The sequence below is a fragment of the Numida meleagris genome, chromosome 1 (assembly GCF_002078875.1).
Source record: "Numida meleagris isolate 19003 breed g44 Domestic line chromosome 1, NumMel1.0, whole genome shotgun sequence".
Classification (NCBI taxonomy): Eukaryota; Metazoa; Chordata; class Aves; order Galliformes; family Numididae; genus Numida; species Numida meleagris.
The window spans coordinates 3,045,150-3,117,238 of NC_034409.1; the positions used below are offsets into that span (position 1 = coordinate 3,045,150).

General features: G+C 44.8%; 1 long non-coding RNA gene across 3 annotated transcripts; it reads right to left on the reverse strand.

Moving 5' to 3' along the window:
* LOC110392833 lies at window positions 18,127–47,304 on the reverse strand. 3 transcript variants are annotated; one of them, XR_002434641.1, is made up of 6 exons: window positions 47,252–47,295; window positions 22,143–22,226; window positions 21,388–21,543; window positions 20,450–20,557; window positions 19,017–19,117; window positions 18,127–18,244 (listed from the first exon to the last, which is right to left on the reverse strand). It is a non-coding gene; the product is annotated as an uncharacterized LOC110392833 (long non-coding RNA). The 3 variants fall into 3 exon arrangements; XR_002434640.1 differs by having other exon boundaries at window positions 19,017–19,131; XR_002434642.1 differs by lacking the exon at window positions 22,143–22,226 and having other exon boundaries at window positions 19,017–19,131; window positions 47,252–47,304.

A 72,089-nucleotide genomic window follows, 5' to 3' on the forward strand; every position in this document is an offset into this window, starting at 1 on the left:
TGGATACGAACACTCCTCACATAGAATCACAGAAGCATTATGGTTGGAAAAGACTATTAAGATCATCTAGTCCAACCATCAACCCATCTGCACCGTGCCCACTAACTCATGTCCCTCAGTGCCACATTTACCCTTTTCTTGAACACTTCCAGGGACAGTAATTCCACCACCTCCATGGTCAGCCTCTTCCAATACCTTGTTCCTCCTGAGGCACTGTGTGGCAATCATCTTCCTGAGGAGTAGAACTGGCACCTTAGAGGCTCCAGCTACCCCTGTGAAACAGGACCGGTCCATTGACCCCATTACTGGGTCTTTGTCATCACTCCATGTTGGAAGAGCAGTCCACTACTAGAAGTGATAGCTGATTACAGGAGACAGGATAAAGACAGGATCTATATTGCTGCTCTGGGAATTTCTCAAATGATTCCTCACACTCTGTGGTCCCTACTCCTTCCCACTCATGCACTATTCAAAAGATGCTTTGTTTTCCAAGAGGTACATTTTAGGACTGGCTGGTCAAGTTGAATGTGTTCCTATTCATTTGATGATAAATTTCTCCATAGGCTTTGAAAAAACCCATCTGACTCTCCTAGGACCTCCCAGTCCCTGCTGCTCATTCTGAGTTGTGGCCAAGCCAATAAGCATGACTCTGCTGGAACCATCTCTATCTCATCTGAAAACTGATCAATCTCCATGGTTTATACCAGTAAGTTCCTTGGTTAACATCATTCATCCAAGAGTTGTGCTAACATTGAGGTGCTACTTGGTGTCTTGCTCAGGATAGGATCCAGTCTGGATTCACACTCAATCTCATTCATGCTGCTGCAACTTCAATCCCACTAGAGGCAGCTACTGATTTCCCCAGCCTGACTATGGCAACAGCAGGACTCTTGTTTCGCTGCGGCATAAGCACTCCATAAAAGCACTGTTATTAACCATGTTATCCTGCTCTGTTAAGGGTCTGTATGGCTGACTGACAGTCAAAGGCTTTAACCATAAAAGATGTCAAAATGAGCTCTCAGTGAAAGTGTGTCCTACAAGTTACTGTGGCAATAATCACTTTACAGAGAAATCCAGTTATTCTCACATCACAATCTGCCTTCATAATCCATTTAATGCTCAGAGGTTTGGGTTTTTCTCAGTGCTATGGTTCCTCCCTCACAGTGAGACATTAAGCCTACAGATCTACGCCAATCCCTCTGCAGTCTCGTGTTGTCTCACATCTACTCCATGCTGGAGCCAGTCATATTACCCCATTGCGTACACATCACAGAGGAGCTGCAAAATAGAGCAGTGGGGAAAATCTTAAGTCCAACCCTAAGAGAGTCTGCACACAGGGGGAAGTAGTGAAGGAGCTTTTGGGGGTAAAAGTCTAACTAGATTAGAGAAAGTGAGACCACTGTAGAGAACGTTGTTACTCCCAGAGAAGTAAGCACATCAGCAATGAAAGAATTTTCTCTATGGAACCGTATCTTCACTCCAAACCTCCAAGATAAAGGAAAACTTTACATCATCTGTAGCAAGGCAAATTATGTCATCACAGCTGTTCTGGCTTTAAGCTTAGTTTGTTTTATCGGAGTAAGGCATCTTCCTAAACCACCAGTTTGAGCTCACTGTAGTGGTGAATGTGGCTTCTCCATGACATGGCTTTAACCACTACCAGGAGCATAGTTCTTCAGGGGCTGCAGTGACCCTGTTTTACTTCTCACTGCCACAAACTGAGGCCAACATCATAGCTTCACTTTGTCTGAGAGGCATCTGCTTCCAACAGCAGGTACTACTACTTAAATCACTCTAGCTTCTCCATCTGTGGGCAGTTCCCTCCCACCTCTGCCCAAGATTCATTAAAGTCAGTAGGATTGTCTGGCCTTTTGCTGAAGATTCTGCATGAACCATTGCACAGGCAGAAGGGGCAGTGATACAGAAATTACGGAAAGAATCACAGAATCATTAAGGTTGGAAAAGACCACTAAGACCATCCGGTCCAACCAGTCTGGAATCTGGGATCTGGAATCTTCCCTGTCCCAGGGAATATAGCCACCAAGCACCACCCTCAGGCCATAATTCACAGGACCTCATCTCTGGACTATACAACCCAACAGATATTTACCTGCACCAAGACTTTTCCCCAGGAGTTCTCCATTCCTAACCCCAAATCACTTTTGCAGAGAGGTGAACAGCCAGGGCCCATGTGTCCTCAAGAAGCCAGAAGGTTTTTATTTAATTTTAGACCTGCAGAAACAGTCACAGGAAGCGAAATTGGAAACAGCAGATTTTTCCCAGCTGAGGTTTGATTTGAGACTTAAACAGCTGTGCTAGTGGAAGGTCTCCATTATATAGGGGGATGGCTCTGTGTCCAGATGAGAGAAAAACTCATGCTACAGTTTATGTTTACCCCTGCCACCCTGCAGATGGATGATTCTGGGGTTAAAGCCTGAGCGTTGTGCTATTCCTATCTCTGCTATCAACGCAGACAAATCCTTTATGGCTTTTCCCACCTGCCAGCAACATCAGCACTGAGATTTGCAGGGATTTTGAGGGATGTCAAAAACACTGCTAAGCCTCCTTGGGATTTCACTTCCTTGTCGGTACAGCTTGCCTCACAGAGGAGCTACATTCATTATTCTTGGCAAGAAATACTGTAGCAAAGAGACAACATGAGCAAAGACGAAAGTCACCATGTTCATACAGGTGGCGTTAAGAAGCACAGGCACAAAGACATTTCGAGCCTTTAAGCATCAGGTCCATACTGACCCCTGATATCTGACACACCTTTTACAACTTACTCTGATTCCTGAAAACAGAAGCAGAAATCTCCCAGAAAACTGGGTACTCTTTCCTGTAGCTCTACTCCCTTGAAATACATGATTCTAGAAGGAAATAATGCAGGCTTGAAAATAGCAGTGTCTGTAAAATCAGAAAGAAAGAGACAGAGGCTAATTTAAAATTAATGTCAGCCTCAAGGCATGCTTCTTCTGTGTCTGCAGTTCATAATTATCATGGCGATGCTATGGTTTCCATTGCCTCTTGAGTCAAAGGGGACACAACTACTGGTAGGAACTCATTGTCTTCCCATAGCTAAACAGAGGTACTGTAATTCGAGAAGCTGCTGTTGTTAATCTGTCTGGAAAGGGCATCAAAACTTCTAGCTGTCTCCACCCCAAGGGCTGCTATAGCACAGTACGTGAGATTTGCAGCCAAGTTGAATGGTGGAGAATATGTAAGACACAGATGATTATATGATTTCAGTATTTCCTTTGCTTTCTTTGCAGATGGACAGGTTTTTCTTTTTTGTGACAGTTTAGTTCTAGTCACCTGAGTACTGCTAGTCCTCTGAGTAATCTCTGGGGTACAGGAACTGGATTAATTCCAGGATAAGTACTATGGAAACTGACAGGTGCAGAAAGAAATAATCCTACTAGCACCAGCAGCTGAGACAGCCCATTGCCCATAAAGAAGTGCAAGCTGAAGTGGTGTGGAGATGGTCGTCAATCATACTTCTGTGCACATATGCATCTTTCTTAGACACTGCCTGTTTTTGTACTACTACTTGTGCAAAAGTAGGATGGATTGCATTGACTCTAGAACCATCTAAATGTGAATCACATCACTGACTTTTCCCCATCTTCCTTTTCTTCTTTGTCCCTTCTCATGGCAGGAAAAAGAGGTAACCCCTCGTTTTTCACTCTGAGTTTTCACTTTCACACAGAGCAAAGAGCTCTTTGGATTTCTGTCATTGTTTTGTAGTTAGCCTCTTCTGATCGAAGTAATATCCATTACAAATATCATGTGCTTCACAACTAGAAAGCAGAAGCAATCAAGCTATCTCCTGACTGCTTTCCATTTTCTGCTGGCATCCCTGATTTGCAGGCGAAGTTCTGCTTAAAATGTCTCCCTCTTCTACATTTTTCAGATGTCTTGAGTCTGGTAGGTCTCTCAAATGTTCCACTCTTCATCTGCAGGGTGTTTATTTCTTTTGCTTTGCTCCAAGTATCATGGACAGCTTGGAAGTCTCTCAGACGTGACAGAAAGTATAGCAGAGCTTTGACTTTTGCCCCAGTGTCAAAACTTTCAGTGCTGAAAAGCAAAGGGGACAACGTGATTTGACAAACCCTTTCCAGATCTGTGTGAAGGTACAGATCTGTGGGCTCCTCCTTGCTCAGCCAGACTTAAGTTAAATTATTCCATACATCAGGAGTGTGGTCTATGGTAAGACACTGAGCACGGTCCCATGAAACTCCCTTTGGGGTTTGTGTGACTCAGCCTGTGTGTCTTGAGATGTAATTTATACAAGAGTTCATCCGCAGGTGTGTATGTGGATGAAGTGATGTAGCTGATGTCTTCAGAGCACCACTACACCTTCCAAGAACTGCTGTTCCAATTAAACCTCCATGCACCACATTCATGCTGAATGTGGGCATAGTATCTATGGAATGTGGCCTGGTATCCTTCTCTGAAGACAGGACTGAACTACCCTGTGTCCCAGGCTGGAGAAGAACTTATTTGGTTTCCTCCATAACATGTCATCACATCAATGTCATAGCAGTATAGAGAGGCCTCTAAGACCCTCAGAGGAGGTGGTGGCATGGTGATAGGACAGAGCATGAGGTATCAAATGACAGCTTGAGTCAACACACAGAGATCAGGATTACCCTTAGGGCCCTGACAACAAGGAAGGCCACTAGCAAAAAGTGGTTGCTACTCTCACATGCAGGTAAACGTCCCTCGATGCTCAGGTTCAAACCATGAGCAGTGCATCATGCTGGGTGCATAGACCAGCTTCACCCTTAGAAACTTCCTAGGAGAAACTAAGTCAAATGACAGCTCTACCCAGAGAAGAGAAAGCCAAAATTCCCTCCTATCCTCACCTCATACTGATGGTGGGATTAAGCATATGATGGTTAGCAGGATAGGAGTACAGGAGACTGACTCATGGGACATCTCTGTGATTCCCTACACAGGGTCCCCAGCCCATCCCCTGCTGCCTCTGTGTCTGTTTCCGAAACCCATCTTCTGTAATGCTAAATAATAACATGCCTTGTTTCCCACCTTGCCTGCTTTTCATCTAAATTAAAACTCAGCTAATCTCATTAAGGAGCTCACCCTGGTGCCACCGTGTTCTTCGGATGCCCCCTAACATCATTAGGAACTTATCCTGGGAAACAAAAGGGCATTACTCCCTGGAGGGAATGAGGAATTAGCGCAGGGTAGGATGTGTTTCACAACTGTGTTAATAACCACTTGGTTGTGTGCAGTTAATGACTTTAATCTCCAGCTCGTTGTCACTGCTGTGGTGTGCAAATATGTGGGTGTCTGCGCAGATACAGAGATGTGCAGGAAAATGTAGTATAAAGGTCTTAGCCAAAGGAGGTGAAGTGTATTCATATGGTGGGAGGATGGAGCCCTCAGAGATAATACAAAACAGGAGATTTAAGTCTGTCATCAGTTGGAATGTCAGTCAGTGACAGAGCATTGATGGCAAGAAGGTTACTGATGTGGAAATAGACCAAACATGCTCCTTAGAAGGGACAGTAATGTTTCAATCTGTCCTCCAAGGAGACACACCTAGGTAGAGGTGTGCAGGGCCATAAAGAATGGAAAGATGAGCAATGAGATTTATCAGTGCTCCTGACTTCTTAACACAAAAGCAAGAGGATATTGAATGCCAAGAAAAAGGGGTGGGAGGGAAGAGCCAAAGAAATAAATTTGCAAACATACCTGGAAAAATCATTACCTGACATATCACTGAGTTTCTAGTTTTAATATTTCAATTTGGGGTAGGCAAGTTAAAGTAGCACACATGTATATTCAAACATGTGCACACGTTTGCACAGCAAAGGCAGAACCACCTCCTAAAACCTGTTGAAATGGGATTAGGGTTTAAAAATATTATAAAAATAGGAGTATAAGACCTCATACCTGAGGAAACCTCTAAGAATCAGGGAACAGTAGGAAAAATCACACACTGCAGTGTCCAGCACCTTCAGGATTGTCATTATACACAGGATGGGGGCTTGCTTACAGATTATGGAGGTATCCTACAAGAATGGGAGGATGCTGGAATGTGAGTGAGTCAGAGGACGCCTCCGAATTTGATAATGGGATATTGATGGTTAGAGCCATTAGTGTGGTGCCCAGAATACCTAACAAGGAGGGAGGCAACACAGTTTGATCCCTCTGATGGCCAGAAAAGAATCACAGAATCATAGTATCATAGAATGGTTTGGGTTGGAAGGGACCTTTCAGATCATATAGTTCCAACCCCCCTGCTATAGGCAGGAACATTTCCCACTAGACCAAGTTGCTCACAGCACCATCCAGCCTGGCCTTGAATCCTTCCAGGGAGGGGGCATCCACAGTCTCTCTGGGCAACCTGTTCCAGTGTCTCACCACCCTCACAGTAAAGAATTTCTTCATAATATCTCGTCTAAATCTACCCTCTTCTAGTTTAAAACCATTTCACCTCATTCTGTTGCTACATGCCCTTCTAAAAAGTCCCTTTCCTGTAGGTCCCCTTTGAGTACTGGCAGGCTGCTAAAATGTCCCCCTGGAGCCTTCTCCAGGCTGAAGAGCCCCTGCTCTCTCAGCCTGTCCTCGTAGAGGAGGTGCTCCAGCCCTCTCATCATCTTTGTTGCCCTCCTCTGGACCTGCTCCAGCAGCTCAGTGTCCTTCTTATGTTGAGGTCCCCAGAACTGGACGCAGTACTCCAGGTGGAGTCTTACGAGAGCAGAGGGGCAGAATCACCTCCCTCAACCTGTTGGTCACGCTTCTCTTGATGCAACCCAGGATACGGTTGGCCTTCTGGGCTGCTCAAGAAAACTTGCTCAAAATCATATAATCAAAGAGTGAACCTAAGTGCCCACCCAATCCTATTATTCCCACCCATTCACTGATGGAACTTCCAGTCTTGAATTCAGCAGTTTCTACCACAAATGCCTCTGCAATAGATGCTCTTTTCCTCCTTCTCTCTTTTATCTGGAGATCTTTTGTTCCCTCTTATTCTTTCAGATAATTTGTGAGCAGAGCTTTCTTCATACCTAATCAGATTTGGAACAACTCAGAGGAAAATATTTTTCAAGCTCTCCTCCTGAGAGATGGGTCATTAGAGTAATTTGTCTCAGAGATTTTAGTCTTAGTTCAGGCCTGCAATCACGGCTGCTGTGTCTTTTGTGTCCTTGGGCAAAGAGAACAGAATAGGTCATGTTTTTCGCTGCTGAGAAAAAGCCCACTCAAGTGAGGGATCTGAGCACTCATCCATTACAACCTAACTCCTTCTTTTCTATCTGTTTTTACCAGTACCCCTCATATTGGATTTTTATTACTATTATTATTTAGGGTCTGCTCCCAGGATGCAAGCACATTTGTTGCTCAGTGGGACCGCCAGCATCAAGCACTTCAATGTTGCTTTGTTTTGGAAGTGCAGCTACACAGGAGTGGAGTGTGTGTTTTTATTGAATTTCTGGTTTTGATCTCACAAGCCTTTGTGATGAGGAGAGTGTGTGTTCTTTGAGATCAGAACCACAGCAGCATTTTGTATATTGATTAGTTGAGGGAATTGCTCTGGCTTGGCTTTGTAGCCCATTGTGGAAGACCTTCTAGAGAGAATCTGCATGCAGGTTTACAGTTTTGGAGGAATAGATATAGAGGTAAGCTCAGTTTAATCAGATTTTTAAATTGGCCTTTCTAAAAACTCCCCTCCTTAAAATAAAATGCATGGTATCCCCACAAACATTTGGGGATGTTTTACCTCTGGGACTAATTTCTCCAGGATTCTCTTCTTTACAGCATAAGAAACCCTCAGGGTTTTCAAGTTCAGTCATTTGTGTATGTGCTTCGTGCAATAGTTCATTAGTCAATATTCAGCTCTTCAGGTGGCTTCATTTCTTCTTCTAAATCAATATGAAGACAAAAACTTGGTATGATATTTTTTCTCAGAGTTCATGGTTTGATATCTTCCAAACCAGCCAGTTGGGCTACTCTGACATAGTACAAGTTTTCCTTGAAGACTGGTGTTCTGTGACTGTGATGTTTGAGGAACAGTGGGGATGTTATAGGGTCAAGGAGTAACCAAACTCATCACTGAACTGCCACCAACGTAGTCAAGTCACATGTGGCAAGAACTGGGAGAAGGAATATCTATTTCTGTACTGTGTAAGTGCTCAATGAAAGAGAAGGGGGCATTAAATCATCTAGGTTATACCTGAGACAAAAGTAAGTAGCATGGCTGAGCCCAACCAGGGAGCAATCCCAGTTCCTGTTGTGTCTTTACACGGCCTCAGATCCATTGAAATTCTCCTCCCTGGATCTGTAATGGAAACAGTATTTCCCTGTTTCACATTTCACTTCATTTTACCCTTCTTCCCAAGTTGTGGTCCTCCCTTTCACTGACTGAGGTTTCGAGATTGTGTGAGTGAGGCTATGTAAGGAGATGCCAGCTCAGACACTGTGTGTACATGGACATACAAGCAAATCAAAGAATATGTTTTTTTTTTAATGCAAGCTATGATGACGCTGCCCTTTTCCAAATCCTCTACAAGCACCCCCCTGCTCTGAGACAATGCATTAAAGCATGGGAAAAGTGATACTTAACATTGAAATTCATCATTAATTCCTCCGTGTTATATTGTCGTAACATTACCCATAATGAACTCTTCTTGCATTGATGTCAATTTGGTGTGTCACTTTCTCTAGAAGCGCTTCATAACTTAGCATTAATTAATGATGACTTATTGTAAATTGTATTACAGAGCTTATAGCTTTTCTGGGTAACTAGGTGTCACCAACTGCAGCCATCAAACTTGCTGCAGTAGCCAGGATTAATTGCTGTATCACGCAATGCATCACCTTTGGATCTGCACAGAAGAGGAGGGAAGGTCCATGGCTTGAGATTTAACTTGGTTCTATTCTCAGCTCTGCAATCAACCCCCAGCAGAGCCTTGGACAGATCAATTAAGACATTTGAACCTTTCCAGGCTGCCAGAACTTCAGCTGCATGAATGCCAGGGCAGACTGAAACTCCCAAGTGTTACATGATTTGGCCTCATTCAAAGGCTACAAGAGCTTGATTCATTTCAGTGGTGTCTGCAAGGTTTCTCTCGGGTTGAAAGGCACTGTAGACATGAATGTGTTTCCTCTTCATTGAGCTTTGGCTTCCAAAGGATCCACCTATCTTTACTCTCCCAGAATTTGTTATATCATTGCCTGTGCCCAAATCCAGCTGGGTGCAAACCCTCCGCTAGTGACTATGTTCACACTGCCACTCTTCTAGCTTCCAAAACAGGGTGTCCTCATCCTAACCTGCTGTCACAAATGGTGTTTGGCCCATGCCAACATTTTAAATTTCCTAGTACTGAGACCCATGTCTCAGAACTGTTCGGTTTACTAGAATAGAGGTACTGTGTCACAGCTATCCATCCTGGACATGCAATCAGTAACTTTTACTTACTGGAAAGATCAACTAAAATGTTAAACTCTTGGAGAGACGTCCCAATTTAGCAGAAACAGCAGTACTAAAACAGCTAGGAAAAGGCAGATGAAAAGACAGTGAAATAACAAAAAAAGGAAAAAAATATTAGGTACAGTCTTGCAAATCCTTCTCAGGAACTAAAAGCAAGAAGAAAAGCACATGCACCAGTGTAAGCAATCCGGATGACCAAATACAGCATCAAAACTTTACCCAAACTGGGTCTTAATGCTTTTCTGAGCTGCCTGCATCACTGGAGAAGGAGACACAAGAAATTAGGTTCACGGATCTCTTTCCTTCAGACCTCTTAAGAACCAACAGAGTGTAAATCATCCTAAAATGAATTTTCTAAAGAGGGAGAAAAGTCAGATCTGGACTGGTTTTTGAAGGAGCCTGAGGAGAAAAGTTCAAACATAGGTGTTTTATGGTTTCAGTATCTAGGGGTAAGACTTGGCTCCCAGGTGAAGAAGAGGAGGAGGCTCCTGGAGAAGGGGAGGCTCAGGGGAGATCTTATCTTTCTCTACAACTGCCTGAAAGGACGTTGTGGTGAGGTGGGGGTCGGTCTCTTCCCCTGAGTAACAGCGATAAGACGAGAGGGAATGGTCTTAAGTTGCACCAGGGGAGATTCCAATTGGATATTATAAAAAAATTGTTCTCAGAAAGAGTGGTAATGCATTGGAACAGGCTGCCCAGAGAGGTGGTGGAGTCACCAACCCCAGAAGTGTTGAAGAAAAGGGAAGATGTGGCACTGAGGGACATGGTTAGCGGGCATGGTGGGGATGGGCTGACGGTTGGACTGGATGATCTTAGTTGTTTTTTCCAACCTTTATGATTCTATGAAGACACACTTAGGTGTCTCTGTGTAGGTGTCTCCTTGTGAGCTGCCTATCTGAGTTCTTGCACTATTCACTGGAGATCTGGTTGATGCCTACAGTGAAGTCTAACTGCAATGCCTTTAGTTGTAGTAGTAACACCAACACCAGCTCTCAAGAAAAGATCCCTCTATCACTGAATCACTGGCCCACGATTGTTCAGGTAACTTATCCTCCACTGTGAATTCAGCAATTTTCAAAGATAACCTGAGATTCAATAACTCCTTACATACAATAATTTGCCTGGGGCTAAAAGACAAAATAAGAAACACCAACTTCCACTAGCAAAAGGAAAGATCCTAAGACAAAAGACTGTACTTGGTCATAACAGGCTGCATACTTTAGCAGACCAAACTTTGCCTTTCGGCTTAACAGGAGTGGATTGCAGTCTCAATTTAAGCATCACTGTATGTTTTAAACATAACGCAGAGCAGGTCAGTTTTCCCTGGAGAAAAAACTCAACCACTCTCTTTGCAAATATTACAAATGCAAGCAATGGCTGGTGTTTAATGAGTTGACTTACAAGGTACTAAAGCTGGCTACCACCTGCCAGTTCCTTCAGATGTGCTCCTGGACCTTAATTAATTGCTGCCCTTTGTCTCATTACTTTCCTCACCCTCCAGCCCCACCCATCTCCTTCCTCTCCTTTCAGTTTGGGTTGTTTCAGGCGGCAGAGAATGTCCCCTGGGAGATGGTTTCTGAAGTCAATCAAAAATTCATTTCAGGATGAAGCCCAGTCAGAACTTCTCATTTATTCGTCACCGGCTAGTGACTTCTAAACTAATCGGCAGGACAAAAGCAGCCAGCCAGGCATGCAAATCAGATTAACAATTTTACCTTTGTGAAAGGGATTAGCTGCTCTGTCTGGTGTGGATCTCTAAGAAATCAATCTGCATCTGTCAAAAATTGTAACCTTACTTGTGTCCCTGGCTCCATACTTGGGTTGGTTAAGATAATAATAATTAATTAACAGTCTGCTTTAGATTGCATCTTCTCCCATATGGGATTAATCTTGTATTTCCTTAGGGAGTTGATTTTCCAGGCTGGCTGTGAATTTATTTTCCGCTGCTGTAATACATGATGGTGTTTGCACGCTTGCAGGGTCACAGCTACAGAAGGGAAAGCATAGTGGTTAAAGAAGTGGAGCCGGTTTAGGATTGTGTCCAAATCCCATAAATGCCACATGTGACTTCAGATAAGTCACTTAATCACCCTTTCTCCCACCCTATATTTACCAGATCAGTCAAGGCAAGAGGATTTACAAGGATGATTCATCCCCAAAAGGGCCAAGGGACACTGCTTCTATTCCTGACTCCACTCCGAAACTTAGGTAAAGTCACTTAACTTGTATGTCTCCACTTCCCAGCTGCAGAGGGAGGGCAGCATCTGCTCCTCACTGAAAACTCAATGGCAGTCTTAAACTGAGGCACTCACTTGAGCTTCCCCAGCCTTCAGCAACCCTTGGAAGGGAGGTGAGCTCATAGAATCATGATATTGTTGGAGTTGGAAGGGACCTCTGAAGGCCATCTAGTCCAACTCCCCTGCAATGAACAGGGACACGACAGCTAGACCAGGTTGCCCAGGGCTTTATTCAGCCTCACCTTGAAAGTCTCCAGGGATGGAGCATCAACCACATCACTGGGCAACCTGTTCCAGTGCCTCACCACCCTCACTGTAAAATCTTTTTTCCATATATCTAACTTAAATCTAACCTCTTTGAGCTTGAAACCATTTCTCCTTGTTCTATCACCACAGACCTTGCTAAAGAGTCTGTCCCCATCTCTCCTGCAGCTCCCCTTTAGGAGGGTGCACTTGACCCCACCATCAATGTCACTGATGAAGATATTAAAGACTATCAGCCCCACACCGACCCCTGTGGGACACCACTCGTCACCGATCTCCATCCAGACACTGAGCCATTGACCACCACTCTCTGGACCCGATCCTGAAGCGAGTTCTTCACCCACCAAACAGTCCACCCATCAAATCCGTATCTTTCCAATTTGGAGAGAAGGATGTTGTGGGGTACCATGTCAAAGGCCTTACTGAAGTCCAGATAGATGACATCGGTGGCTCTTCCCTTGTCCATTGATGCAGTGACACCACCATAGAAGGCCACTAGTTTGGTTAAGCGGGATTTGCCCTTGGTGAAGCCATGCTGGTTCTCCCGTATCTCCTCCCTGCCTTCCATGTGCCTTAGCATCTCTTCCAGGAGGATCTGTTCCATGATCTTCCCTGGCACAAGGGTGAGACTGACAGGTCAGTAGTTCCCAGGCTCATCTTTTCTACCCTTTTTAAAAATGGGTATGATGTTTCCTTTTTTCCAGTCAGTAGGGACTTCACCTGGTTGCCACAACTTTTCAAATATCATAGAGAGTGGGTTGGCAACCACATCAGCCAATTCCCTTAGGATTCTAGCATGCAGCTCATGGGGACCCATGGACTTGTGGGTGTTCATAGGAGCACCTGAAATGCACTGACTGGTGATGCTGCAGAAGATACCTCCCCGGGGCCAATTTTCAAACAAAACAACAACATATCTATTCATTAGCTGAAGTATTTGAGGAAAGCAACCACTGCATGTCTTGCAGTTCCAACAAGCGCTTTCATTTTCTGTTTCCCTGTTGACCTTTGCAGCCCTGCTTTGAAGGTGCAGGCTCCTTTCTTCCATGCCCTGATGACATGATAACCAGTTTAAGGTCAGCAAATGTCATTTTCCACAGCATGCCATACTTTGCAAAATTTTTCCCCATGAAAAGGAGGAAAGAAGGGAGGCAGGAGAGCAGCTGTCAGAACAAGCGTGCAGTGCCCAGCATGTCCCTTCAGGTGTGACAGGGAACATCTCTCCTCCTCCAGCCACCTCCATTGTGCAGCCAGGCAGAACCAGGCAGCTGCTGTGTGTTCCCTGCATGAAGACCTGTCAAAGACACTGAAGCCCTAGGACCACATCTTAATAATGGAATTGCAACTCTGCTTGCACAGGTCCATGGCTGCAATAGCTAAGGCTGTGGAGGGACAGCAGCATTCAGATGGCTTGTTTGATGGAGACATGAGAAGTGGAGACATACATCTCAGACCTTGTAGAAAGGCATAAAATATTCCTTTTCCTCCCATTTCCTGCTTTTTTCCCCTAACTCGCCTAACTTGATCCAATTCTTTTCCCAGTGCAGCCAATCCCAGTAACGCATGGGATATGGGATGTGTCTTTTTTTTCCATAGCCAACAGACATCACAAAGAACTTTGGCCCTTGTCCTTGGTTCTGCTAAAGGATCTCAGACATGCTCAGAATTCCCTCCCTTACAAAAGGATTAGATAAGAAGCCAGACAGTGTGTGTACAGGATATGTACGGTACTCCTAGCCAGGGTGCTCACAAGATCTGGAGGGAGCAGTACCTTGGGTCCTGTCTGCATGTTGCTGTATAGATCTGGTGCTGCTGATGTCATGATTGGGTAGATCCCTCTCATCCTGCCACAAACCTGTCATCTCAACCTCACATGTCTACTGAGCGCTCTCTGATTCTCATCATGTCATGTAAAACCTCCAAGACCTTCTACACTCACCGTGATGGTCCAAATACAGTGGCACAGTGTGGTGAGCTACACCAGCCCTTGAAGTGTGTGTCCTCATATTTCTAAGTTACACACCATAGGTTTCTAGTTAAGGCCTTCTGCACTGCCATTCCACATGGTGCAATGCAGGATAGCAATGAGATGCTGAGCACCCTGCTGGGAGATACTTTGGTCATTAGGATTGGTCGTGATGTTGGGGAGTGGAACTCATATCTTGAATATTAGGAAAAAATTCTGCTCTGAAAGAGTGGTGAGGTATTGGAACAGGCTGCCCAGGGAGGTGGTGGAGTAACTGTCCCTGGTGGTGTTCAAGGAATGTGTTGGTGTGGCACTGAGGGATATGGTTAGTGGGCATCGTGGGGATGAGCTGATGATTGGTCTTGATGATCCTAAAGGTCTTTCCCAACCTTAATGATTCTATGATTCCATCAAATTCACCCCACGTTTGATTCAGAGCCACTTTGGATGAGGGAACTCCACAACCCAATTCAGATCACAAAGAGTGGGCACATCCTTGGTCTCAGCAGCAAGAGTCAGTTCCAATTTTAACATTTCCACTGGCAGCTAATTTCCTGTATATTAATCCTTACAACTTCCTCAGCCAAAATCTCACCTACAGGGCTGGTTAGTCCAGGTAATTAGTTTGAATGACAACTCCAACATGACTTGAGCACTCTCTAATCTTTGATTCCTTCCTTTTTCCACAACAGCCTTTCTCAGAGGAAGAGTTGTTCCCAGCCTCCCTCAAACATGGGAGGGTAGAAAGGGAACTTTAGCTCCACAGTGCCATTTTGCCAGTGTCTAAAGGAGATACCATGAGCTGGTCACATTATCTTGGGAACAGTAAGTGTCTCCAGCTCAGCACACACACATACAATGAACTCGGATTCACCTTCGGTTGTAAGAAAATAAAAAGGAGCAACAAAACATGAGGGAGATGGAGTGGAAAGGAGAGAGAAAATAGAGAGCAGCATTTGTGAAGCATGTATTCAGCAAAGTTGTAACTTGGGTCATACGTCAGGAAGGAGTAAGGAAAGGCCCAAGGGAAGTTCTGGGCATACTTGTACATCAGGAGCAGCCAGCCCCTCTGACTGCTTAGATCTTGTCAAGCAAAGAATGACATCTCCCTTGGAGCCAAAGCCTTTGTCTCTCTGGAGCTCTGGCAACAGCCCATCAGTGTACATCTATTAAGCAGTTTGTTATTGTGACAGCTGACATGATGTCTGCTCAGTATGAATTGCAATTACTGCCCAAGTACAATGCATTTAAACATTTAAAAATATAGGAAAAAAATTAAAGTTATTTGTAACTAATCAACAATTCTGCTCAAAGGGATAGGCTTCCTCCTGGGAGAAGGAGGCACCTGGGAAGCAAATAGCATTTCTTCCAAAAGGGACGTGTGCCCAGACAACAGCAGGGCTGGGCTTCTGTGGGGAAGGATGCTCAGGTGTTGAAAGGAGAGGATATTCTTACATGTTCCTCTGCCAAGCACTAAGAGAAATAGGAGTATTTTTGGAGCAAAGCCATCCCACTCAATAACCCCACATGCTAACAGGAAAGATCTCCCCCATATCTTTACCCCACACTGAGAGAATCAGATTCTAAAATCTAATTTGAGCTAGAAGGAATTTAGACTAAAAAATGTATCTATTAAAATGCTACAGGAAACCCCTGATTCTGGTGGTTCACACTGAGTTCTCTAGCCCCAAATATGCACGGGGGTCCAGCCCCCAGCCTCCTTCCTATGAATTCTCAGTGAAGTCCAGAGGATGGAAGGAATTGTAATCCTCTGAAGCTAAAAGTCCAAGGATATCCCTTAGAGATACCCCAGAAGGCTCCCATATGGTCCAGTAAGCTGCTAGAGCTGATTTCCTGGCAGCAGCCATGGTTCACTGTTGGAACAAACCTGGCCCAAAAACATCTCACTGCACTCCCGCATGCTGAGCACAGCTGAGCTGAGATCCTGTCCAGCAGTAGTGGCTGCATGCTTCTGTGCTGGGGACCATGGAAAAGCCCCAGAGTTGAACCACAAACTGGTTTGTCTGCAAACAGGTCAGTTCCCAACAGACAGAAAAGCTCCTTACATGGAAAAGACTCTCAGACGTACAGGGAAAGTATGGACGTTTCAAGACCTTATGGTGGCCCAGCCATTCTCCAGCACAGCAATGAGAAGGAGACATGACCCAGATGCCAAGTGTACCCTGATCTGTGATTTTTCAGAGACAACCAGTGTGGTTAGCACATTTTGGTGTCCCAGACCTGAGTTTGTGTCCCCAGAAAGAGTGGTCCAGTTGTTAAACAGGACCACGCTGGAAGGTCATTATCCCTCCTTTCTGGCATCCTGGTATAGCTCTTTATTACGTCACATGGACTGGTATTGAAGGACAGCAGAAGCACTGAACATGGAGAAAAAAGCTGGATTTGCAACCTCTGAATATTTCCATCCTGCTCACTATAATACTGCAGTTCTGTCCCTCCCCTTGCTCATCTTTGACAGTCATGGTGGAGATGGAAAATGCCTGACCTTTTTAGAGCCCTATGCAGCCTCCATCGTGGTCTACTCTGCTTCACCCTCTTCCTCAGTTTTCCTTCCTTCTGTACTGAAACTACAGCTCCTGGTACTATAATGACCTGCCAATACGTACATTAAAAAAATGTTGTTCTTTGGCCTGATACACCTCCCTCCACAGCCCTTTTGAGTAGCTTTGACTGTCCAGACAATTTTAGTCCCCTTCTTGTAGAGTGCAAAGTCCAGTACTTTGATATGCCTCATGGGAAGGGATTCATCTTTCCTAATGTTAGATGTCGACCACATTGACCGTCTGCTGCTAAGCTAGTCACCTTCGCCTCCCTTTATAGTCTGCAGAGAGAAATAAGCCCTGCCAGGGCATGAGTCATCTGACCTATTTGAGATGTCTACTTCAGAACGAGATTAATCGTGCTCTGAAAGCACCTGTTTTTCTCTGACTAAAGCAGGAGTCTAGACAACCATCTCAGATGAATTCAGCTTCTGTGTCTTTTTAGGAGCTCATCTCCCCAGGATCATGGGCTGTAATGAATCCTCCAGGCCTGTGTTAGCTGATCTGTAGACGGCACGGGTTGATCTACTCTGTGCTGTGATTCAGACAGCTAATGAAGGTAACTACAACCTAATGAGAGCAAGGACTGCTGTTGTTTCTGTGAGAGTTCTTACTTCTATCCTTGAAAGTAGCTGTGATAAAGACTGTAATGGTGTCCAGTTAGGAAGCTATGCTTGGGCACTGGACAAGGGTACCTTGGGTATCAAGGGTATTTAGTATGAGAGGGAATGGCCTTAAGTTGTGCCAGTTGATGGTTGGACTAGACGATCTTAGTGGTCTTTACAGCCTTAATGATTCTATCATGCTATGCTCTTTGGGGATACTTTTGTACTGCTCAAATGATGCATATCTTATTCTGACGGTACAGAAGAGAAGTCAGAAAGGATGAGTAACTTAAGAATATGTTTGAAGTGCAAAATGATGAGGAGTCTGCTGATGACCTGTCTGATTTTCCTGACACTGCTGGCTGTCAGATGTTGCAAAGTCAGGGCTCAAGTTGGGAATAGGGGGGAAATCCACCATCTCAGGCCTGAGTGTATGCCTGGAGACATCTACTTAGCACATGCAGTGGCCATATGAGGTTATGCTGACATAAATACATGAACAAACATCTTTCAGGAGTTCCAGGTGTACAAGGGGACTCAAAGGTTGGAAAGAAACTGCCATGAACAGTGGAGAGAAAAGGACACCACAGCATGCGTCTATGGGGCTTATTAGACATGTAGCTGAAGAGCCACAGTCAGCATTTGTGCTGATTTCTGAACTGATATCTGCCCACCTTTCCCACCTTTTATATAGCCAAGACGCAAGAAGAGCTTGGATCCATACAAATGCTTGCACATTTGTATGTACACTCACCAATTTATTTGTTTCATGAGCTCAAGCTGTATCCATCCCTAAGTGTATGGCAGTCCATAGCACTACTGAGCCTGAACTTGCAAAAAAATCTCTCTTCTCAACTGATAGAGAGGACTTGTTCTTATCCTCAGTGGAGGACACATTGACAAATTCTGGTGTGCAAAGTCTATCTTTTCCCCATCTCCCAAAGAAATGTGGAGGAAAAGCTCTACTCAGTGGTACTCAACCCTTTCCTCCCATGACTCAGAGATGCCCTTGTCAGAATATGCTTTATGCTAAATATACACTGTTTATTGCAGCCAGCCATGAATAAGGCAATGCAGAACACGCAGTTGAAATGCATGCACACAGGCACAGAGGAATGCCCTGCTTCTCTCCTGGCACAGACAACCATTGCTTCCTGGAGAGGAAAAGAATTTCCCTGAAGTGCCTCACAGAGGCTTGTTCTCCACTTGCGAAAGCAAAGCAGCGTTTAACATCAGATGAAATCAGAGAATAGGATCTCAGAAGTGGAACCAAGGGTGAGACGATGTTCTGTGATACGGTTAAGGTGTTCAGTAATTGTGGTGTTTTGGGAACAGGTACCATGAGGAATGTTTCACATGTACCCATATTTTAAGTATTGATGGGCAGGACGGTGTGGGATAAAGGGAAGGATATTTCTTTTCTCTGTTGCAAGAACACAAGCCAGGATAGCCTATCAATGTTTTGGGGAGACTTTCCCTTTTTCTTCTGACCCTTCTGGGCCCTCAGTATATCCACTCTGTGCTGTTTTTCCCACTTTCATCAGACAAAATTTTATCCTCGCTGTTTTTCAGTCTTTTATCCAAAGAAAGGTCTCCAAAGACTGTAGCAGAGCAGAGATATAGAGCTAAAGAGTCATCTGAGGCTATTTTTCCACTGGAAATAATGTTTAAAGTTAAAAACATGCACTGGCATATGCAGCACTTCATCCCCTTTGGGACTCCTTCATCCTCACCTATGTTTGCACCTGCAGGTGCAAATTCCCTCTGTTCATGCTGACACAGATGATGCCATCTGGCACGAGCTTGTGCAGTTTGCTGCCCTCAGAGCCAACTGAACTGACTGCTCTGAACCCTTGTGAAATTGGGCAGTGAGACATTGCCCTCTGTCAGCCTCCCTTGGATCTATCCTTACATTTCTGTACTTACCGTGCTAACTGATGAGTTGTTCCTGTGCCAGACACTTCTGAGACATTTCTTTGACCTCCCCCCAGGGTAGGTTACAGATGCAGTTCACCATCTCTGAGTTTCTGTAGGACAAAAGCTGTGAAGCAATGGCTGTGGCCAGGTGCATGAAATTATGCCTTCCAGCACCAGCCTCCTCCTCAACAACCACTCCTGGTAATAACTTTAACTGCATTAATTAGTCACTGTTTACTCTCTTCAGGTCTGGCATTATCACTGGAATATGTCTCATCTAAATCTGGTGGCCAAACAAATTAAAACTAATGAGGCCATTAGGGTCATATTAACATACAAGGAAAATGGGAGAGCTTCCGGAGGAAGCTTTATTGCCAGACTGGGCATGTGCCTTGCTGAGGGCTGCCAGCAAAGCCTGATTCCCAAAAGACATTAGAGAGAAAAGAAACAGACGAAATAGCACCAAATATAGGATGTGGCAGGACAAGGCTTCCTGCTGTCTCCTGGAGTGTTTCATAATGGTAAATATGGTGAGAGCAGCAGGCCTGGATGAAGAACCAGTGGCAGAGATTTGAGCCATGAGACTGAGATTTGACGGTCAGGACTTGGCATGCAATACTATGGGAGGATTCATGTCCCAGCTCCCTACACAAGTCACTTGACCTCCACTAGCAAACAGATCTGGAGCTTCAACAGAGGCTTCAGACAGCTGGTCAGATGACTAATTTCTGTGCAGCTGGTTGCCTAGTCACCAAGGCAAGAAAGCAGAGGGAATGAGATGCAATGCCAGCCATATCTCTCTCTTATATGCCTTTGGCTGTAGCATTTCTTCTAGCCCAGGAGTCCATCTAAATGGAAGAGAGACTTTGAACACAAAGAAGGAATATGTCCTGAGTTTCACAAGTTCTCCCAGATGCTAGGAAATCTGGGAGGGCAAAATGCAATAGGAAGATAAGCAGTTCTAGGAAAAAAAAAAAAAAAGCAAATGGTACATAAATTAGGATGGCTTCTATAGGGGAAAAATAAGCCAGTGCAAGAAGTTCGTCTGTGCTGAGATCAATCCTGTTCTGAAAGCATCCAAATTCTGAGGGTGCCAGTACTCACCTCTGCTTGAAAATGGAGGAGAAAACCCCATACTTGATCTCAGAGGCAAGGACAAGAGCCTTCCTGCTCTTCCCCTGCCTTTGAAGCTCAGATGATTGATCCATAACAGCCCTTCCTCCTCACCCACATGTCTGGTCTACCAGGACATGTGTTGTGCACAATGCCAGTATCATGCAGGGAAAGGCTTAAGAAACCAGTAGCTGAAGAGTCCCTGTTCATCCCTTTTTCTGCAGGGTCAGCCTCTCAATGAACAGGGCATCTTCTCATGCAGAAGCTTGAGGAATTTCCACACTTTGCTCAAACCATCCCAAAGTTGCATGCTGGCTTCTTCCCCTTACCTTGTAGTGAGTGATGCCTGCTAATTCAGTTCATGGAGGTGAGGTGGGCTGGGTAAATGGACAAAGTAGTCAGCTTTCTTCCCAATTCTTTCTTAGCTTTGGGACTTCCTACAAATATTTAAAATATCTATTATATGTATATATGTATTTTTACATTGTTTTGGCAGAAATTATTTTATTCTAGCTTGCTGTCAACTAGACCTAAATGCCCGCAAGCTCATTAAGAGCACAACCCTGGATAAACAGGCAAAGATAGTTGACTCAGTGACTGACACAGCAAAATGGAAGACTCACTAAAAATAAGGTCTGCATGTGTCTTAGGAGCATGTATGACTGTCAGCTCACAATGCCCCCACTCCTTCCTGCTCAGCCCTCATCTCTTTTTCTGCCTGCTTCCAATCATCCCTTAGCCCCAGCCATGGCAGCAGCAGAAGGACATGGGACGTGGGGTGTAGCTGAGAGAAACCAAGGTCACCTGTCTTCTCCTGCCACTATCCCTCACAGCCTCCTCTAGTTGCCATTGGTCCTTGGGATGATGGCTGAAATCATGGAGTCATAAAATCTTTTGAGTTGGAAGAGACCCTCAAAGGCCATCTAGCCTAACTTCTCTGCAGTGAACAGGGGTATCTACAGCTAGATCAGGTTGCTCAGAAGCTCAGGAAGAGCAGAGGAAAGATGAGTCGTTAGGACCTTAAATACAGCCCTTCCACCTTGGACAGGGGACATGATGCCTGCAGTTGGCAGACATATAAAATAAGTTTTGTTAATGGCTTGTCACACTCTTTCCAGTGGATGGAGCAAGGGCAGCTGTCTCCTGAGGTTCTGTAGGCACCAGTCACCAGCATGAACCCATCTCCAGATAAGATATATGAAGGCTGGTGGCAGCACCTGTAATATAAAGCGAAGGTGATTAACAGGACAGAATATAGCGCACCAACCTGCAGAGTATTGCAGACAGCATCTCTGGCCTTTGGGTAAGTGCTAAGGAAATGGGTTGCTCAAGTGTTTCATTCTTGATAAGGACTTCCAGATGTCTCATCACGTAGGCACTCTCACCATCTCTGTTCCTCCTTCTTCAGGTGGCAAAAGAGCAACTGCATGAGAGAGGCAGGAGAAAGGCTTTTAGAAGTGACTCTCTTTATCTAGGCTCAGAGGACAAGAGAAATGTCTGGGTTAGCACAGGTTAATTTTGTACCCATGGCAGACCTGCCTATCCCTGAAGGCCACATGTCTGGGGCTGGGATCTGGGTGCTCAGTCCAGTAATTCTTGTCTTGTTTACCAGCATCATTTGGAGCTGGATGGATTGTTCACCCCACAACAGCTTATTTATTGGATGGTACCATGTTTCCATCTTGTGGAATACCAAGCAAGAGACCGTTGTTTTCTGAGATTTATCTATATTATCATTTTGTTTTGCAAAGAATTTCTTTCCCATTGCAGAGGTAGTGCAAAGAAGTGATTATTTGCAGTTCAAGCCGGTGATATACTAAACACATAACTTCCATGGTGTCATTTCTGTTTTCTTAGATAGATGAGGATCACTTTTAGGACCTCTTTCTTCAAGAACGGGCTTTTAAATAAGAAGTTTTAAAATGTATTTTCCACAAGTGTTTATTCTAAAGAAGACAGAGCTTTTACAGAAATCTCTTGCTCTATTTTCTAGAGTTCTTCCAATATTGAGCTAATGCTTACATTTCTTTGCTGTGTTAGGAGTCCTTAGAAGAATCTTCAGAGGTTTTTCTGCTTTCACAAATGCACTTGGAATCTGTGTATTAGCTAATAAACATTAGTGACATTTTTAGTGATAAAATCACACAAAACTTAGGTGCCTAGGTAGCTTAGGTGATGCTGTCTAGGTTACTAAGCTTTTCACCTATACGCTACCAGCCCCAACTTGGCTTAGAGGGCATCAGAAAGAATCAATTGCCATCTCATGGTCTAAGAGTGACAATTTATGGGACACTAACCAGTCCTTCGGATTCTCAGTGAAGAAGCCAGTGATAAAATAGGCAGCTGGGACTGAAAACTAATCTCACTGCCAGAGGTAGTTTGTGGCTCTAAGTCAACATCAAGGCTTGAAGGTGATCCAATATTAAGGGAATTTTTTTCAGTGGTGGTGTTCTTTCCAGAGATACATCAGGGAATTAATCCTATACATAAAGAATATGGGTCCTTGAGAGAAGCCAAGCAAGCTTTCCTCCACCATCAGCATAAGGTTTTCTAAGATCTTAATTGGTAGAAAAGCAGCACGGAGTATTGAGAATCTATGAAATTATTCAAACCCTCCATGAACTCATCCAATGTACAGCTGTGGAACAATCTTCTGATGCCCTCAGTATGAAGAATGATAGAGCTGTGAGGAGAGCTTCGAATCATAGAATCATTAAGGTTGGTAAAGACCACTAAGATCATCCAGTCCAACCATCAACCCATCCCCACCATGCCCACTAACCATGTCCCTTGGTGCCACATCTCCACATTTCTTGAACACCTCCAGGGATGGTGACTCCACCACCACCCTGGGCAGCCTGTGCCAGTGCATCACTGCTCTTTCAGAGAAGAAATTTTTCCTAATATTCAACCTGAACCTCCCCTGGTGCAACTTAAGGCCATCACCTCTCATCCTACTGCTGTTACACAGGAGAGGAGGCTGACCTCCACCTCACCACAACCTCCTTTCAGGGAGTTGTAGAGAGCAATAAGGTCTCTCCGGAGCCTCCTCTTCACCAGACTGAATCATCCCAGCTCCCTCATCAGCTCCCATAAGTCTTGTTCTCCAGACCCTTCACAGCTTCATTGCCCTTCTCTGGACACGCTCCAGGGCCTCAGTGTCTTTCTTGTAGGGAGGAACCAGCCTGACCATCCTGCCTTGATTCCCAGCAACTTTAAACAAAAAGGAGGAAGAGAAAATAAATGCTGTGACAGAAGAGAGAGTTAACTTCTAGGGCTGTGTAAGGAATAACCGTTCTGGATGTCATTGTGCTGCAGAAGTGACCTACTTTAGCTTTATCTGGCTTATCTCTGTTTGCATTGGTTTATTGATAGCAGGAGATACTGCTAAGTGAGTGGTGCTTCTGGAATTTAAATTAAGGTCAAATGCAGCCCTCCTGCCTGGTCATAGCCTAACAGAGACCAGGAGCAGCACCTACACTTGGCTCCTCTCAATTAGTGGGTAGAATTAAAGCAAGAAGGTGACAGGAACTGAGGCAATGGCCACAGTAATATTACTGCCATACTTTTTAATAAACAAGAAGAAATGATCCCTGCAAGCAGATTCTGAGAGGGTGAAACACTAGGTTAGTCCCAGAGAATACCTGGTCCAGATGCAGAGGAGTTTGCCTCCATCATTCCTTGAATTTCATTAGTCAGGGAGAGCAGGGGGAAGAAAAGCAACCAATGGAAAACAGCAGTTCCAAGTGAAATGCTGTATTCTCCTCTCTGTCTTTAAGACAGACTGTTAGTGGGAGACCACATGCCTGCTTCTGTCTCCCAGTGTCTGGCCACATGCATGTGTTAACCCACTGCTGACAAGGTTCTCCATGTAATCTGGAGGTTCTGCTTCTTGTGAGCTCCTCATCCCCTTACAGAAGTATCCACTGCTGAGGTTAAGCATGTAAAAGCACATGAACCAGGGCCAAGAACACTCTGCTAGCAAAGTCCCTGTAGAGCTTTGACCAGTGCCACCAGCACCTTCATAGGCAATGCTGAAGGTCTAGTCGTACAGTACAAGGCCAAAGGCCATTGGTGTGATGGGCAGGAGGACAGGGACATGTATGGACACACAAGAACAACTCCTGTGCTGACACTCAGCCTTTCACACAGGTTGAACCCCTGCTCCAAACCAACGCACTGCCTGAAATCACTGGGATCAGGTATGCAGCCCTGAAAGAAAGGAGATCCTCTCCTTTCTGCAGCCTTCCCTCACCCCTATCAAGCACCAAAGAAGGTTCAGGCTGGCCCCACTCTTGTCCGCAGGTTCCTGCTTTCCTCTTGCACAGAGCTGGTTCCACCCTTGGCAATAAGCTCCTCAGACCCTCTTCTCCTCCTCCTTTTTCCTTTGCAGGAGACAGTGTCTGTCACACCTGTATTTGCTAATCAGCTCACAGCATGCTCAGTAATTGCCCACAAGAAAACATGGGTGCAGATGTGGCTGGAAGCAGGGCCACGCACACAAAATGAGATTCTTGTTTTCCAAACAGAAACCAAGATTTAATTACAGCCTCAATTAACGGTTATTAAAACCCTCTTTGCCTTGTTGTTTTTCTTTCCCCATTGTCTCCCAGCCCTGCACATTATTGAATCATCAGCTCCTGTTGTCTTGTTTGGACGCATTCATAAAAAGAGACAATGCAGAAAGCTGCAAACACAGCTTGGACCCAAACAATGTTTTCCCCCCTTTCTCCTCATTTTCTTTCACCAGTTGCCAATCCACTGCAAAGGAAACAGAGACAAGAAGGGGAAAGGGAAATTTTCTGCTGTCTGCAGGATGAAGTGGACCAAAAGTAATGATGCCTCCTATTTATTTCTGTGGAAACTACAACATACATAAAGAGCACAGTAACACTATCTGATAGAGCAAATTCTCAGCTACAGAACACTATTTTTCAACATAGACACCACCATTAGCTGTGCATTTTCACCAACGATGAACAACAGCAAGCATGCTGCTCTCATAAAAATCTGCACCAGTGGAGGTGACCCAAGGTTTCACAGCTACTCTGACAACATCATTGTTGAAATGCACCACTCACCACCTCACCGTGCTCACATCCCCTGTTTGGTCTCCATAAACATTCATCAAGTGTCAATGAATATCAGTGGATGCAATATTTTTCACATGGAGTAATTCAGTGACACACCTTTGCTTCATACACACTTCCATGTGAGACACTATTATGTCAGAGTGCCCCTCTGCTGTATCTGTCACATGGCAACAAAACATAACAGAATATTGGTGAGAAGATTCAAGCTCTACTGCTATACCACCACCATCTGCCTCTGACTTTATGGACCAACACAGTAAAACTGGAGGCACTATTTTCAGTGCAGCTCTCATATATTGGAGACCAACAAGGGGCATTATTTCTGTAGTTCTCCATGATAGCCTCACATCTCAATTGCACTGAGACATGAGAGCATCCTCTGCTCTGTGTTTGTTTGGTACCTGATCCACATGGTCCTTTTCTTTCAGGTGACCATAAAAACCTCAGCAACCATAGCAGACAGGTTGTGGAAAGCTTTGGATGTCCCTTTTCCTGCCAGTCCTGTTAACTTCAGTTGTTCAAAGACTCCTGAATATTTGCAGGATCAGCTTACATAAAACCATAGAATCATAGAATCATTAATGTTAAAAAAGACCACTAAGATCATCTAGTCCAACCATCAGCCCATCCATACCGTGCTCACTAAATCATGTTCCTCAGTGCCACATCTACCCTCTTCTTGAACACCTCCAGGGATGGTGATTTCATCACCTCCCTGGGCAGCCTGTTCCAATACCGCTACACTAGGGATTTGGCCTTGCTTTATTTGCAGGGTGTGAGAAAGGGCAGACACCTCCTTATGCTCCTCAAGGGGATGAGGGAAATACTGCTTGTCACAAAGGAAGAATCTGGTGGCTGGCAGAGCTACTGGCACCACGCATCCAACTCAGGCTGCTACATGATCTCTTTAACTTATCACCACAGTGTGTGGGGAAAAAAAGATCCCCAAATGGAAGTTTTCCCTCCCCCTATCTTCCTGCAAAATCCCTGCCCTCTAAAGGCTCTATTCTAGCTGTACTTAAGAGTTAAATCTTGCCTTACTATAAGGCTGTCCAGGGCAGAGGGCATTGAGAAAGACTGTCTGCTACACCAGTATTCATTAGCACTCCGTGTTAGCCCTGGGCATGCATCAGAAATGTTAATCATATGTTTCTCCCCTTTTCCTTCTTTTCAATTTTAATACCACTATCAGGATTCCCGTAGGTTTGACATATGCACTTCAGGCCTGATCACATATCTTGGTGTTATCTCTGCCTCCAGCGGTGAAGAACTAGCCAGTGCCTAAGCTCTCCTGCTATCTGCTGGGTGTTCATAGCTGATTCCATCTACTTGCTGCATAATCTCTGCTTGTAATTACAAATATCAGGCATGGGGGGCCATCTGTGGCCAAGCTGCACTGTTTGCTGACCAGAACAAGCAGAGATAGCTCCAGCTGTTTGCCAGCTCCATTTCATAAATCCAGGGGGCCCAAAATTGCATATTTATATGGCATCTTAATTCCCTTCTTGTCGAAGGCAAACTCACAGGGGGATTTCTTTGCGCCAGCCCTAAAGTCTGGTTTGATAGTACTGTAAGTGGAAGATTTGTCTACAGCCTGTGCAGCCCATGGTGTTAGTCAATTAAAAATCACATGCATTGATAGGGAGCTGAGACGAATCCTCGGGATGGGCAAGGACACCTGAATTTGGGTACAACCATCCTCCAGGGAGCATTTTTGAATATAGAATCACGGAATCATTAAGGTTGTAAAAGACCACTGACATATAGTCCAACCGCCAACCCTCACAGTCATGTTCACTGAACTATGTCCCTAACAGAAATAGATACAGGCAGTGTTGAATGTGATTCTGTCTGGTGGGAAAAACCAACTGAGAAAATCTGTTTCCAGGTTAGAAGGAAAGGACTTAGTATGGTAAGGGTCTGGACCCCGAAAGCATAGATGTGAAGTGCAATAGGAGCACCATAATGGAATCCTCCATCCTTCTGAATCTTTGGATTGAATTCACTCTCCAGAGCAGGCGTCTGCTCTCCTCATTAGTATTTTAAACCTTAGTGTTTAACCAAGGGGTCTGCCAGTTACAAAACTATCAGTTGGATGTTTCCATGTCTCAGCCAACCCATGGACCATGATGGTCCAATTCTGTACTAGGCTGCATGCAAATAGACCAAAACTCATTCCTCCATCACTCAGCTCCCATCCTTCCACTACACACTTCCATACATTTCCCAGTGTTCCCTATTCCATGATCCTGGTCCAGGCTCTGAGCAGCCTGATCTAACTGTAGGTGTCCGTGTTCATTGCAGGGGAGTTGGAGTAGATGGCCTTTAAGTGTCCCTTCCAATTCAAATGAATCTGTGATTCTATGAATTGCATGCTGGTATCTTTTTCCCTGCCTTGATACACCATCCTAAAATTATTTACCAGTGGACCACTGCATCTCACCAGCATGATTTACTCACTTATACCTTGATTTAGCTCTGTTTTGACACCCAGGTAGGTTGCACAATGCCTAGCAATGCCATGTGTTTGTTACCTGAAGAGATAGTTACCATCCATCAGCTAACTGGTAATAACCACAGGCCATCAGGAGCTGCTATGGGGACAGTGGCCATCCAAGTCATGCAGCTCTAACAGATTGGGATGTTGTTCTGCAACAGGATGGCAAAATGATCCCCTTCTGCAACAGATCGTTCTCCAAGAAAAGAAGTAAGATTCATCTGAGTGCCTTCAGTGCAGACACTGGTGTTAGGGCAGTGGTTCATCCCTCCTAGGAAATGAACTGGGACTTGATATGCTAACGAGCATGAGCCGACACTGCCCACACCGTTTAATTGTTAAGCTCCCTGACACAGAGGGATGGACTTGCTAGCACTCTAACAGAAATTATCAAGCATGAATCAGACTGGTCCATTTGTCCTTGAGGCTAAAGGGCAATCTCTGGTCTCATTTTGTTCACCAGGACAAACATAGCCTTTGATCTCCTGTGGTCCATGGAGACGTTGTCTGTGCAACATGCAGGATTTACAGTGCAAGTTGTCTCATCCCAGAACAAACACCTACACGTGGCCCAGTGACTCATACCTTAAATCCTGCTGATGATATTAATTAGACCTCTGTTGCCTACAGTGGGAACATAGACGCCAGCTCACAAGACACCCACATTGTAGGCTCTTAAAGAGATGAATTTCACCTTAACTCTCAATCCAAACTGGCAGCACAAAAGCAGTGTCTTCCTGACATGTTGCATATCACAGCTGAACCCTGTCTCTTGCCCCCAAGGGCAGAAGGAGGCATGGATGGTTACTGTAATAATCCCAACCACATCCATGACATCCATGCCAGCATTTAGGAGGCAGCAAGTAAGCTGTTCTCAACTCCTGTGCATGGCTTTCAGAAAGGAATCTACATCAGTTTCCTCTCTTTGCAAGGATCTTCCTGCTCTTCCTCATGTCCTGCCCTCCACAGCAGCCTTTCTCAAATCTTTCTCCAGCATATACTGGAGGAAAATTCCCCTTGATTTTAGACTGATCACTCTGCAAGTGACAAAGAGATGACAGCAGCATTTTGAGCAGTCACTAGAGACGTTTCCCGAGCATCCATATTCCCTTTACTCCTCCCTTGCTCCCAAAGTTCCAATCCTTTATCACAGTCATTCCCATCCAACAGTTTATTGTGCAGTAACTCACTGCCATTCCTCCTAGGGCACCTTTAAAAAAAGCCTATGCTTGCATATTAAATATTAAATGTATAAGATGTATAATCCTTCTAATTAAGTTGAATTTAATTTAGAGCTCTAAATTAGAAGGAAAGGAACAGAAAAAAAAATACAAAGGGGAAGAACAGTATTAGAAAATCCATGCATGGTGCAGCATACCTGTGTGCACCAACCACCATGCAGCTCACTGTCTGTGAGCAAACAGTGAGTGGCTCGCCACCATGGGGACGAGAGAAGGCAAGGGATCCACGGAGCCCTTTGAAGATTCGATTCATGCCACACACAGGCAGCACAGCCAGGGGTGAGATGTCCTGTGATCACAGCCCCATCCTGTGCTTTGACAGATCTGGTTTTCTTCCTGCTTTTCTACAGACTCCCTGCCGGAACCTGGGCATAGCAGCAGGGCTGAGGTGCACGAAGGGATTTGGGAACTTTCTTGTTTGAGATAGTGTAGCTGCCAACAAAGTGATTGAGAAGGCTTCTGGCTTTCGGGTGTTTCAGTCCACATGACTTTCCAGCCTTTCTTATAAAGGTTGGCTCCCTTTTAAAAATAAAAGAGAATCCAACTCCAAGGAGTTTATCACTGAATCATTAAAGTTGAGAAAGATCACTAAAATCATCCAGTTCAAACATCAGCCCATCCCCACCATGCCCACTAAACCATGTCTCTTAGTGCCACATCTGCCCTTTTCTTGAATACCTCCAGGGACGGTGACTCCACCACCTCCCTGGACAGCCTGTTCCACCACTCTTTCTGAGAATAATTTTTTCCTAATATCCAAACTGAACCTCCTCTGGCACAGCTTAAGGCCAATAGCTCTTGTCCTATGGCCAAGGACAAGAGATTGAACATAACGGACAGATTAGGCACTGCCATTGTTTTGTTGGATTGTAAATGCCCACCAGTGCATCTGGAGCAATATTATTCTATCTCCGTAATATCTGGAAGAAAAGTCCCAAGGGATGTTCCTAGCTCATCTGGAGGAGAACTCCCTTGTAGATATCTGCAGGACATTTGGAAGGCAGATTCCAAGGGATGTCCCCAGCACAACTGGAGGAGGCCATCAGAATGCTTTCAACTCATCAGAAGGAAAAGATGATCATGATACTCCCAGCATCATCTGGCAGCATACAAGGAAGATCTCACCAGGACACTGCGGCACATCTGGAGACATGTTGTACCAAGATGATCTGAGCCCCTATGGTAGCACTGGAGGAGTTAAGGAGCACAAAAACCAGAGTGCTGAGAAAGGAGGAAGTGAATTATCTCTCCCATCAGCTTTATGTTTCCTCCTCCCCACCGAGGGAACAAAATCACAGCTTACAAGGAGTGAGAGAAACCTCTTTGTGTTGACTGTATTCCACCCAAGTTGTGCTCATGACTTTTTTCTGCTGGTAATAATGCCTTACAGGGCCAAAAAGAAAATAACACTCTCACTGGCATTTTCTTCAAAGTCCATATTGTATGCATTGCTTTTCACAGGGAATTGGATTTTCAAATTCACAAGCTCTAAAGGTCAAGGATAACAGGCTATCAGCATTTAATATGCATTCCAGGGAAAAGAAAAACTATAAAATTGGAAATAAAGGTTGCATGAAAATTCATTTCCAAAAACCCAGATCAAAACATCTCTCTTTCCTCCCTATGAATTGACATCTGTTCTTTGTTGTTGTATCTGAAACATCTTAAAAGTCTCCTGCTAGCATCATGGCTAAGCCAACATCTGTACCATTGATCCCTGACACAGAATCCTGAAGGTGATACAGCAAGTATGGGGGTGGGAGCCAGGTCTTTTGTTCAGCACCAAAACAACAGCAACAAAGATCATTGTGGCTTCTTGTCACATGTGTGGGTATGTACGTGCTTGATAGAGTTGCTGGGGTGGGTTAGGGTGGTGGAAGAGAAAGGAGTTTTTCAGCACAGATTTCCAAATGCTCTGCTGTAAGAGGGACTGTGTGGGGCAGAGAAAAGGGGGAATATGAAGCCCCAAAGCTGAGCGTGTTCTGGTTTCAGCCACATCAGCCATTCTTAGGAAGAGCAATCACCTTGCATTCTTCTGTCCCAGCTGAAACCAGGACATGAATCAGATAGAAAAGGGGAAAGAATTTTACTCTGAATCTCATCTTCTGTCTGAATGACTGCCTTCTCTCTCAGTAGGTTCCAGAGTAAACAACCTGCACAGTTAGCCGTTGTCTTACAGTCTCCAGCACTGAAGCAACTCTTGTCCTCAATGGAGGAAGGCCTGTTCTCAGTAAAGTCTCCTACTGCTAGCATTTAGAAAGGGAGGTTCCCAGGCTGAACTCCACCATGAGGTCTCTTGATACTGGATGGATAGAGACAGATACTTCCAGAACGTTACTAGCCCATCTAGAGAGATGTATCTGAGATGGGTAGGACAAAATCTCCCTGAAAACACATTTGTCTCTCCACTACCTTTTCCAAGGGGCCTAGGCAATTTGCTCAAACTAAAAACTTTGCTTTTCAACAGCCAAGGAGAATATCTCCCGTTAAGAGCTGCACAACTCCTGCACTCAGAAATCTTCTTGCTTTTACCAGAAAAATCAGTCACTGCTTTTCCATCAAAACCCACTCTGTAACAGACTGCTTAATAGCAGGTTCCACCTAGATGTACTCATTTCCTGAACATGTCAGGAGGAACGCAGGTGCTCACACATCCAAACACAGTCTTTGATATCAGGAATGAAGCAGGGCCAGAGCCCAAGTCCTCATCACAGCTATCATCATAATTACTGAGATGCCACGGGTATTAAATCATCTTGAGCTAAGGGAGAAAGAAAGGCAAAAGAAAAAAGAACCCAAAGTCTCCTGATTTCCCAGTCACAGCCATATCTACTCTTCCACTTCTGTCCCATAAAACACTCATCTTGAGGAAACCCCACTGAAAACATGCTGATTGACTGAAATACCACTGCTGAATGATACATTATTACTCAGTACTTGGTGGAGAGAGGGAGATGAGGAAAACTTTTGCAGTCAGTCTTCACAGTTAGTTGCAGGGATGGGATCAGTCTGCCCACATTCCCTTTGTGCATGGGTATCACCAGCTCTGTTTCAGCACAGGAGCTGTTGGCACAGCAGTCACTGAGTCCTAAAACAGTATTTAATAGCAGATGTGGTGTTTGTTGTTAGCTTCCTTTATATCTCCTTTCCATTAGGTTCCAGCAAGGCCCCCAGTACTATGGCAACTTGTGTCTTGTTAGCTGTCCATCTGATGGGCTGAGGCTCTGCAGCAGCACTGTGCAAGGTATGAGGACAGGCTCTCCTGCCATCCACAATGCTTGTCCATGGTAATCTATTTGGAGTCACCTCTGGGGACATCCATCTTCTGTGGGGATTACACTTGGATCTCACTTTCCACAGAATTATGAATCCATGGAGCCCCATTTCTTCCCCTCCACTGAAGTCTTGTGCCAGAGTCCACACAACTCATTTTATGGTAATGCCATATGGACATCAGGAGTATCTTTAGCAAGGTGCTCTGAGATCTCTGTATGCTGCAGAGAAAGGGTTAATAAGTTCTTCCCCGAGACAAGAACCAGACACCCCAAATCCATCTCTTTACAGCTGTTATGAATTAAGTTGATTTCAGCAGTAAACTATGGGAGATACTGGCTGCTATTAAGGGAGCATTTATGAGGATGTTTGGAGGAGTTATTAGATTGGAAAGGCTTCTGCTTTCCCAAGATCAAGGACCTGTGTGTTCAGAAAGGTTGTATAGGGCTCTCCTCTGGTGGAGGAGAGAAATATCTGAGAGGTTCTAAAGACTTGTCTGGCATGGTAAACTGGAATAAAATCTGACCCCACCATGCAGGAATTAGAAGCTTCGTAGTGAGACAGTCATGGGCTTAGCTCAAGACTCCATTTTCACAGAGGATTCACCAAAGGAACTTTTTGTCTCAGGATATTAAATATTGATAAGTCTGCAGAAGTGCTAGCTGTTTTCATCAGCCATCTGTAATGCTGAAGCACGTGGAGCCTGCTGCTCTGTCCCCAGTTGGGCACTCCCTTGAAAGCATACCAAATCTGGCTGCATTCAGAGTCAACATTTCCAGACACTTAAGGATGTTTTGTTCAGGAAAACAGAGTTTATTCAGGAAAAGACTTTTCCCTCCCTCACTCCCTCCACTTGCTTTGAATTCTGCCTGGAGAGATAATTACTGATTGCTTCAGTGGCTGAAGTCAAGAGACACAAAAAAAAAACAACAGAACAACAGTGAGGGAATGAGATCAGATCAAATTACCTTGGAAGAAGAATTTTACTCAGCAGCATCGTTGCAAGGCTGAGAGACTCATACTGTGTTATGCAACCAGAGACCACAAACTCCAAAAGCAGGGCAGGAGCGAAGGCAGAAAATGATGCCAAACACCAATAAATACCCAAAATCACACTGCTGCACACAGCGCCCTGCCAGCTTGCTTATATACACCGTGAATGGGATCCAGGCTCTCCTGGGCTGCAATTACAGCATCACCAGCCCGGGGACATCGAGCTTCTTGTTTGTGTTTCAGCCACTGCCTCCTGGCAACACGGTCATGCCTTACAAAGTAAAGGAGAGCCTTCACTGAATGCCAAAAGAAGTATTTCAATTCAGCACTTGACAACTTGTCTTCCTGATAAAGCCTCTGCCCTTTCTGCCTGCACAAATTTAATAGAAAACTTTCTCCAAAGCCGAGGTCTGGTTGCTCCAGACTAACACCGCCTTTGCCACCTTAATGCACTTCAAAAATCCTTACCTGGAGTGGAAAAACCCAGGAAATCCATTACAGCTCTATGTTGTTATCTCCAAGCTTTCTCCAGCCTTTCACATGAAGGCGGGTCTGCCCAGGCTCCTTATGTGCATTTTCTCTGTTTAGATCCACGCTCTTTTCCATGCTCTGCTTACACTCCTCCAAACAGTCATGACACAATAGCCAGAAATTCTAAAGAGAGAATTTGGAGCATGAATGTAGGGCACTCAGAGGTTGAAACTCGGCAACATGAAAGCAAAAAATTTTCCAAGGTATGAATAAGAACATCTCAGTATTTCTCAGTACTTTGCGCAGTTCGAAGGGGGACAATTCGTTTCTCTTGTCCCTGAGGCTGTCCAAGAAAGTTAACTTGCTTAGTTCATTTAATTTGCAGAAAGCGTTGCTGACATTAGGGAAATTGTCCTCACTGCCAGGCTGTGAAACACTGGAGGAGGCTTTGGGGAAAATAACAGCATCTTTTGTACAGGGACAAGTTGGCATATCTGCTAATATCTGCACTGCCATCAGCATTACCTCAGCGGACTCTATCTCACATGCACAGGGAATCATACAGAATCATTGTGACATCTGTGCTGGTGAATGGCCAGGAAGGCTACCCAAAATGGCAATGTGGTGGAGCTGGTAGGTAATATGAGAACTCCAGCGGGTGCATCATGCCAGGCAATGGCAAAAGATCTTTTGAATCACAGAATCATTAAGGTTGGAAAAGACCACCAAGATCATCCAGTCCAACCATCAACGCATCCCCACCATGCCCATTAACCACATCCCTCAATGCCACATCTACACGGTTCTTGAACACCTCCAGGGGCGGTGACTCCACTTTCCTTCCCCGAGTACCCTTTAGGATTCTCAGGGAGCCTGAGGTTCCCCAGGACGTGCCGAGACAATGAGAACAACACTAAATCTTGCAGTGGCTTCCTATGATTGCACTCAAGCATGTTTCACGCTGTGTGTGTTGACATAGATAGAAAGAGTTCATCAACAGCAGAGCACTTTAGAAAATGGCCCCATGGTTAAGGTGTTTCCTGGCCCCGATGCGAGTCCTGCTCTGTCACAGCCACCTCATTGGCCATGTTTAGGTCAGGCATGTCCAACCTGCAGACCGTGTGCTGCATATGGCCTTGCACATCCCATGCCATCATGGCAGCAGCTCTTCCCACTGAGAGGCCCGGCCCAGCACCTCAGCACCGACCGAACAGCGGTGCACTATGAACCCTCTCTGGGCTGCAACCAGGGCATGGGGCACAGTGTGGTGCCAGCTCCAGTGACGGCAAATAATCTCATGCATTTTGATGCTTTGGCTAAGCACAGTCCTGTGAACAGCAAAAAATATGCAGCCATACGTTCTGTAGTCATAAAGGAATTTGAGAGCAAGTTTCATCAACTTTTTGGTATATTTGCGACTTCAGTCGACATAAATACATTTTTCAAAGGGAATATATAGAGCTGCAATCAGATATTCAGCTCAAAAACCTGATCATGTCTCCTTGCCAGACTTTATAAGAGAAAGACATCCCTCACTTCACAGTCACGCCTTATTCATGTCATTGATTTTTGGCGGTACACACATTTGTGAACAAGGACATGCATTTGTTCTTAAGGATAAAGCACAGGAAGATTACAATTTCATCAAAAGTCTCTACTGAACACCTTGAGAACTCACTGAGAGTTGCAGCCACCTCCATCGAACCAGACTGATGCATTGGTTCCACAGACATAAGGTCAACTATCCCACTAGATTTATGGTTTTGTTGCTTTTCTGTATGTTTTAATAAAAAGCATTAAAATTAAAATAAGTTTTGTTAATTTATATACATTAACTAGATCATATATTTAATGAGGCCTCCTATTTTATGATGTTGGCCCACAGCATCTGAGGTGGATGCTCTTTGTATCTGCTGCTGTTTCCTTGGAAATTAAAAGGAGGCATTGCTTTAGGAGTGACTTATGCATACAGGGCCCAAGACAATTCCTGCTCACTCAGTGCAGCCCAGGCAAGCCAAAAGGTTGGACACCTAAACTTTAGGTGAAGAAAACNTCTTTTGAATCATAGAATCATTAAGGTTGGAAAAGACCACTAAGATCATCCAGTCCAACCGTCAACGCATCCCCACCATGCCCACTAACCACATCCCTCAATGCCACATCTACATGGTTCTTGAACACCTCCAGGGGCGGTGACTCCACTTTCCTTCCCCGAGTACCCTTTAGGATTCTCAGGGAGCCTGAGGTTCCCCAGGACGTGCCGAGACAATGAGAACAGCACTAAATCTTGCAGTGGCTTCCTATGATTGCACTCAAGCATGTTTCACACTGTGTGTGTTGACATAGATAGAAAGAGTTCATCAACAGCAGAGCACTTCAAAAAATGGCCCCATGGTTAAGGTGCTTCCTGGCCCCGATGTGAGTCCTGCTCTGTCACAGCCACCTCATTGGCCATGTTTAGGTCAGGCATGTCCAACCTGCAGACCGTGTGCTGCATATGGCCTTGCACATCCCATGCCATCATGGCAGCAGCTCTTCCCACTGAGAGGCCCGGCCCAGCACCTCAGCACCGACCGAACAGCGGTGCACTATGAACCCTCTCTGGGCTGCAACCAGGGCATGGGGCACAGTGTGGTGCCAGCTCCAGTGATGGCAAATAATCTCATGCATTTTCATGCTTTGGCTAAGCACAGTCCTGTGAACAGCAAAAAATATGCAGCCATACGTTCTGTAGTCATAAAGGAATTTGAGAACAAGTTTCATCAACTTTTTGGTATATTTGCGACTTCAGTTGACATAAATACATTTTTTAAAGGGAATATATAGAGCTGCAATCAGATATTCAGCTCAAAAACCTGATCATGTCTCCTTGCCAGACTTTATAAGAGAAAGACATCCCTCACTTCACAGTCACGCCTTATTCATGTCATTGATTTTTGGCGGTACATACATTTGTGAACAAGGACATGCATTTGTTCTTAAGGATAAAGCACAGGAAGATTACAATTTCATCAAAAGTCTCTACTGAACACCTTGAGAACTCACTGAGAGTTGCAGCCACCTCCATCGAACCAGACTGATGCATTGGTTCCACAGACATAAGGTCAACTATCCCACTAGATTTATGGTTTTGTTGCTTTTCTGTATGTTTTAATAAAAAGCATTAAAATTAAAATAAGTTTTGTTAATTTATATACATTAACTAGATCATATATTTAATGAGGCCTCCTATTTTATGATGTTGGCCCACAGCATCTGAGGTGGATGCTCTTTGTATCTGCTGCTGTTTCCTTGGAAATTAAAAGGAGGCATTGCTTTAGGAGTGACTTATGCATACAGGGCCCAAGACAATTCCTGCTCACTCAGTGCAGCCCAGGCAAGCCAAAAGGTTGGACACCTAAACTTTAGGTGAAGAAAACAATTTAACCCTTCCACTGCTTCCAGAAAAGCTGCACGGTAAAATTGAAGGTTTTGTGTTGGAGTGTCTGGTGGGAATGAAGAAACACCATGGGCATTGCAAACTAAAAGTGTGTGGGTAAATAGAATCACAGGATCGTTTGAGTTGGAAGGGACCTTGAAAAGTTACCTATTCCTACTCCTCTGCAGTGAACAGGGACACCTACAGCTCGATCAGGTTGCTCAGAGCCCTGTCCAGCCTGACCTTGAATGTCTCCAGGGACAGGACATCCACAATATTTTTGGGCAACCTGTAAGTAGGAAGGTGGTATTTTCCTCATGTTGGCCAGGAATTGAGTCTGTACCTTGCCTAAACAGGGGTGTCCACAGAGCTTCCAGCTTCCTGCTTCACATCTGTTTGGAAATGGTTCCTGGGTAGTCACTTCCTTGCCCTCTCCTGCATTTCTCATCATGGAGCAGAATGAATCAGAGACGATTTCCCTTGATATTTCCTGAAGAATAATGAGGTCACAGGGAGGAATTTCTCCCCTTATACTCCAGGTACTGTGTCTGGATGCAGCATCAGCCTTTCCTCTATCCATGCCAGGGATGTCAGAGCTGGTTCCTATCACGTCTAGGATGGAAGACACTGAGAGGGCATCAGGTCTGCATTGCACAACTGGCCATAAACATCGAGTCTAGAGGTTCTTAGTTCTAGCAATCAGACTTCAGCACAGCCCTTACTTTTGAAGAACCTTGCCACCTCCTGCTCCACCGTGGTTCTGCAGTCTCTCCTTTTGAAGAAGGAAAGGGGGAGACTGCAGAAGCCATTCTCTGTGCAGCCATCAGAAGATGGCACTTTCATACTGTAGGGTCAAACAATGCTTGTAAACCCTCTATGGATGCGTCTCCACATGGCAGCCAGGACAAGGGCCTCTTGATAGGGCTTTAGCTTTCCTGGGAAAGCAGAGAATTGTGCTGTAAGAAGTGTTTTTTCTTGCTTGGGCAACTGGGCTTTTTGCAGTTGCTTTTTTTTTTCCCACTTTTTTTTTTTTTTTATCCCTGAGCAATAGCACAGCCACCGCCTGCATACTAAGCACCCTGCAGCACTCTAATTATCCTAGCAGCACACGCAGCCCCTGCTTTTGCTGATGACTGGAGGGAACCGCTGGGAAGGCAGACAGAGATTAGAGAGAGGCTATGGGCACTGAGAAGAGGATGCAGCATCCAGCCCGCCGGGTGGAGCCTGAAAACCCTCAGCAGTATTGAGCAGATGGCTGGGAGTGAATGGTCATACTGGAAACAGGAGGATCTTGTCCTTGGACTACTCATACTTGTCCAGTCTGCTGGTTTCATGTTTTTGTTGCTCTCTTTTTTATGTTTTAATTAAAAATATTAAAAAATATAGTGTGTTACTACTTATATACAGTAACTAAACTATGTATTTTATGTGTACTATGCTGCCCAAGATGATTCCTCTTCACTCAATGCAGCACGGGCAAGACAAACGGTTGGGCACCCATGGTCTACACTGCCATGGTCTGCTCACTGAGAAGTAATGAGTTTCTCATTTGATCTGTTCTGTTTCCTAAAGTTTTGACTATGGCCTTGCTGGAGTTTTAGAGGATCCTCACAGAAAGTAACCTCAGAAGAGTCCTAATGGATTTCCAGTCTCAGACAAAAAATAATGTCAAAATGAGGGAGCTCAGAGCTGATATGCCATCAGCTAAAGCAGTAGACAAGGGAATCCTTCACTCTAAGATGTTGTATTTTCAGTATCTACCAGAGAAAACCAAGTCCTATCAGCAAAGTGTGCACAGCCAGAGTCCAGTTCTGTGTGATGGAGGTCTTCAAAACGAAGACAAACCCTGGCAGAGGCAAACTCAGCTACAGGAGATGAGGAAATCAGTGGGAGAGTAATTCAAGGCTGGAAAGGATCTTTTAGATCACTCTAATCTGAGCTCCTGCATCACTCACGGCAAGAGGTCACAGTCAGTGCTTCGTGCACAAACTATACTGATCTCTCCAGTACTTCCTTCTTCATCCATTTTTTAAGAGGGGACTACCATTGTTCCTTTGGGGTGAAGAATACAGTACCTCCTATTGCAGGTTATTCCAAACAGTAATTTCAGACTTGAAATTGTTTGCCCTTATTTCTAGTTTTTGCCTACTTCCTCTTTCCAGGAAGAAGCAACTATATTCAGTGACAGGGTGGAGGAGGGGCACACACTGCAGCAGCTTTTATGATGAGAATTAAGGCTTGGAGGGATCTCAGGGAGTGTTGCCACATAGTGCCCACCTGCAGCCCCACTTGGGCACTTCCAAACTGATGTGCATCTACATCTCCTTTGAGATTCCTCCAGGCCCTCCTAGACCACCTAGCCCAGTGTCATATTAGGAAATGTCTCCCAGTTCTTAATCTGAATCTCCCTTTATTTTAACACAGAGCTTTACACCCTACCTTATGGAGAAAAGTATATCCCTGTATGCTAACCTTGCATAGACTGAAAAGTGGCGTCATGCCTCCTCCAATTTCCTCCTCAATGCGCAAACCACTCCAACCACCTTTCCTTGCAGTGAGGGAGCCCTACTATGACTCTTGTTCCCATTCTTTCTAATGGGTCCATCTGGACATCGTATTTAAGATGAATGGCCTCCCATTTCTCCAATGAGTAGAAACAGCAAAGAGATAGGTAACTGCAAGCAAGGCTCCTGTAGTCAGTCTTCCCTTCCTGAAGGCATTGAGAGGCTTTGCTGTCATCTAAAATGCCTCTAACTATTTTAAAACACAAAGAGATGCACATTTTCATCTTCAAAACCAGCCTTGCATGATGCATCCAAGCTACCACTTAATACACCGGCAAGAGCAATCTACTGCAGCCCCAACAAATGTAAAACAGACTATCTTTCCTTTCTTCTCTTTTTCTTCTTCTGTTTTCACTTTTTTTTCCCCTTTCCTTTTTTTTTTTTTTTCATAAAAGCCATAAGCTCTGAATAATCTCAACATCACCATCGATTTTATTGGTTAATCAAAAGCCTTTTTTTCCTTTCTGAACCTAAGCCAAGCTCTTAACTTCATATTTAATGGGAAGATATTTTCTCCAAATGCTCTTTTTTCATTCTCATAAGCTAACTCTGCTATGGATAATGGCTTCTTTTTCCTATTGAAGTAGGCTCCTTATCTACCAATAGGTTCTAGGTAATTTAAATCTCTTTTTTTTCCAGGTGTAAAGACGGACAGTCCCTAAGCAGGAGCCAACCAACATTTGTCCTGGAGCTCTCTCCTTCAGCTCTCACTGGGAGTTTTCACCCCTTTGTATACAAAAATGTGGACTCTGTTTTCTGTTTCCTGTGGTGTTCAAGAAGCATCTATATGTGGTTCTCAGGGACATAATATAGTGGGAAATATTGATGATAGGTGGACAGTTGGACCAGATGATCTTAGAGGGCTTTCCAATCTTAATGATTCTATATGATCAAATACATATATGCACATGTGTACATATTCTGCTTAAGTCTCAGTGAATATCCCATCACCCCTCGAACCCACAGGGCCCTCACACTACCAAGGCTACTCCTTGGCCAGAAAAATGACCCATCTGACACATCACTGTGGGAGCTGATAGCACGGTGGTGGATTCACAGTGCAACATTTTGGAAAAGAACTGTACAAAATGGAGAGGCCAAGAAACAGCTCTTCTAGGCAGACCTTCCCAGCAGGTGAACTCTTACTTTACTCTGCACTGGGCATGGAGTTATCAGGAAGAAGGGGCTGGCCATTGGCCTTCATGCTTGTATAGATCCTTAAGAGGATAAGAAAATTTGATTGGGCTTTTCAGCAAGAGAATTCCAAAGACAGATGCACCAGGTCAGAGACTAGCATAACTGCCGTATCATCCAGATAGAGCGCATCAGTCTGCACATCTTTCAGTGTGATCTGGCCAAATTCTACCTGGAGAAGTCTAGGCTCCTTATCTGTCTGTCTGTCTCAGGCTTTCACAGGCAAGCGATAAGAACGCCAGCTCTTCAGGTGGCTTCAGAAGTAACCATCTACTGCAAAAAAAAAAGCACTTCATAGATAAATATTTTCCACCCCTAACTTGGATTATTTTTTTCATCTTCTATGCTCATTTTTTCTGAGCTCATTACTGGCTTGGCTGCTAATCCCTTCCATGGCTCTATCCCTCATCTTCAGGGGCAGTTTAGCAGTCCTTTTGCTTGCAAAAGGGCCTTCACATCTGGGATCACAAAGCATTAATTATGAATCTACAGTATCAATGCTGCAAGGAATCAGTGGCCAGTTTGTGACAAGTGCTGGCTGCGACTTAAGACTACTTCAGAAGGAGGAGTTAGAAAACCTCTGTATGTCTTCTGGAAGAGGAATCTGATGTGTGGGAGGTCACAGATGGTTTGTGACACCTCTATTAGGAAGGGAAGGGCTGTCATTCCAATAACAGCTAAGCCTACATGTGATGCAGTGGTGGGGTTGTCTTTGCATTTGAGCACTCAAGGCCAAGACAACCTTTGGAGCAGAAGTAGCCCTGCAGCCAGGCTGTGGCTTGGCAGAAGAGGATCCTGCCCCTGGGAAGCTGGCCTAACAGAACTGATCTCAAAACCTTTTGACCTTGCCCTGATACCATGTACTTTTAATCCTTCAGTATTTATCTTTCACAACACATCAGCATGCCAGTTCGTACACCTAGGGAGGAAGATAATAAACTCAACTACCAGAAAGCCATCTGTCTTTCTACCAGATTAATATCTTAAACTGGTTCAGCACAGGGCCAGACAAACATTCATATCAGATTAGAGTGAAGTAAATCTGTACACATACTTCCTTGAGCACTTAATGCAGTTCTATTCCTTGAGCAGCCCCTCCTGTCTTGTGCTAACTTGTCCCCTCATCTTTCCCAAACTTCAGACCATGCCTTCTCCAAGGGAGATAACACTGGAAAAGGTTTTATAGCATGTTCACAGCCAAGTACAGAGTTAATTGCAAAGGCAGGAACAGAAACCAAGTCTCCAGAGTCCTTAGCATTCTCTTCCTTCTCCCAGGGCAGGTTCACACCAGCACCCACCTGGACAGATGTGTACATCAAGTCCTCAGAGAAAGGGGAGTTCTTTCTGCTCTTCAAATACCTGAAAGGTGATTACAGCGAGACCAGGGCTGGTCTATTCTCACTGGTGACAGGATAAGAAGAAATAGCCTCAAGTTGCGAGGTTTAGGTTGGATATCAGGAAAAACTTCTTTACAGAAAGGGTTGTTACGCACTGGAATAGGCTCCCCAGGGAGGTGGTCACCATCCCTGAATGTATTTAAAAACTGTCTGGATGTGGTGCTCAGGGATATAATACTGAGTGTTGGGTTGTTAGGGTAGTATGGTTAGGTTGTGGTTGGACTTGATGATCTTGAAGGTCTTTTCCAACCGGAGCAATTCTATGAATCTATGATTCAGACTGAGGTAGACAATGGGAAGCCAACAGTAGGATAGAGATAGGAGAAACTCTTTGGGTTCTAGCCCAAAGCTGCTTCCAGAAAGAGAGCTGCTATCCAGACTCTACAGAAAATGCAAACCCTCAGGGACCTGTGTTCAACTGGGCACACACTGAAGTAAGATCAGAGAGACAGGGTGTTGCTGCCCTCTCCTGCTTCAAATAAGAAACTATTTTTCTCCTTGCCAAAGCAAAGGTGCAAGTGGAGTGGAGTCTCTGGTGTCTCCTCCCTCAGTTGTGGTGCACCAAAAAGTGACTTAGGCACCCAGTGCCTTATGCTTAGCAGCAACCCACAAAAAGCAAGGACCAAGAGACTGGAACCTCTGGGGTACATCCCAAAGGTGGGAAGTCTCTCTGTGCAAATCTGTGCGGTGAAGCATTTGCTTTAAGCAAGAAAGCAAGGTCCAACCTCACAGTCAGTTCTTGCCTTCACCTCAGCTTTGTAGTGGGACGTAGCTCAGCCGCCTCCCAAGCAGTGCCAGGCAGCGTGCCCCAAGGAAGGGTTAGGGTCTTTCAGGAAAAGGCAGAATTTCTTGAAGGGGGAAGCCGCAACCTTGCGTTTTCTTGCACTCTATCACAGCACGTTGCTGCCATCGTGAGTTCAGAGGGAGAGACTGTGAAGGGAAGAGAGGCAACAAGACACATGGGCAAAGGTGCTAAATAACTCCCTGGAGTGGGAGAGGGTCCAGCACTTCAGTTGATTCATGGGACTTTGCAAAAGCAGGTGAGGAGCAGAGGGCTGGAGGGACCAGTTCCCTTGCCCTAAGTCCAAGGGAACACGAGGAAGATCTGCAAATCAGCTTTGCAGGTGTCTTCCCTAATTCAGGCTCTGAGCCACTCTGATTTGCTTAAAATGCCCCAAGGAGTAATAAAGGCTGTTTCACTGTCCACTGGAAATCTCTAGGTAGGTACTCCTCAGCTTGAGGCCAGCATCTGTGGTGGAGCACGATGGACCAGCTACCAGTCATGTAAGGCAGCACCTTGAGTCTATACAGAAGAACGCATCACCAATTCCCCTGATTTAATAGACCTTGGACCAGTCCAAAATAGCAGCAGTGCAGTATCTGGAAGGGTGAGTTGGAAGGAAAATCAAAACAGCCCCAAGTAATGTTTTCTCCTTTTTAAAGCATTGCTTTCATATAGAATCATAGAATCATTTGAGTTGGAAGAGACCCTTCAAAGTCAGCTAGTCCAACTCCTCTGCAACAAACAGGGACACCCACAGCTAGATCAGGTGCTCAGAGCCCCATTCCATCTGACCTTGAATGTCCGCAGGGACAGGGCATCCACCACCTCTCTGGGCAACATATCTGAGTGTCTTGTTTTTCCTGTCTTTTTAATTCCGAGGAAGAACAGAATGGTATCCAACTCTTTCCTCTCTGGGGGAACATTTCCCCGGAAGGTGAAAGGCAGATCATCATGCCTACGCAGTCTTTAAGTCAAGAAGCCAGCCTGCTGGGTTTCTAGCAAAAGTGTTTTTCCTCCCAATCATCCAAGAGGCATTCCAGTTACATTCAGGTAAATGAAGAGTGCAAATTAAACCAAGGCTAAGAAAAATTCTCCATCCCTCAATATTAGTCCCCTCACACTTCTCAGTATTCAATATCACAGCTCCATCAGTTTTCCAGTCACCCGTGGTATCTCCCAGGACTACGGAGAACATACAAACAGGACAGGAGAAATCAAAACTATTTCGAATACAAAAGGCAAATGGGGAGAAAATCATAACCTTTCACACTCATCTCAGACATTGTCAAAAAGCTGCAGAAGTGATTTCATTTAGTTCTGCTTTTCCTTCAGAAATAGACCTTAAATACAAGGACTACCTGTGCCAATTTACCTGGGAACATCAGTTAAGCATTCTGATTTTCTGTTTAACTATTAATCCAATTACTTCATTAGGCAGAAGGGTTTTAGTGAGGGAGCCTTGGGAGGTTCAATGCAGATAAGTCTGAGAGAGCTCAAATGCATTAACGACATGCACTTTGTGTTCTGGAGGTAGAGGCTGAACAAAAGCTTCTAACCAAAGAGCAGATCCCAACACCAGTACAGAGTGGGTCTGGCACCCTTCACAGCTCTGCAAGGACATAAGCACTTCTAGCTGAGCTACAAAAGGTTTTTGGAGCCTTTGCTTCACACCACTACCTGAATATTCACTATTTCCCTGTGGAGAAAGGAGAAAGAAAAATCCCACTCTGGTTCCTATTAGAACATCTTCTGTGGTGTGACATTTCCTGGGAAACCTGAGCTTAAAGGCTATGCTACAGGCTCTACTGTATGATGGCTCCTTTGTGGTTTTCCGAGAGACTCTGCTGCTAGAGCTATGTGAATATCAAACTTTTAATTTTCTTTCTTTATTTTCAAGTTTATCGCTTTTTTTTTTTGCTATAGTGAAAGCCTGGAAATGTGGATATTAAGGGTTAGTTATTATCCACTGATGGTTCATTGGGGTTTTTTTGGAGGGAAGGATGCTGAACATTCATTCTTCTTTAGCCGTACATCTTGCTGAGTGGCCACTCTCACTGAGATCACAGTACCTCACAGTTTCTTCCCCATCACATGAGACCAGAAGTCCAATCCGACAAAGCAGTTCCCTTGGGGGACAGTTCAGGCAATTCATGAACAGCTCCATCAGGTCACATGACAAGGAAAGAACTTTCTTGGGAGCACTAGGTCTTCTTTGGCAAGAAGGAAGCTTGGCAGCCTTCTTCTACCCTAAGGAAAATATTGTTAGTAGTACTATTTATTAGTAGCCATGTCCAACATAGGGTTCCAGAGCCCATGGAGCAGAGGGAAGAGTCTCCAAATGTAGGTGTGATAGGGTGCTAGGGGATATGTCCCTGTATGCACTCCCTTTAGTCTCAAGTATGAGACTCAACTGCCTTTGAAAGTCAACCTGAACAATTGTTTAGCTCGAACAGCCAATTTTTCCACTCTCGCTTGCACTTTCATAGAGTGTTTGGTCTGTCTCAGCAGAGGTTTTATTGCTGAGATGGTTACTTCAGCCTTGTCTCAATTTGTTTTCAGGCTAACAAGCAATGTAGTCACAAATTAAAAAAGATGGAAAACAACAATAACCTGCCTTCCTGCCCACCCCTGCTCCCCACAAAGAGGACACTGAAAGATTGAAAATGAGTCACTGGAAGATCATTCTAGGTCACAAAGACCTTTTCCTAATGCACTGCAAATAGAGGAAGGAAAGCGTTGTGATTACAGCACTAGAGTGGGACCTGGGTTCAGATCCCTGCTCAGAAACCAACGCACAGAGTATTTTATATTAGTTACAGAACTCCAAGAGATTCATTTCTACACAAATGTAGAAATAATTCTCTTCTTTCCTGATTGTTGGTTCTATTTAGATGATCGTTTCTTTGGATAGAGATTGTCTTTCCCTGGAGAGAAATCACCAAGTGTCCATGCTACATACATCAGTAGGCTGTAAATCACAGGTTCAATGAATAGCAAACATTGAACTACAAGACCATGACAGACCACTCACTGGCCACAACCACAATCCTGCATGATTTCAGCCAAAAGAGATTTCAGTTTGGTGCATCATCCATTTGTGACTGGGATCACATTGCTTATACTTGGAGTGGGTGAAGTATTTGTAGGAATAGCATAACCATGGGTAGATGTAGCACAGAGGAACAGAGTTTAGTGGGCATAGTGGTGATGGGTTGAGCTAGATGATCTTAAAAGTAGTTTCCGAACTTAATGATTCTTTGATTCTATGCTTTCTAAGGGATGAACATGCTCTTAGAGTGCATAATCTGTTCTATAGATTGGAAACTTAGCTCAAGCAAAGACTCAAGATCAGTTCAGTAGGAGAGACTTTGATGCTGCAAATCTTGAGTTCAAACCAGACTTCCATCCTTGCAGAACAAAGGGAAGGTTGATAAGCTAAACAAGTGCTCTGGCAAAACGGTGATGACCACAGGAACATCATGTTTGCATCTGAGCATGGGATGGGTGTGAGCTAGAAGGAGGAAGAACTACTTGGGAAAACATGAAAGGGGTTAACAGGTTAATGGACAACAGAGTGGAGGAAAAAATATTCAGTGGCTGGGAAAATTTGCTTGAACAGTCTGTTGGATGCGTGACTGTTTTCAAAGGGAAATGCTGGAAGCAGCTGTTCCTGGAGATATTTTCAACTATGGGGACACACTGAAGGGAATATTGCATCAGCAGAGAGGGCCAGGTCTTTCCCATGTGTTATTTATCTGCTTTGCTCATCTCCCACTAACATTTTCTCCTTTTCTTGGTTTGAATGCCAAAGCATGGCAGACACCCAACTGCACAGAGAAGTCACCAGTAGCTGTGTTTGACAAAACCTCTATGTCCCTCAGGAATGGTGTTTCCAGAGCTGAGGCAGTACAAAGAGCCTCAAGGTGATGCAACTCATGAGCTGAGCTATGTGCAGTAAAGTAGGAGCAAGAGGCCAGTGATGTGTCTCCAAAGGTTTCTATTGGAGCTGCCTGCTCCCATGATGCATACACTGACTCTTAAAGAAATAAATGAACTGCATTACTCTAACTTCTCTGGCCTTCCATCTGACCCTGATAAGTGCATAAGAATGCTCTGGGACCTTCATAGAAAAGGAAAGCTAAGAGTAGGGAAAATATCTCCTGCAAATCTCTGCTCTTTCTTGCATTTGGGAGAATTTGCACTCACTGTACAGCAAGCACTCCTTTTCAGAGTCTCCACTTCAAAAGAAGCGATGGAATTTTGGACCCCAATTCTTTGTGTCACAAAGAAGGAGCATTCCACTTTACCAGCAGGTAAACTGAGGCACAGAGCACTTGGATCATGATCTGGACCAGTGGCAGGGCTAGAACTAGGGATCCAGAAATTTTGACAGCCCACCTCACTTCAACCAGCAGCTTCAACCCTCTATCCCAGTCTCAGCAACAAATAGGATCAGCAAATAACAGAGTTTAAAGAGACTTTGCAAAATCATCTAAACCCTCTCTATCCCTGTTGTTCTCAGCTAGCATCAATATCAGTTGTTTGTTTTTTAAAATCTCCAGTGTTAAAAGCCTACAGTCTGTCTGAATTCCCTTCCCCGTTCCTGGATTTTAATTAAGTTCGATGAGCAGCAAGTACATTTCCTCTCATCTTTGGTTTTCTCCATTCTGCCTCAAAATAGAAGAAGCAGGCAGAGACACAGGGATTTCTAATAGTCCAGAGATGCCTCAGACAAATTGGTTAGTTGTTACTGAATCTCAGTTTCACTGCTGTTGTTTTTTGCTATAGAAAAAAAAGGCCATGCTGGAGGAATACTCATGAGCTTGAACAATGGGGAAATGGCTTGTAAAAGTATCTACAAGAAAGCACACCACAGACATATCTATTTGCTAAGGAGCAAGACCAAGTTACTGAATCTCGGGAGCCACTGATGTATGCAGTAATAGCGTGAAATCAAGCTCCAGAATAAAATGTGCAGTCAGGCAGAGACCCGAATGAAATGTCATTGCAGGATACAAATGAAAAATTATCAAAGAATAAAGTGAAACCCATCAAAACACAATGTCCTTCAGTTTGTTGTTTTTATTCTAATTCAGAAACATTTGAGTTTCATCTCCAGCCAGGCCCTAAATAGAGGCAGACTTGCTTGTTGTATTTAAGTCATTCTTTCCAAGTTCTTTTGTTCTTCAATTTTTTTCCTTTTAAAGTCAATTTTTGAAGTGAATTTCCAAAAGAAAAAATCCTTCTTTGTTTCTAATCTGAGCAGTTTGCCCTTTGTCTGCTGGCTCAGCTCTCAGTCCCTACCCACATTCAGTCCCTATTCTCTGACCTCCCATGTAGCACATCCCCATCACTCCACCCCCAGCATCACTGTGTTAAACCCAGAGCCTGGGCCAGGACAAGAGGATCTCTGTAACAAAGATATCCAGGCTCTCATTCCTGAGAGCAGAATCCGCCCAATCCCTATCTTTCCATTTCTCCTCTGTCCTCCATTGTTAAATTCTTTGAAAGAGCAATTGCCCCTGTTTAAAACATTCACACATATTTCTCCTCTTGCTGTGGATGCCAGCTGTAAGGATCTGATTACCTTTTTGCTTGCTGAATTTCTTAGGAATTTAAGGTTCCTTCTACTAAGAAATTGTGTCCTAGTATCCTTACAGAGGTGTGCAGTTGGGGTTTAATCCATTATGCAGTGATTGGATTCAGCCCTATTGAAACACAGGATTTCCAGGACTAGGGACTAGTCCTGAATATTTAACACTGCCAGCTGATTCCCTTGGGCAAGGTGGGGGAGACTTAGTTGTGTCTGCCTGACATAGAAAGCAAATTATTTGCTAGAGATGATTTAACTAACTGAAGACATTCCAGTTATGCAGATGTCCTTGTCCCTACCTGTGCCAGTAGACCACTGAGAACATAGGCTTGGTCTGCCAGCAGCCTGGCGGGGCGTATTCTGAAACACTGGCTCTTGGTGCAGCAAGATATAAAGTTCTGGAAAAAATCTCCACTATGGGGAGATTTCCAAGCATGATGGGGGATGAAAGCTTTAAAGTACCTCAGCCAGCAGCCATGTGGCTGAACACTAGGATGCCCATCAGATAGATGGAAGCACACTGTGAGCACACCTTGTTCTAGCTGTGTCTTGAATCAGTCATACTACAACTCCTACAGAAAAGTATAGGATTGCCTCTGCTGAAGTCAGGGATTTGGACAGTTTTTTTTTTTTCCACTGAGTTTTAGTCTCAGGACATCCAGAAACATCATCCTAGAAAGCTCCCAACAGCCATCTATTTTTAAATATGCTTCATAGAACAAATCATACCATGGCTTGGTTTGGAAAAGACCTTAAAGACCATAAGCACTCCGAGAACAAGAACCTCATCAGTCCCAGAGAAGAACACCACCACTTGAAATCAACACCAGTCACTCCAGAATTTGTTCTCACATCAGTCAAGGCCCAAAGCCTTCATTCTTTCCCAATTCAAGCCATGTATCAGCACTCAGGATCCTGTGCTCACACCAGCCCAGCAGTAATGGGCCCTGATGACCAATGATCAAAGTAGCACCCAACACATCCCCCTGTCCAACAGCCAAAAGCCAGTCTATCCATTTAAATAGAACCAAGCCCTTAACCATAGCATCACAGAATGGTTTGAATTGGAAGAGGCCTTAAAGATCATCTCATTCCAACCATGCAACATGGTCAGGTTTCCCAACCACTACAACAAGTGTCTTATCATAGTTACTTCTTAGCTCTGCTGAGAGAAACATTCAGATATTCTTCTCTTTTGGTTCACGCAGATCATTTCCACCATGTAATATTGTGTTGCTATGGTTATTTTACTGTTGCCATTTGCCTTTGTGTTTGTTTCAAATCCAGATCCTATTCTTCACATGTAACCAAGTAATCTAACAAAGATATCACAATTGTTTTCTCTAGCCAATATCAAGCTCCACTTTGTCCCTTTAAGGTAATAGGAGAGCTGATATATACCCAATCTACCCAAAAATCAACTCATTCCTCTTAAGCAAACTTGTAGTAGGTAAAAACTCAGCTGTTGAGCTTTAAGGTGGGTAAAATTAGGGAAGATGAATACTGGCTCAGGCCCATAAAATACATTTCCAATAGAACATTCTACAACAGGAGAACATAACATGTATGGTGAACAGTTGTTGCAGAAAGGGCTTTGGAGTCAAACTATTTTGATCTCTTACATTTGAGCTGATTTCTTAATTAACACAAGTCCCAGCATAGGAAATGGGAGAAATAATTTTGGTCAGAAATTCAGAATGCTGTTCCCTCCTGCTGAGGTGAAAATATTCATAGAAGAGGACTATGAGACTCCTGCAAACATGATCTAAGTTAGTTCAGGGTGAAGAAAAAAAAAATGAGGCTTAAGAAACCAACTTTGAAGGTCAAAAATTTGTCTGTGATAGAGAGATTCATAAAAAAAATAGAAGCCTTGAACATGCTGTCTTAAAATGATGGACACAAGTAAATTATAAGCACCTCTGTTGTACATCATGTTGGGAAGAGAAGGGAATATGGAAGCCACATCATTCCTCTGATTTGTTCCTGTCTTGTGAATTAACTGTGTCCATCAATCCAACCTGAAGAGGCCATCAAAATGCTTGCAAAATTTATATGAACCATGTGAATGGCCTGGAGATAGAAAAGACATTCCTACTATCCCATGGTATTTAGGTTTTCATACACAAGTAGTAATGCTTATTTTACAGCAAGAAAACCAGCAGGAACTAAGCAATATTAAGTAGTCCCAAGGGAAAGCATGGTAGCTGTATCTCTGAGAACACTATGTCTGTGCTTAGGGGCACATGAAACAGAAAATGAGAGCCATGAAGTCCCCTGCACAACTTCCATACGAGGCACAATAATAATAAAATACAAGTGGAAAAGTGAGCAGAAAGAAGATTACAGTGAAAACAGGAATCTAACTGGTATGACTGGCAGGATTGTGAGATACTGCAGGTACTGAAGGGGTTCAGATGGAGACACTGACAGCAGGTGCATCAGAGGCCAGTTTCAAAGTGTTCAAATCTGGGATGACCTGGGTAGGACCAGCTTGCAGTGGTGCGTGAGGAGCCTGCATCAAGTCACTTGGTTTGTTCAGCACAAAGAAGAGGAGAGTGAGGGGGAGACCTCATGGTGGCCTACAGCTTCCTCACAAGGGGAGCATCCTTATACCAGAAACAGAGAACGCTGTGTTACCATCCCTATCCACATGCATGAAGGGAGCTCCCTCTCCACCAGATGTTGGGATACAGTGGTCCCCCCCACCAGTCTGAGTCCATGAGAAGGGCTTCCCCATCCCAGGGCCTTTGGAGAGTGACTCCTGAGGCTGATGGGGACTCCGCTCCATGACCTGAGATCGCTACTGTGCAAAATACTAGCAGCTCTTTATCCTATCAGCCTTGAGGTGTTCAACACCATCATCTATTATCCTGTCCTCCCACTTATCCCTTCTTTAGGATCCATCTTGGCTCTGAAGCTTTAAAAGAGAAATAATCATTGTAAGGCACAGCTCAAGGCAGTGCTGCTTTCTTCTCTTCCCCATCTTCCCCTCCTCTTTCACAGCCGTAAATACATGCACGCATTAATCATCGAATGCATGGACTTCTCCTGCCCTCACCTGGCTGCATGCTGCAATGCAAAGCGCCTGGCTGACAGAACCACACTCAAAATCAGCTCTGTTTGAATGGAAGAGGATTAGTCTCCTCACTGATGCTCAGGAACAATTTGATGCAGTCCCTTTGTCCAACCTCAATAAACAGAGCCCTGGGAGCATAGGGCTAGAGACAGACTGAACCAGGGCTAAGCAAGGGGCCTTCCCAGTAATAGCTGTAAGTTAAGGTTTTGTAGTTAGTAGGGAAAATATCTGAAATGTGAAGGGTTTGCAAGGTAGAGGATGGATGTGTAAATTTTTCATAGTCTCTCGTAGTAAATAGAGCTGGGGGAATGTGATGTACCATTGACAATGGTTGGGCTCCCAGTACGCTGGGCAGTAGACTGAGGGGTCAATTCTTCAGGATTGGATAAGTAGAAGGGGAAAAAGACCTCCCGCAAAACACTATATTTAATGAGGTGAATTACTTTGAGATCATAATACTGCTGAGACATTACTATATTTGCAGCATTGCTCATTTTTAATGTCACTATGATGTGACTGTGAGTGAACGTATATAGAACTGAGAGACTGGTTGTGGGTCCATACAGAATCATTAAGGTTGGAAAAGAACACTAAAGTCGCCTAGTCCAATCATCAACCCATCACCACTGTGCCCACTAAGCCATGCTCTCAAGTGCCATAATGATGAAGAGCATGCCAACAGATGGCTTTTTGGAGAATCCCCCCAAGATAATGGAGGCATCCTTCACGTGGCTTCTGCTATGCTGAGTTACTTAGAAAGTTTGCTAACCTAGGTTCTCCTAATAGAAGTTAATCCATGTTTTTCTTATTGTGTTTTTTTTCCACAAAATCTCCTGTACTGGGGCTTTGTACATGAGGTTTAGAGAAAGGAACCCAGCAAGTTCAGCAACAAAAAGAAATCAAGTTCTATCATTATATCTTTAAACAGCAACCTCAAGGCTCATTCATTTTCTTCTCAGCCTTTGGGCAAGTCTTCCCCCCGTACCTTGGTTTCCCTCCTCTGTAAAATGAAGATAGTACAGTACATGTTTTACCAGCATACTTAACCAATGCAGAAAAACACTCATATCATAGAATTGTTTGTATTGGAAGGGATGCTTAGAGGTCACCTAGTCTGTAGAGATCAGAAGGATCAACAAGATGGAAAAGGTGTTACAAGAGAGGTGAAAGGACCAGCAGGATAGCAAGGTGCTACAAGGGGAGGGAAGTAGATAACTCACCCGTATCAGACGATTCTGGGTCCACAGGAAGAAAATTCCACCAAGAAGGGATCTCCAGAAAGAGATCCTCCTCAGTGGCAGTCAGCCTTTTAATGAGGTCAAAGAGGAGTGGAGCCTGGCTCCACCCCTTCTCATCACACAGGTGAATTGCCTTCACCTGTGCTCCCAGGGCTGACTGGGTCCTTCCTCCAGGTGCTCAATCAGTGGTTCAGGCCATGACTCAGCAGTTCCCATACATAGTCCAACTCCCATGCAAGGAATAGGGACACCTACAGCTAGATTTGGTTGCTCAGAGCCTGGTCTCTTCATGTTGCTGACTTCCAGCTGGAGTAGTACAGCACAGATCTCCCAGGGAAAGATTTCAGGAAAGACCTTTGAGAAAAGGATATGAAAGAGCAAACTTTCTTAAAGTTAGAGCTCCAGGTCACCCCCACTTCCCATCAGACCTTCAAGCATTTCAGCTAATAAAGCTTAAACAAACTTTCAGTCACTTACCAAGGATCTGTATTAGAAAGGAGTCTCTTGACATCAAGCTATAAAGGTTCTCTATGCAGGTGTAATTTGAAGGGGGTATACCAACTCAACAGAAGATCCTGACATGAAGCCAGCTACCACACAAAAGAGGCTCTTGGGCTGCTCACTATTTATGGGATAAGATGACTGACTCATAGGGATAGCTTTGGTGCATGCTCAGTTGGCCCTCAGCTGTTGAGCCAGGTGTCTGCTATCAGTTCTTTCTTCTGCCTAGGTAGACCTCATCCAGTTCAGCCATGGAGGTGTCCCTCTAATGAACTGAAAATAGCAGACCAGTTGTTGCAACCAGGTCTGTGGAGGGGGTCTCTCAGACCATGACTTTAGCTGATCCATTTTTTTTTTTCACCTTGTCTGCTAAGGAGGCGAACAAAAGCTGCTCCGTCTTGATAAGCATGCTGCCAAGGCACTGCTTGAGGATTCCATGAGCATCTTCATGGCAGAGAGAGAAAGTTTTCCAGTCAAACCATTAGCACTACCTGACTGGTTGGATGTCTGTCACTGGAGTTATGTGGGGAGAGAGTCACTTCCTTCTCTTTCCCCTTTCTTGACAGATAGTAGCTTGGAGCTGTGTTTCTTTCCTAGAGAGCAGTTGTGTTAAATCTGGGAAAAGGATATCCTCTCACTCATCTCTTCAATCCTCAGTGCTTCTGGTCTGAACACAAATGTGACCCAGGGAACTCCCACCAGAGTTTCTCTCCCTGGGAATCCCCTAATCTTGGGAAAGCCAGCTGTTAGAAAGGGATGTTTTGTTTAAACACCACACGAGGGCAGCCTCTTCCACTTTCCACTGTTAAAAATCCCCTTTCAGCCTCCCAAATCCAGGATAAAAGGCTCTTCAGTTTGCTTGAAATCCCTTGCTGGTAATATTGGCTGTTTTCTTTTGAAAGGAGATGCATGAATGTGCCTCCAATGTTAAAAAAAAAAGAAAAAAAAGACAATTAAATGGCAACCTATATCTCCCAAAAGAGATGGCTGTGGCTATGGGAATATTGCTTAAGGCTGCTGAGGAGTGTGCGATGCTGTGATCCTGAGCATGTCACCTCCAATGGGAGCAAAACAGTCATCTGTATCTCATAGCCACTACCTAGGACAAGAGTGAATGGCCTAAAGTAGCGCCAGGGGAGGTTCGTGTTGGATATTAGGAAAAAACTCTTCTCCAAAAGAGTGGTAATGCACTGGAACAGGCTGCCCAGGGAGGTGGTGGTGTCAGTGCCCCTGGAGGTGTTCAAGAAAAGGGCAGATGTGGCACTGAGGGACATGGTTATTGGGCAATACTGGTGGTAGATCAACAGTTGGACTAGATGGTCTTAGAGGTCTTTTCCAACCTTAATGGTTCTATGATTCTACCTCCAGCAGAGAAAAGCTGATTTTGGTACCCAGAGGCTGCAGCAGATATATCAGATGCTGTTCGATGCAATCACCACTGGATGGGGAGAGAACTTCTTGCTGGAGGGAATGAATTACATACGTGGGTTAGATATTTGCTCTGGTTAGTATTCTTCTGTGCATTTCCCTGATTTGTACATTCACACCCCTGTGGAATTAAAAAATCTCATTTATAGAGAATAAAAAGAGCCAGAATGGTTCCTTTCAGTGGTCATAGCAGTGCTATATCCTGATGTGTCCAAGCTAGCAGCGCTGAGGAAAGATGCATGCCTTACTGACAGCATCTCTAGGGAGAGGAGGAATAGCAATGAACATCATTAAGTAAACTTATTTCTCTGAATGTTCGTTAAAGACTGATCCCAAATTTCTCCCTGGGGTGCCTTTAAAGAATGTGATGAAAAGGAATGCTCCATGTGTGTGATTGGCCTCTGGAAGAAATCTTCCTTCACTTCTTGAGAGAGGCTTTTTTCCCATGAACCAAGCCTCCATTTACCAAAGCATGCAGCATGCTCCCAGGCTTGCTGTAACCCATACACAGCAGGTTTTCTAGCCAGAGCCCAACTTGCTATATCACAGTCCCAGCTGTATCACTTGACACTGTGTAGGAGATGAATTTGTGCAGAAAATCAAGCCCTAAGCTTGATTCTGCAGTGTCTCAAAACTACAGACTGTCCCTGCAAGTTAATCAAGAAGATTATCAATTTACACCCACTTTGCTAGAGCAGGAGCAATTGGCTGAGTATCAGAGCAGAAATGAATCTGGCACCAGACTTAACATGTTAAGCAAATTAAGAGCTGGAATAAAAATCATTGTATCTGACAGAGCAATTTGTAGATCAGGGGATGGTGTGTTTTTTCCTTCATTGGCACAAAGGAGGGGGGGAATGGGGGTGCATCCAGTTGCTGCAAACCCAGAGACTGCCATGTGGTTTATTGTGGTGCTGATCCATCCAAATAAGAAATGAATCATCAGGCAAGTTCCATAGGCAGATAAACACACAAAAGGAGAACTGGCAGTTTATTGTAGTGATATTCATCACCTCCCAGCACCGTGCTGAGGGAAAATGATGCATGGCTTAAAAGAAGTTAATTGTCAGGCCACCCGAAGGAACAGATCATGCAGACTGAAGGAATTGCAGTCCAAGTCTCTCCTACCTGCTGTCTCAAGGTTCAACTAGGTTAAAACCTGAGGAGTCAAGAATGTGGGGTGATGTCCAATTTTCTCTGTCTGTTTCTCTTCTTTCTTGCTTTGTTGTGGATGCCCCATCCCTGGAGGTGCTCAAGGCCAGGTTGGATGGGGGTCTGGGCAGCCTGATCTGGTGGGTGGCAACCAGCCCATGGCAAGGAGGTCAGAACTGGATGATCTCTTCCAAAGTCTCTTCCAAACTAAGCCATTCTATGATTCTATGTTCTAGGCAGGAATGAAGGCTGAACGATGGAGAGCTGGATACTGGCACTTCATTTGATCCTCAAATGATGACACCTTGGGTTTTAACTACCCATCATCTAAGTGGAAGGATATTTATCGGGCACAGAGATAAATATGGAAACTTTTTCAGTGTTATGACAGTAAACTTCTCTCTGTAAGTGCCTCTTTCAAGGCTGGAACATGCCTTGTTATATCACGCAGAATCACAGAATGGCTTAGGTTGGAAGGGACCTCAGAGGTCACCTAGTTCCCCCTCTTGTGGGCTGGTTGCCCTCTACGAGATCAGGCTGCCCAGGACCCCATCCAACCTGGCCTGGAAAGCCTCCAGAGATAGGGCATCCACAGCTTCTCTGGGCAGCCTATGCCAGTGCCTCACCACCATCTGAGTAAAGAAATTCTTCTGAATATCTATTCTATATTTTGCCTCTTTCAGTTTAAAGCCACTCCTCCTTGTCCTATCACTGTCAGACCATGTAAAAAGTCGGTCATCCTCCTGCTTGCAAGCTCCTTTCAAGTACTGGAAGGATGCAGTGAGGTCTCCCACAAGCCAATATGTGCTCTCCTGCAAGCAAGCAGCAGTTGTGTGTTAGCTTTTGTGCAGGAGCACAGCTACTGATCTTTAAAAAAATCAGTCTGATAATGTGACTGTAATAAGTTTTCCTTCAGGAGAAAAAAACTCTGAAATATAAAAACCTGAATGAGTGCCGTGGCAGAGATAACACCTTGAGGGTTTCTGGGCACAGCCAGTATTTCAAAAAATCTTTGTTGTTTCTCTTTTCTGAAGCTCGCTTGAGGCCTTGCTGCGCTCTGAGAAACTACGTCACATTGATTAGGTTGCATGAGTTGGGATAGGTCTACCCCCTCAGGGAGGAGATAAAGTTAGATTCATAGGGAAGAACTGCAAAGTCATTGGTATTGCCAGCATGAAGGACATGGAGCGGTGATGAAGCCTTCCCAACAGAGCAGCTTCTAGATGTCTTCTTTAATATTCTTCCCATTCTTACACTGTTCCTTCATGTTTGAGACACTACTGAGGAGTGCTTTCAGCCTACAGTGTCACAATGGGAATTTTTCTCTGTGCTCTGAGGAGCGTCCCTTGACAAAGAGGACACAGGAGTCTTCTGTAAGCAGCTCTCTGCACTGCTCTTTTGATGCGGGGACAACAGAACCTCAGGTCTCTCAAAAGAGCAGCATGAAGGTCATGGAAGGTGCCCCAAAGCCCCTGCAGTATCGGATGATCTGAGGGAACATCGTTAAGTCAGGCAAGACACCAGAAAGTTCAAACTAAGCTACCCTGTGGATTACACCTTCCTCTTAAAACATGAGCTGTTGGCACTTCACCAGCAATTTTCTCCTGCATTCAGTGCTTGTAAGATGTTTATAAGGAGGAGGCAAGGACAGCAGGACATAGAGCAAATGCTGAGATGTGCTGGAAAGCAGAGAGGCTGATCAGAGAGTACTGGTAACCAGTTGCTTTCTTTTTCCATCTCCTAACAATAATCTCCAACAAATTCAATCCAGTTTTCTCCACCTATTTCCCTTTCTTCATGCTTTGTCTGACATAGCAGTGCCATTGAAATCTTTGGTGTTGCTATGTATGCTACGTATATATGCAGTACCTTGAAGGTGGTCTCACAAGAGCATTAAGTCCCTTGCACAAGAGGATGACATTGGCTGGTGCCACTCAAAGGCTGTCCTCTATGCAGAGGTGGAAATCTCACATCAGAGTGAAGGACATCCCCTTGGAGTGTTTTTTTATTTTGTGATGAAAGGCACAGCTAAGGCACATCCCGTGACTCACAGAATCATAGAATCTTTAAGACTGGAAAAGACCCCTACAACCATCTAGTCCTACCTCTGATCTACCACCAATATTGCCCACTGACCATGTCCCTCAGTGCCACATTTGCTCTTTTCTTGAACACCTCCAGGGACAGTGATTCCACCACTTCCCTGGGCAGCCGGTTCCAGTATGAGATACACTTATCCTCTTGCTTTTCCAGTGAGTATTTCCCAGCAGCCAAGATCAACTCCATTCATGTTTCTGTCTAGCACAATTAATCGTGGCATCATGCTCACCAGGGCAAAGTGCTGCTTCACTCCAAAGTGAAGAAAAACGAAATAAACATGCATGTTTTTAAGCACTGGATCAAGAAGGAATCTTTAAAATGTCCATAAGGTCTTCTATATGGGCCATGTGTCAAAAGCTGAGATGGACAAAAATAAGAGTTCTGCAAGGAATCAAGACAGAGAGATTAACATCGGGGCATGCACGGTCTTTCCTCATTTTCTCCATACCTCTGGTGTGTGGGAAGTTCTGTCAGGGCTGGCTTAACCCCCAGCCAAATTCCATCATGACACCTGCACTATGGAAGCAGTGAAATACATGCAAGGAGAAAGTTCCACCAGAAAGGCAAGGGATGTGGGATATTCTCAGCTCTGCCTTCTTATCCCTGCACACTCTGAAGGATGGGCCTTGTGGATGTCCCACTCTTGTAGGTGTTCAAGGCCAGGACGGATGGGGACAACCAGCCCACGAGAGGGGTTTGGAACTAGGTAAACTTTGAGGCCTCTTCCAACCCAAGCCATTCTATGATTCTACAGACATTCAAACATTTTTGTGCTTCTATTTAAAGCAAGACAAAGTTTCCCTTGTCCCTGATCTCCTGCTGTGAAAGGAGGTGAGATGCTCTTCTTTCTTTTATAGCCGATATCTTTCTCCTCCCAACACTGGCACCCTGGTCAAGTGTGTGCTGGAAGGAGAAGGTCCCATGGAGCTGCACTGCTTTAGGAAGCACCTAAAGCAACTCTGTGTCATTTTGATAGATTCCTTGAAGCTACACAGACCTCATGAGAGATGTTCTCCTTTTAGGAGAAGCTGGCTCATTCTCCATGCCAACAGAGGTGGCAAATGAAGAAAGAAAAAAAAAAAAGCAGTAATTCTGGGAACTCATAAATCACCAAAGTCTTGAAAAAGGAAAAAAAAAAATGAAATACACAACCCAACATGGCCTTTTTGGTTTGTAGATAAGCACAAAGTTTGGCAGGAAAGAGATTAGGGCTTTTTCCAGTCCACCTCTTAGCCGATAATCGCCACAGCAACTGAGCTCTGGGCTACAAAGAGCAAGCACACGTTCCCCTTGCAGAAAATAGGAAAGCCCGGTGGGGCAGGGGGATGGGGCAGGGGATGGTTCCTGTTTAACTCTGGTTACTTGCTGGCTGTTTCTTCTCAAGGAGAGAAAGTGTATGCAGTGAGCACTCTGGTCATCACTAAGGGAAAGTCCTGACCGACCCCTCCAGTACCCTGCAAGCAGGGCTGTCCTCTAGAAAAACATTTTTACTGTCTTTGCTAATTCAAAGCATTTGGGACCCCTGTGATGCTTCTTGGGAAACTCCAGCCTCACTCTATCAGCTCTTGCCAGCAGCCCAGAGTGATTATGATTAATGACAGAAGAAAACTGCCAATTGTACATTCAAAGAATTAAGCTGTCACTAACATTTAGAAATCAACGTTAGGCTATAGTGGGGATGGGGGAGGAAGCGGATGGTTGTGCTATATCGGCATCTGCAGCCTCTGAGCCTCTCCACAGTTCCTTGCTGAGCTCACCTAAATCCATCCCGGAAAGAAATGAAAAAGAAATAATGCACCATTAATAATCATTTTTATACCAAAATAAATTTAGGCAGAAAATAAGTAAGTTTTTTACAAAGATGTGTCTAGTGTCGCTGGGGTTAACTAGGTGTCCTGCCCGGCACCCAACTTCTGCCCCATGGGTCTGGTGTCACAACTGCCAGCCTATGCGGACATCACAGGGACACTGGGACATCCGCAGTGCCATCACACACAGTCAACACTCTGCAGCACTTCCTGGGGCACAGAAGCTGGAGAACCCAATGGTTGCAAAAGAGAAAGACTGGGGAAGATAGATAAACAGAAGTAACGCATTTAAGTTCCTGGAGGAGACGCTTTTCCCACCTCTGCAATTCTGCGTGCTTCCCATCCCTGCTGTGAACATGGCGTGCTGAACCCTCCCAAAGGCCATCCCATCCATCCCCAAATGCCTTGGGCACAATGAACCTCCAGCCTGGTAATGCCAAACCTTCAGCCCACTCTTCCTGACATCCCCAGCTCACAAAGGGCTAAGGGGAAACAGAGACAGGGAATTGGGAACAAGACCTCCCCTTGCACAGCAGGGGGTACTTCCCTATCTGAAGCTGATTAGATTTGGGCAGAGTGCTCCTTTTCAGAGCATTTCAGGGCTTTCTTTTCCTTCCAGGCCTGGTGGGAAGGGGCAGGGGGGTCACTGGATGCAGCAGTGGCACCTGATGCCATAAGGAGGAAGCGGTGGCTGCAGTGACAACACCAGGCTGTGGGACATCAGGTCACACTCTGTCCCCAGAGCGATCCCAGCCCGCTGCAATGCACAGATGGCTCCTTTCCTTCATCTGACCTCATTGTTTAATCTGACCTGATCCGGTGCTGTAATCTAACGGCCATTTTAATCACCACTACGAAGCTGGGATTTTTTCTCCAGGCTCCACCCCGAATTCCTTCCCCATGAGGGTACAGGCACAGCCCAGATGCTGTCCGTTCAAGGGAATGTCCTCGGCTAACTCCTGCATGAAGCCAGCATGGGAGCTGCTCACAAAAAGGAGTTGATGCTGCTCACTGCCATCACCACTGTCCGCAATAAAAGGAAATTTCCATTTCATGAAACCAGCACAAGTTTTTCATATGGCCTCTACAAGTGTTCCTAGTGATGTAACACAGCCCAGCCCCGCATCACAAGGGTTTGTAAGGCCACTGGGTATTTTTAGTCAATGCTTCCATAGCATCTGGGCGCTACAGACAAAAGGAGGGCCACAAAAATGATCCAAGGGGTGGAACACCCCCTCTATGAGAACAGGCTGAGAGAGCTGGGGCTGTTCAGCATGGATGAGGGAGTGCAGAGATCTCTAGTCCCTTACCTGCAGATTAGAATCTCCTTGCCTCACTTCTCCCTCTGTAAAAGGCTCAGCCCAGCCCCTCCAGATCTATATCCATGGTTAATGCAGCAAAGAAAAGATGGGCAGGCACACAGAACAGATGCAAGTTCTGGAGAGTCCCAAGGAGCTGCACGTGTTTCTGGTCTCAGCCTACACGTTAGCATTCAATCTGGCACCGCCTGTACCCAACAAATACAGCCGTATGCACACACATAGCTCCATATAGCTTCAGGTCAGAGGAGTGCAGAGAAAGGATTTATTCCACATCCCCCCCCCTCACCCAGCCCCACTCATAACCTCAGAGGGTGGGAAGGGACCTGAAAAGGTCACGTAGTCCATTATGTCCCCCCAAGGCAGGATCAGCTCTGCCATGGCCCTGCTGACAGATGTTTGTGTAACCTGCCCTCAAGGACCTCCTGTAAAGGGAGGTCCACGTCCTCCCCCCAGATATCTTCTCCTTGTCTCTCTGGGGTAGCTCAGAGGATTTTCCCACGCTGTCCAAATTGCATTGCATTATCCCAAGCTACAGAGAGCTGCTCTCAGGGAGGGCAGTAGCTGCAGTTCTCTTCCAAGACTGAAGAAGTAGAAACAATTTTCTAATACTAAAGCAGTGACAGAAGATCTATTCTAGGCTGCTTTTGCTTCACATCAACAGACAGCCCCTAAGTGACAAGCCTGTCAGCATCTAGGAGAGAATATGATTCCTCTTGGATTTGTCTGGCAGCAGAAGATGCTCAGCTTTTGCTCTCCCCATGTGCAGAACCCTGTTCCTGCAATACTACAAGAAAAGATGAGGATAAAATTTTTCCCTGCCTCCAGTCTTTCCCTGCCGCAGGCTGAGTGCTGGAGTGCTCCTTGTTTAGCACAGTTTCATAGAATCATAGGATCATAAAATCCTTTGAGTTGGAAGGGACCCTTAAAAATCATCTAGTCCAACTCTTCTGCAGTGAACAGGGACACCCACAGCTCAATCAGGTTGCTCAGAGCCTGGTTCAGACTAACCTTGGATGTCTTCAGGACATTTGCTCAAGTGAGGTCTCCCCACATAGAATCACATAATGGCTTGGGTTGGAAGGGGCCTTAAAGACCATAGAGCTCCAACCCCCTGCCATGAGCAGAGTTGCCAGCCACTTGATCTGGCTGCCGAGGACTCCATCCAAGCTGGCCTTGAATTCCTCCAGGGATGGGGCATCCACAACTTCTCTGGGCAGCCTGTCAAACACATCCTGTGTTTCACTGAATTTCACCTCCACTCTTCTTCATGCCTTGCTGAATGGGTACCGGTAGCTCTGCTTCATGCCCCATGAAGATATCACATTTTTATGTTTTTCTCTGTAATCAGATGGGCTTCATCTGCAAGGTAATTCTGGGAATACCACAACACATCATTATTGCAGCAGCTGAAACTTTACGAAAAAGAAACCACATACTCTTGATCAATTTGAAAGATGTAGCAATACTAGTTCTTCTATCTTCCATAGTATTACATTGGATTTCTTGATGAAACAATTTTTGCTGCAATATTCTACCTGTGAAACTGCTCCCAGATGCCTGATCACAAATTTGGCAGTGAATCCAGCTTTTACAGGTGTTACCAGCTGACTTTCTTTAAAGTATGGAAATCCTGGAGGTTTGTTTTATGGATTTTTTTTCTTGTGTCAAGTTCACTTCATTTGATTTGAGAGGGCTGAAAAGCAAAACCAAGATCTCTCAGTGGCCCTATTTTAACCACCATTATTTAAATGTGTTGGCACATTGGCCACAGTATTGCTTGAGAAGTATGCATCTGCCCCTTTGGAAGGAGATGGCATCCAGATATTGGATATATGAGGATAATTCCTTGGTGCAAAGCACAAACATATTTAAATATAATGCTCTCCTTTAGTTCTGAGGCACTGTGCTTTTTAATTAAGGACTCATTGAAGTTTCGGTATTGTTTTTTTAATGTAAACATTGTTTTACAGAGCCCTATCCTCTGCCAGGGCTGGCTGCACCAGTTCTACCCTGGGCATTCATAGACCTCAAGTGTATGAGACCAGGTTCTTTTAAACATGGATGTACTTTAATTGCAGTTTTTTAACCCTTCTTGGTCTCTCAGCCCTGTACCTCTGTTCAATAAAAACTAATCCATCTTGGTCAGAAAAACATATGTCAGTGTACCTGCAATTCCTCTTGGAGTTTGTCTGGAGCAAGAACAAGTAGGCTTTGGGACACGAGCATAGTGCAGATTGCTATTCAAGATTACACCATAAGAGGAGTAAGAGAGGGACACGAGACCTCTAAAGGATGTCTGAAATGGCTGTACCAGCACCCATGATTTCCCTAGGTCAATAAGGAGAATGAGAGCTATCTTGTAGCAGAGACACCAGTGTGTTGCAGAGGTGATGGACTGGGGAAGAGTGGCCACGGTGACTTGGTCTCCATGAAGGCCAAGCAGAGTACTCACCCAAATTTCAGTGCTTTAGAAACCCTCAGGGGATAAAGAACAGCCATCTACCCACACAACTCCACATTGCTTCATATAACTGAAGGTCAGAGGAATGCACAGAAAGGATTTATTGCACTCCCCCTCTGCCCACAGCCTCGAAGGGTGGGAAAAGACCTGAAAAGGTCACGTACTCCATTACATACTCCCAAGGCAAGAGCCAAAATCACTGTAAAATAAGAAAGTAGTAAGTGGGAGACGAGGAAAACAGTCACCCACTGTGTCTTTCCTGCATATTGGGGTGCCAGGAGAGAGATGCTACACAACATAGGTGTAACGGGTTAACCAAAACCTGGCTCTCCAAAGCCAACTAAAAATGAGATGGATAACCCATGCCTTTCACTGTCTTCTCCCACCTGGTTTCAGGTCAGCCTGCCATCACCACGCCATCCAGGCATGTTTCCTACGCGTGGGCCTGTCCATGTTAAACAGATGACAGCCACAGTACTCCTACTCCTCTCTCTGGATAATGCACAACCTCCACAGTGGCCTCAAATCTTCTCCTTACCCCCAGCAAACTTTTTTCTCTGCTCAGCCTCATCCATCTCGTTGAACTGTATCTGCTCTCACATTGTGGTGTTTATGTTCTTCAAAGAACTGAAAGCCGTTATGCTATCTTTGCCTTAGTCATAGTTTGGCCACGGTATATATATTTATTTCTCCTTTTATTTTCTAATCTGCCCTCTCTGCCTTCAGCAGACTGGTCTCACAGGGTGCTTGTGTTTCCTTATTTATCTTGGACCAGGAATAACTTTTTGAAATCCTAACAACGTAGATTTTGCAAAGCTAGCTGCAAAGCAAGGAACTTTCGCACTCAACAATCTCACAGGTGGCAAAGTGCCACGGGACAGCTGTTGAACTGGAAAAGGATTAGCAGAGCTAGGTGGATGCCCTTGAGGCATAAAGCCCCAGTCCCTTGGCGCTCTCTTCTCCAGAGGAGTGACTGATGTGAGCTTGGCTAACTCTTCTGATCCAAATTAGCCAGCAGTATCATAACTCCTGTGAAGGCTGCCCTGAGAGCACATGTCAGGGCTGTGTAACAGGGCAGGGCACTGTCTGGTCTCCAGCTTGCCCCTGAGAAACAAGCCTTTCCATGGGCCTACGTGAAATTTAGATGTAGGTAAATGGCACACAAGTGTGCCATAGTCTCTTCCTTTATCAGCCATCTTCATTAATATGCAAAGGAGATGGAAATCACGGCTCACCCCAGCCTGCTGGAGCTGGCTTGGGGTGTCTGAAGGAAAGGAATGCAATGACAGCAAGAGAGAAGCATAGAACCGGTTCTGCAAGTCCATCTCTCCCCATGTGATGTATATAGAAGGTGTGACTGGTGACTGGGGGGAGTACCACAGGAAAAAGGCTCTTCTCCTCACTTTGGGTTAAGAATAATAGAATCATAGAATCTTTTGAGATCAAAGGGACCTTTAAAAGTCACCTAGTCCAACTCACCTGCAATGAACAAGGACACCAACAGCTCGATCAGGTGCTCAGAGCCCCATCCAGCCTCACCTTGAATGTCCCCAGGGATGGAGCACCCACCACCTCTCTGGTTGGCTTTCTGGGCTGCAAGGGCTCATTGCTGGCTCACATTGAGCATGCCATCCACCAGTACCCCCAAGTCCTTTTTAGTAGCACTGTGCTCCATCCTTACATCTCCCAGCTTGTACTGATAGTGGAGGTTGCCACAACCCAGATGCAAGGCCTTGCACTTGGCTTTGTTGAACCTCATGAAGTTCACCTGGGCCCACTGCTCAATCCTGTCTAGGTCTCTGTGGATGGTATCCCACCCCTTGGGTATGTCAGTTGCACCACCCAGCACGGTGTCATCCACAAACTTGCTGAGGGTGCACTCAATCCCACTGTCAATGGCACTGATAAAGATACTAAAGAGCATCACTCCTAGTACTGACCCCTGGAACTGACACTCTTAAATATCTTCATCAGTAAGGCAAGAACAGACCCCAGAGGAGTTAATGAAGCTAAGCTGCTGCCAGAAAGTACTGAACCACTACAGTCGCTGGGGCTTTGGCTACAGTTTTGGGTTGCCTGTGACACTATCACTATTCTCTGTCCATGCAAACTGAAACTTCTTGGCATTCACCGCAACCTTTACCAAGACTGAGAAGCTGAAAGCAAGGTGAATGGTACCCAGCAGTTCCCCCTTATTGTGTAGCAAGGACTTTTGGTGACATCAGGAAGGGGAAGAGGTTGTGCAACATCAGCATGGTTATGACATTCTGTTAGGCCATCAAGAGAAAGTATATGCCTTTAGTGTAGGCTTAATCTCAGTAAAAAGAGAGGAAAAAAGGCAGCATTCCTCTAGAGATTGTTTCTCTCTTAACTCTAGTGAAAAAAAAAAAGTTCAGATGGCAGAACACTGTGATACTGGGAGAAGAGTTAGGATAGGGCAATGGGACATCAGGAATCCTGTTCTTGGCTCATTGCAGACCCAGACTGATGACTTGGCCACCTCTACCTCTCCTCTTCTCCACTTTGCCCACTGCCTTTTGTGTCATTACATTAGAAGTTCACAACAGAAGTCCACAGGGTTTCCCTGTGGGTGTGTGTGGGTGCCCACATGTATGCAATACACAGAGGCCTCTCAGGACAATGGCACCATAAATTATACTGTGTCAAATTGAGTGGAGGTACTGAAAGGGCTTCCTCCCTGAGAGACTGCAAAATAGCTACCTGTGAAATTAAATTAAACATTGCTTCTCTTGGGGTTTAAACAATACACTCCCTCTAACTTAGGATAAGGGCTTCTTTTTATTATATTACTTCATAGATTAATAAAGCACAGGAAATTAATTACTTTTTTTTTCTTCAGAAAGGCTCTTTTTTTTTTTTCTTGCAGATTTTAGATTTTCAATTTACAAAAAGAACTTAGTGGGGACTGCAGGAAATTCCACGTATGTAAGGAATGCAACCCTAAGATCTGGTTCCTGGTACCTGGTCTGTTCCACTCCTCAGATCTACTCTGCCTCCCCCAGCTGATAAGAGCGCTGCTGGTTCTGCTTGCCACGTCCATTCCATTATTCTTGACACTGTCTTTTGTCTCCCATGAGTCCTGCACAGACACAAATCAAAGCTGTCACGTCCTGCAGAGCTCTGGCTTGGCCTGGAGGGCAGAGATCTCCACTCTGCCCTGACACAGCCATTTGTTACCCACAGGGGAGGTGTGGGGTAGGAATCCAGGTGCTGCTTTTGGCTTCTCCCACAGAAAGCTTGAAAGGAGGGGTTCTGCAGCATTGTGTTGGCCAGAGCTCATCTGATGGTCCTGAAAGCACAGATGAGAGGGGAAGAGCAAAGCATGATTCTATGACGATAGAATCTGTGATGATTAATAGCTAATGGTACCAGAGAACTGAAGGACAGAAAAATCTTCATGAACATCTTTTTTTGGCTTTCACATCTCAGGTAGAGACCGCAGAAGAGTGTGCACACACAAATACAATCATTTGAGCATGCGTATAAAGAAGCGGTGGGAAAAGGTAGAAGACAGAAATTTTCAGAGCTTTAATCCAGGCCTTAGTCCTTCTCTGAGACATCCCTTCCTCTCCCATCTTTTGCAGGATTTTGATGCATGCGAAACCAAAAGCACTAAATCCCTTCAGGGAAAATCCTTCCCCTGCCTTGTCTTACTTTACCAGAACCTTCTCCCTTCCTTCCTCTTGATGTTATCACCCATGGCTTGAAATCCTTCTGGGAGCAGTTTTCCCAGCAAGCTCGGTGCCTAACCCCACTGAGACCATGGCATTTCCATGAGCAAAGTGATGGGGGAATGTGAGAGCCAGAAGGCAGCTCTGCTGGAAAATTGGCCAGGGCTGGATTTGGCCATCGATGGGTAGGCAGGTATCACCACATCCCAGAGGTCACTAAGCCATTGCCAATACTTTCTGTGCAGAGCTGGCTTGGGGAGGATCTTTCTGAAGTGCAGAGGGTAGTGGTTTTATCTGTTGCAGCTGGCTATCTTTAGGCGATTTTAATAAATCATGGGGATTAAAAACATTCCTCCCTTCAGCCTCCTCAGAGGTGTTTAACCCCATCAGGGTGTGTGAGGAGGAGGAGAGCTTTTCAAAACCAATTGCATTAAAAAGGGAGACCTGGAGGAGTCTGCAGTCAAGTTATCTCCTCTTGAGCAAGTCCTGTGTTAAAATGATGGTATCAGCTTCCAAACCACTTTGCAGAAGGGTAATCATATTTGAACCAGCCTTAAAGAAAATAAAGGTTTCAGAAGCACTGGATATTATTCCCTTTGCACAATGTAAGACACTTTCCGTTTATTTATTAGGTAATGAGAATCATTCCCACAACTTTTCCCCAAGAGGACATGGCACATGCATGTGTTAGTTGATTTTGGCAGATTTGGAGAGGAACAAGACCGCAAACTTCCAGTGAGCAAAGAGGAGGCAATATCTGCCTGGAGATGTGGTGGATGCCCCATCCCTGGGGACATCCAAGGTCAGGCTGAACGAGGCTCTGAGCAACTGATCTAGATGTAGGTGCCCCTGTCCATTGCAGGGGAATTGGACTAGATGACTTTCAAGGATCCCTTCCAGCTCAAACGATTCTATGATTATAGAATCCTATGATCTGTCCCAGAGGAGGCCCTTGTCAACCTAGCCAAGGGAATCTCTGCTAAATGGACATCCAGCTCCTGCCCTTCTGCACAAGCTCACATGTCAGGTACAGCAGCTCACATGCCAGTGTTCTGCACAGCAGGTCTGAATCTTTCAAAATGGCCTGCAAGCAAAAGTCATAGATTTATGGAGTCATAGAATGGCTTGGGTTGGAAGGGACCTCAGAGGTCATGTAGGTCCAATCTCCCTGCCATGGGCAGGGTTGCCAGCCACTAAATCAGGCACTAAAATCTTCTCTGATTAATCCACTTCAATCACTGTTGCAGGGATACCTGTAGGCCTCACGCCTCCAAGCCTTTGCACCTAGTAGACCATGACAGAGGCCTTCACACTCCCCAGTGAATGCTGTAGTTCAAGTGATTCTCTGCCATCAGGGCATTTGCAGTGCTACTTTACTCTTTACTTTGGCAAGTATGCAAGTATGTTCAAAAAAAGAACTGGGATGTGGGCCATGACAGAAGATAAAGAGAAGATTTTCTTCTCTTTTCTCGTACACGCTCCATCTCTTCTTCAGCACAGTTAGTAGACAATGGGGAAAAGATTGTTCTGAAACCAGTAGAAGTGGAAAAATCACTTTTTTTTCTGCACACAAAAGTCAAATTTTGAAATAATTCAAACTTTGACTTCACTGGATTTTGGAGTGTTGCATTTGCATCAATTTTTTTTCCCAAGAAATCCTCATTTCTTCGCAAATAAAAACCAAGGACCATGTACAAAAGAGTCGTGGCTGAAGACAAGCAGCAAATACTAACACGTTGTATCAGAATTTGCTGGAAACATCATCCATGGGATTTCTAACTCCCTTTTCCCATTCTGAGCCTTCATGGAGCATTGCCTAAAATTTTCAATGCTGTCTGGGTGCATGGATCATATTCTGCTCCCACTTGACTTAGGGGGCAATGTGAGGTGAATTTGTCCTTGAGATCAGGGCATATTTTGAGCTTAAAAATATGGTCCAGATATTGCCTCAGTACCTACCCTGTACTTTTCAACAGGCTGTAGAAGGATATACAGACTTGAGGGGTTTGCTTTTTTTCTTGCTGCTATCTCTGTTCTCCATCAAAAGAAGTCCTAAGTGGCCCTACATGGTCTGAGGTGCTGCACTGTTGCAAACACTACTGCAGAAGAAAATAGGAGGAGTTTACATGATTTTGAAATGGAAGAAGAAGCTAATGATGTAGCTTTATTTGTCTGTCTTTACTGCCCATTGCACTAGGTTCATGCTCAGATGAGTTTGCACAGGATGGTTAGCTCCAGCTCTTGTTTCAGATGCTTACTTTCATAGATTGTAAGTGCCAGTGTCACAGCCACAGTCAAAGTGGATAAACTGGTAGGTGGGTGTTCCTTCTCTTTGGGTGTAATAAGCTACTGTTACTGTTCTGAAACATCCAACAAGGCTCCACCATGAAAACCCTTGCTGTTAAACTTGTTTTCCCAACAGGCCTCTAATTCAGATGGCTGCTCAACCTGGAACCTAGTGTGACTTCTGACATCTTTTGTAGTGGGAGCTCACACCTTAACTAATTGGAAGAATGAGAAAAAACAGCTGTCGTCTTGAAAAGAGACCCTCCTTGCAGATCTTGTGTTAACAGGAGGAGCAGGAAGACACCAACAGCTGCATGAAATCACTATAATTAAAAAAAAAAAAAGTAAAGAAAACTTCCCTGTAAAGAGATAAGCAGAGAGCTGCGGGTGTCCTACATCAGGGAAAGGTTAATTCCAGCCTCATCTCCCAGCTGGCTCCATGAGGACAGAGGTTAAAGATGAAATTGTAAGATCCACATGTCAACACAGCTTAGATCTTTGAGAAATGATCACCCAGACATTCTCCTGGTGTCTGCCCTAATTAAACCTCTTCCTCTCATTTGATGGAGAGATTCTACCTTCCAGCATCCTATAATGAAGTGAAAAAATAAATGTTATTAATTATGAATGCTTAAGAGATTGCATCTCTGCTTGGAATGAGTAGTCTCACACCTTAGGAGACAAGTACTGAGAAGAGAGATCCCTTGGGGGCTCCTAGCTAAACAGACCACTGAAAATAACTGGAAGCTGGAGAATGTCTGGAAGAGGGTATTTATTATATATGTTTGTCCCGCTCGGGCCCCTCCCTTGACGTCTGTCACAGTCATTCTTCTGTCAGCTTTCCTCCTACAGAGAGTCAGCTGCTCCACCAAAGCCAAACAGCCCCTCCTAGGAAGCGGAGAAGCTAGAGGAAGAGGGGAACAATCTGAAGAAAAAGAATAAAGAATGGTTGAAGTTCAGATGCTCCTGGATATGACTAATAATAAAGTGTTGGGGGTGGAGTCCTGGAAGGACAAGGGAACAGAAATCATCCCTGTCATCACTGGGATCTCCCACTCCAGTTGGCTTGCTTGTCAAGGCTAAAAAGGGAAAACTGTGATTTGTAGGGGCCTTGGAAAAGGAAAGTATAAATAAAAAACTGAGGGGAAAGAACAACCAGGATCTCAACGAGTAGCTCTGGAGGACAAGCTGCAGCCTGGCTCCTCTGACGTATCGTGGAACAGACACAGGGTAGAGAATGGTGTGACGCTGTTGTGAAAATGCCCGTAACCCTTGCGCACTGGAGATTTTTCCCAATTCAAGAACCTTCTAGTGTGCTTGAGTTCACTTACACAGCTCACATATAGCTGAAACCTCCTGGACTGTGAGTTAGGTAACACTCCCTAAATGTTTTAGTAAGGTAGAGCACTATTCCCTATTTTGCCCATAAGCACTTGCTCTCATCCCCTGTACTGAGTATTTTTACTGTCCACAAGCTCCACACCTCATCAGGGCCCCAAAGCCACCCCATACTGCAATGAGAGGGAATGGCCTTCAGTTGTACCAGGGGAGGTTCACATTGGATATTAGGAAAAATTTCTTCTTAGATAAGAGTAGTAAGGCATTGGCATGGGCTGCCCACAGGGGTGGTGGAGTCACTGTCCCTCGAGGTGTTCAAGGAATGTAGAGATGTGGCACTGAGGGACATGGTTCAGTGGGCATGGTGGGGATGAGTTGACCATTGGACTAGATGATCTTAGTGGTCTTTTCCAATCTAATGATTCTAACGTTCCTCTCATGCAGCCGTTACTAAACCTGCCCTTCTGCCATGCTTCACCACACCAGAAAGTTGCTGTGTTAAAGGAGGTACATCAAACCATCATTGCACAGTCTGAGGTATGAGAAGGCTACTGATACACCATCAGAGATCAGAGAGCTGCCCTAGAAACAACTGCAAGGAGAGCAAATAAATCACCCACTACACAGGTACAAATTGGTAATGGTTGACAAATACAGGGATGTCTATACGCGGATCTTGTGCTCATCCTTTACAGGTGTTGGATTTTTTTGTTTGTGTTTTGTTATGCTTTGTTTTGTTTTCCCCAAGAAATTTAAATGGTTCCTTCAATACCAATCACAAGAAATACAATTTAGGTTTGGAGTTTGCAAATCACACCGGAACATAAACACCAGCAGCCTGCAGAGCGTAGTGTAAGCTGTGGAGCGGAGTGAAAAGACATTTACCTAATCCTTACAGAAGTGCAGAGCCCCATAAATTCTATACTTACTTGAAACTTGATTCCCTGCCTGGGAGGTCTGGGCAGCCTTTATCTCTGAAGGTTTCCTGTGGGCTTTCAAACTCTTGTGCTTTGAGCTTTGGACAGTGCTAGTCAAGGAGTTGATTTTCT